A 59,994-nucleotide genomic window follows, 5' to 3' on the forward strand; every position below is an offset into this window, starting at 1 on the left:
GGCTAGAATTTAAATCAAACTACATCAGACAAAGCTCCTCATTGCCTTAAGTATGAGAACCTTTTCCTAGGCAACAAAGGTATGCTGACAAAGCCTTTTCCCAATCATTAGTTTAGAGAAGGGCTGTGAAGAGTTCCACTTGTTTAAAATGCACAAGGGCCTAAAAAATTCCCATCTTCTGTCCTTCCATCTTCATGAGTCTGGACTTAGCCCCACAACCTGTGTTTGTTCATTCAGGAGTCTCTTGTGTCTAAGTGAGGAACAGACTTACTGAGCAGGTAGCAGAGCTGTGGCTCATGACTGTCACTGCCAGTGGAGCAGCCATCATGGGCAGATCTATGCAGCCTTTCTCCTCCTGCACCTCCTCATGTTAGACCATTGGCTGCATCTGCCCTGGTTCTGACACATGGCAATTCTGTAATCCTTCTCGTACTCATGGTCTACAGTTGATCCTGGCACCAAACCCATGGGGTGAGGAGCTATTGTTTTCCCAGTTTTAGAGCAAAATAAATGAGTGAGTCACATTGTCCTCCTGTCTCAAAACTATCAACAGAAAACAGAATGAATGCAGAGCTTTGTGTTTAAGCTTTGAATGTGGGATGCTCAGCACTCCCTTCCACACTTGACTTGCATAAGAACTAAGACACATAATATTTCTGAAACTGCCAATTATGTCTTCTCAAGCTTGTAAAAGTGTCACCACACACAGTTTACAATTCTGCACACCATTCAAGCAGAAAATGCACCCACAGTAGACCACAGAGCAAAGCAGAGGAATCAGACAGATCCTCATCCAGCCCCCAACAAATGCTACAAAACTTTGACCCACATTATGACCCCCTGACCTCTAACTCTAACAGGCATTAGCCACCAAACCTTTCTCCTCTCTGACAACTTCTGCTCAGTAGGTGCAATTAACCCTAGATTTAACCCTAATTCTCCTAAATTCAGAGCTGCTACTTTTAATCCATAATTGAACTATGTTACTTGTTTTTCATACCTGTGCCTTAAAACTGCTTCCTCAGAGCTGTTAGCTGTAATAAATCACAGCTTCCCACAAATCCGAGTTCTTTCAAATAACAAGGATTGCCAGTGATTTAATCTCTGTATCAAATCAGTCTGCTCATTGAGCTTCTCAGCCAAAAGCAGCATCAAAGACAACTTGCTAGAGCTGCACAAAACCAGGCAGCTGCCAGCAAGATTGTAAAGGGAGGATGGGTTGAGGGCAAGCTTCCTGATGTCGGCCTGGAAGGAGAGGGAGGTGGTGGTGGCTCGGTGTGTGAAGACCTGCAGCTGTGTCAGACTGCATGTGTACTGATGCTTCCTAAGAATGTAGAAAAGGTCATCCAAAGTTCTGGCAGCAAGCCTGGGTGCAGTGCTGATGTAGCCCCTGGGTGGTCTCACAAGGACGGGCTGAGGGTGGGCTTTCACAGATGCCTCAGGAAAAAGTAAGGGAGCAGCAGCATTGGGATGTTTAATACCTGATGCTGCAGATATTTTGTTCCTAGTGCTGATGGGACTGCTTAAGCCATTTGTGTTTCCTGTATAAAGGAATGTAGAAGCTATATATTAAGGCTTGGGGGTTTTAAAATAAAGTTATGCTTGAGCTATACTAAAAAAAGGTTTTAAATTTACTTTACTAGTTACATGGATCTCAACTTTACATGTGGTTCATTAGATTCCCTGGATAAAGCAGGAGTACATCTACTGGAATTTCTCATATAGGATTGTTGATGCGAGATCTTTCATTTATTTTGCTTTTATGTGCATAATCTGCCTAACACATTTGCTTCAAGACAGAGGTTCATGTCTCAAGTTTTCTGTGCATAGCCTAAAGCTCTGGTAAAAGATAAGGGTCTTTTCATAAAAGAGAATGAGATCCAGCTGTGAAGTTTCAAATTTCAACCCCTCTTCAAACATGGAATTTGGACTGAAGTTCACAGTTCCTAAATTGCACTTCCTGGTTTGGATGCTGTAAATTAGCTGATCTGTTCTTTAGGACAGGTCTTTTTTGTTCTCAGCAGCTCTGCTATTAAATGCCAATTTAAGACATTAAGGCTTCCAAGCAGTGACCTTGCCTTTCACTTAGGTCTTGAAGAGAAAAGGATTGTCATACGATGAGGTAAAGGAAATACATTGCTAACAAGTGACATCTATTTGTGTTGGGAGACAGATCTAGTGAGAAAGGCATAGATTTTGTATCAGCTTCCTGTGCTTGCAACAAATATGTATTTTAGAGATGAAAGGGATGAGTTTCAATTTTACTGTTCTTCAGTTTTATCTTATTTTGGCAAATATTTGTCCCTGAGACCTTGTAGACCTCTAGAGAAACAAGTACCAAGTTCCGTTCTCAGCTTTAGAAACTACTAGCACTACATAACAATTCTGAATAATGAAGGCTGAGATTTGTTCTTTATTTTTAAATTGGGCTTTTTATGCTAAAAAGAGACCCAAGACAGGGAATCTACATTATCAGTCAAGAATCTCCACAACTCATCCATCATGCTGTCCTAGCCAACAGAAATTTAGTTACTCAGTATCTTATTTGCAGTGTACAAGCAAGTAAAAAAAAAAATATTGTCTTGTTTACAAAAAATGGTCAAATGGCACTAAAGCCTTGACAAATGTTTGTTTGCATAAACTATATCCAAAATAAACAGTGAATTGTCTTGCTTTTTTAAGACACTGCACTCTCCAATAACCTCAGGACAGCTAATACATGAAGTTTTAAGCAAATATTAGGCAAAACATGTGTTGCAAATACTAAGCAGTACTTTCCTTGCCAAGTTGGTCTAAATACTGCACTCAAATAATTCATGCTTTTGAATCAGAACAGACAAAAGAAAAAACCCAAAACCCCACACCAAACCCAACACCCAACTCACCCCCAAATAAAAATCCCATGCGCACTTAGGAGCCAACTGGTTTTAAATGCTCTACCGAATTCCACACATCAGACTACCCTCAATCAAGATATTGATTGACCACATTCATTAGAATATAATTTCAAACTGTAAATACCCTTTTGAGGGCTGCAAATTACTAATAGATTATTTGACAAGAAGCTGACATTTAATTTCCTGAGTTTTTGAGTCAGTACAACAAGTACATTTTTTGTCTGTGAACACAAAGATCTTCAGAAGGAACCGGAGCACCATGAACATTTGAATAAGCCCCAGAGGAGGGATCAACATGACTGTAATCAGATTATTTTTGATCTTCTGCCACTAGATGGTGTCCGGTTACCTGAGCTGTAACCACAGCTGCATTAATTGAAAAACAACCTTTGGACTTGCTGAATTCTTGCACTTACAGCTTTTGCTGATATTTTGGGAAAGCTATTTTCAAGGGAGATTTGGCTTTTCAAGTCTTACTTTTGATCTCTGTATGGTCTTTTAAATGGGAAAAGATGAAGTCTTTGATGAGGGTTCTTGCATAAACAGAAGCAACGAACCACAGAGCACCTTAACTGCAACCAAGAAAATGTGAGCTAGGCTTGAAGCAATGCAAAATATATTTTCTAAAAATAAGGGGGAGAACAAAAAGGAGAGTAATGCAAAGTCCAGAGGGCAAAAACCAGCACCACTGTCCAACTTAGCAAGCATCAAAGGACCATAAAAGTCAGTCAGAAGAAAAATGAAACCCTTCCTGTGTGTGTTGTGCAGCTTGGTATTTGTGGTGTTTTACCTCTCCTTTGAGAGATACTGCAGAGCTGTTGAGAGGAAGGCCGCAAGAAGAAGAAAGGATACGAGAGCATGGAAGAAATGTGGGGTCCAGGCTTGAGTGTGCAGTGGCAAAGAGCATGATCTGGTTTACCCGTATAATAAAACACGAGGACAAACAGGAAACTGCAATGCTTCACTCTGTTCCCAGATCTGCTAATAAATGAGGCACCAGGGGGCCTCAGTCATTCACTAGCAGGAAAATCACGACATATTACTTGCTGAATTAATACACTTCAAAGACTTCATTTAAGCAAGAGAGACAAGAGAGAAGCAACAGAAAAGGAGCATTAAAATTCAGCTACCTAGAAAATTGCAGTGAAACTACTAGAAAATGTGTCTCGAGTTCAGTTTGACTGTTTGCATGGCAAGTTTCAAAATATGGTTTCTTGGTGGAAAAATAACAAATCCCCCTTACTACTATCAAAATGGGGATGAAGTGATGTAAAATTGTATTTTTAAAAAGTGTGTTTGAGACCCTTTGATCAGCTCAAGTGCTGAGGGTGTTTGGAGCTACCTAAGCTGTGTGTGAAGGAAGTCAAGTGAGTGATGAAACTCATTATTTCAGGGCTGTTCAGCCAGAACTTAAGAGAGCCCTCTTTGAGCTTTTCCTCAGTGATATTGCACATACAAGCACAAAGCAGACTCTTATTCTATAAGAGTATTACAAATCAGTGCACCACAAGTTGTTTTCACTGATGTCAGTCAGGTTGCATGTAGTCTCTCCCACACATCTGGAGCTTGTAACTTAGCACACTTGAAACCATTCAACAGCTGCCTGGCAATAAGATTAATTCAAAGCAACATTTTCTACAGAATAGCTTCAATTTTATTTTCTTTTTCTTCTCTAAAATGCTAGAATTACAGCCATTTGAGCACTGCAAGGAGACTTCACAGCAAAGCAATAGGGCTGTGGGATCCAGTTACAAGCAGCTTAAAGAACCCCTAAACCTTCTCTGATGTCCAATCTATTTTCCATTTGAGGCAGCTGCAGCTGGATGCATCTTGGGAGTTCAAGGCAGCACACTGATCCAAGATACAAAGAATAAAACATTGTTCTCTTGCACAACTCTGGGAAGCTTCTCAAGTCAAGAAAACAAACAGAAAACTGTACTTGAAGGCTCTCCCTTTGGAATTAGTAACTTGCCTAACCACCTGAAATGCTGAATCAGAAATTACGGAATTTAAGTGATACTGGGCAGTTTTGCATTAACAAAATTATACCTGAGCCATGTGCAGTATTACGGCTAACTTGAGGATGAGAAATTTTAATTAGATGGCTATTTAGCTGATTACACTAATACAGTACTTAAAGTTTAAAACATTAGTTGTGTTTTACAACTTGATGGTATATTTTGGCAGTAAGGAATAAATTCTTGCCTGACTTGCCTGAAGGTATACTGCACTCAGAAGTACTTTGCTGCTGAATGTTTCAGCATCTCATGTCTGGACTGACTGTATTTTAAACATTCCATGAGACCTATGGCAACCCAGAGCAGAATGAAGGCAGAATCTGAAATATAGAGATATACAGGATACAAGAGATCTCATTGCCAGCACAGCCTTCTGTGATACAGCAGTAGTTCTTCGTTTTCCAAACCCATTATTATACTTCAGATGTATATATTAAAATCATTATTTTGTTCATATTATGTCTTGTTAGTAATTGAAATAACAGAATCTTTAATTTAAATGTATTTCATAAGGCTCCCTCTCCTGTGACAACATTAATCCTGACTTCACTTCAACATAATATCAACCATTTGGATGAAGGTCCTTCTTTTCCTACTGACCTTTTGAGAAAACAGTTAGCCCCCATCCTGCATTTGCGGCACATGTATCTTTGCAGCAAATTCTGAGGGCTGTGCTCTTGAGCTTCATGATTCAAGACTGCAGCCTGACAGGTGAGCTGCTGACCTGATGCCTATATTAATAGCCTTGCTTTCAACCACCTAAATTTTGGAAATTTTCACATCCCACTAGTGAATTTGAAGCTGCTGATATCGCTTTATATCAAATATGTATAAGCAGACAGTAATTTGGCAGAGAATGTCTCAACACTGAGTAACACTGTTAGACATCACTGCTCAGTGAATTGCTCAAAAGGAATGAGGAGCAGATCCAGAAAGGGTCTTACTCATCACAGATGTGGCATTGAGACCCTCATATCCCCTCCTGCACACTCTGCAAAGTCCAAATCTCACCTGGTGCATACCCACCTCAAAAGTTTGACCCTGTCTTGGGCCCAGCAGAACTTCAGAGAAAACATCATTTTGTGTGTCTCAGCATCCTTTCCAGTGAAGCTTCCTCTAACTACTCCTTCCTTCCTGTATCCAAAAGCCTTTCAGCTGCGCTTTGACAGTGAGAAGACTCCTGTGTTTTTGTCAGTCCTTCCAAAGTTGCAGTTTGGTGGATTAATTCCCCTCTCACTTGGGGTATGAATACAGCTCTCATTTTCCAGGGCTTCTCTAGTCCTAGGGCTTTCAGAGAGGGGTTGTAGCTCTAAGAATTTATTAGCTCTAAGCATTCAAACCAGGACCAGCAAATGCACAAATAGCTATTTTGTGTGCTGGAATAGAGCTCCTACAATACAGAAATGCCAAGTGCCATGAAGAAGAACACACTTTCAGAATGAGCAGGAAAAGAAAATACATCAACTATTCCAGCTTGCAACCCACATATTCCCTAAAGGCAAGCTTAGTGTAAGTCTTCTGCCACCTAAAGAGAGGGCCTAGAACCAAACCCTTTTGGGGAAATGACAAGAAGCCATGGCCACTAGTCATTAAAGAAAATTCCCATTTGACTTGGAATTCAACACTGAAGTGGTTCATGGCTGAGATGTTGTCTAGAGAGGCTGTTGCATCCTCATCTTCGGGGATTTCAGAAGCTGACTGGACAAGGTCCTAAGCAATTTTTACATGGAAGTTGTACCCACTTTGAGCTGAAGACTAGACATGCTCCAGAGCTTCCTTACAATCCAGATTTCTCTATGAATTTTCCAAGAATGCATATAGTTAACAAACTTGAGAAATAGTATCATGTGTGTTGGTTATTTTATTTGCCTTTTGGAGGCAAGGTTATTGAGGGTCATGTGTATAAAATCTGTGGTTCTACAAGAAAAAGTTATTCTGGATAAAAATCTGTGAAAGAAACTCTTCCTGTGTGTTTCTTAACTGTTGTACATTTGTTGCTTATTAAAATAATGTCTGAAGGAGGGTTTTTTAATGTAAGAATATGCCCATTCTCCTTTTATGATTCTTCATTAAAGTAAAAAACAAGCTCAAAATGAAAGAAATAAGAACTACATAACTGCAGGAAGATAAATTTGTCACAGCACAGGAGAATGAAAATGAAGCTAAATTTTCTTGCTCCACTAGAAATAGAATACTATTTCAGAACAAATGTACAGTTTACAGAGGTTTTCAGACCCTAATGTCATCTCTCACAGCCATTCAATCTAGCAGACAAACTAAGAAACAGACAGTCAAATATGAGTACCACAAAGCTATCCTTGAAAAGTTTGGATTCCAGGGAACACCCAATGAGGACTGAACTTTCATAGGGAGCACATAAATCCCACAAGAGAAGCAATTTCCTCCTTTCTGTCTTAATCAATGGGTAATATTAAAAGCATTTTTACTGGCAAATTCCAGGCTCCAGGTCTAGAAAATTAATCAGTAAAACCTAGCAGAGAGACTGGTATCACAGGCAGCTAGGGGAAAGCACATGAAGACCACAGGCATCTGTCATTACTGGAAGTTTTCCTGCCATGACAGAGCAGTGTCTGTCTGGAGAAGACATGTCATGCCATATGTTTTTGGCCCTGGACCAAATACACTTTATTTGATAGATACAAGAGGTCAGACGTCATCCTCTGAGCTACTAGTTGGGTGTAACAGTACAGAATCTAGCAGACATGCCAGGATTTAGGCTGAAACACCTATAAAGCAAAACCCATGGGTTCTTCAGATGAAGGTCAGATAAAAATGCCAGTGTGCATGTCAGCACAGAAATCTAGTAACAAGCCACATAAGCACAGAAATTGATTGCAGCATATTAACCTTTTACTGCTTTGAAGAAGTCCGTGCCATGGTTGCATTGTCACTTGAGAAGCAGAATCCTAGAAAGATACTCTGTCTAGAAGAGGATGAAATGTGTGGTTTGCCATCTCCCATATGCATATGCTTGAAATTAAAACAGATCACTAAAAATAACTTACTAATTACAGTGCAATCACTTAAAAATACATGAGATACATTTTCTCAAATGTTAATCACTAGTAAGGCAGTCTGTAGTACAGCTCAAGGGGATAAAACTCATCAAATAAAATGCATCACCAGGGACCTCTGTATTCAAGCTGCTGGATAGGTTTACCAGCTTCTTAGAACACTAGTACTTTGCTGCTGTTTAGTATTAAAGAAGGTCCCTGTAACACACTTGCTGTACACAGTTAATGTCCACAGAAACTTATATCTAGAGGATCTAGTCCTGGAAAAAGTGGCACAGGTGGGTATTAGCTGGGAGTACCAACTTGAGGGAACAGCTGTACCATGAAATGCCAGAAGTGGCTCACCAGGGTATCTGTGGCTGTGTCACAAAAAGTGTGTACAGAAGTTATACTAGGCAGCATGCTCTCCCTCTGACTGGGAGCTGGATGGACTATTACTGTCTCCTGGCTTATCTGGTTAGGTGTCTTATCTTATAAAGCAGGGAACAGAGATATGAAAAGCGAAACCTCCTGCTCTTGGGTTTTGCCCTCAAACAGAACAGGATCTAAAATCAACAGCACCTGAAGTGCCTGGGATAGTATGGGTCTAGTGGGAAAGGAAGAGACTGGAAAGGTTTCTGAAATCTAGTGTAACACAGTTACTCTGCATCTTAGTCTCCCACCCAGCAGCACACTGCTGAACTGACTGAAGACTTCAAATATACAGTACAACCATCATCTTGCTAATTGCTTACCTCACCTCCCAAACTTCATACACTTCTGCATCCGCTGCCATAAAACCTTCAGTTGCCTTCAACAACATCTTCCCTTTCACTATAACCCTGGAAAGTTCCTGGGAATATCTCCCCAATGCTGCTATGCTAGTTACTGGGTGAGATCCAGAGGCACCATCTGCCATGGTCCACTGACATCTGTACAGCTGACCATTTTCCTCATGTCAAAGGCCTCACACTACACAGCTCCTCTCTGTGCTTCCTGTGTGTTCCAGACACCCCATCGAGTAGGAACACACTGCCTGCTTGGAGTGAGCAACACCACCACGAACCAAATGGATTCTGGTGAATGCTGAAGACTAAGAAGCCAAAGGCTGAAACACAGCATCCTGGCTTTTTGTGGGAATGGCAGTCTGTCCCCATTCATCAGCTCCAGAATCCTTGTGGTCAAAAACCCCATTGAGTTACTGCAGTCAAATCTGCTTTGCCACAAAGCAGCAGGGAAGGTCACTCACTGCATTCCACTGCCAGCAGAGCCCTCTGTCAAGCAAAGCTCCAGACTCATCAATACGTACATTTGTAGGATGCTGACCTTTCACCAATTTTACTGCCATGCTATCCTAAACTTATAAATAAGATAAAACACAGACTTCTACTAGACTAGAATTTAAACAAAGAAAGTGATTCAATCAGTTCATGAACAATCGCCTGCCACATACCCAGCTGGTGACTCAGGCTCTGGAAGTAATATTTCATTCTTACAGACAGGCCAAGAAGGGGGCTTCTCACAATTCGCTATAGACATAGGTGTTTCACATCCTGTTGGCTTTTTTTTGTTTGTTTTGGTTTTTGTTTTTTCCTCCCCAGCAAATTCTCCAAGGAATATGTTATGAAATCTTACATAAACTCCCCCAGTTTGCATTTAACCATAGGTTAAACTGATGCATTGTGACACTGCCATGGAGAGGCCATTATCCTCTAGTAATCATCTGTCATTCTTAATCATATGCTGGCAAGTTAAAAATCTAATATGTTGTGACAAAACCGTGCAAGTGGATAACTACAGAATAAACAGCTTGTCAGCTTGGGACAACACACTGGCCAGGATGCTGAGCTCCAGAAAGCCACACTGGATTTTCACCATGAGGAAGGTTATTTGCAAGTTAAAAAGTGAGTAAAGTTGGGTTTTCGAACACCCTTCAGATGGAAAGGTAGCCAAACCATCCAATTAAGCCATGAGGAAGCCACTCCTACTTTCAGGAGTTTCACTTTTTTGCTACTTATTACAAGAATGGTAACCATCATTAATAATCTTACTAGTAAATATTTTTGAGTGTGCTGGAAGATCTGACTGGAGGCATTTAAGAAAACACTTAACTTACCTCTGGAATAGTTCTAGGAAGTATTTTGTCTTTTGTTTAAACATTGAAGCAATTGTTCTTCATTCCTGGAAAACCTGGGAAACTATAGATTTTTGTAGCAAAAACCCGTTGAACTGCAGTTACACGGAACCTTTTCTTCAACCAGAGACTAGTATGACTACCAGCCCCAACCTATTATAATAATGAAAAATTAATAATTAAAAAAAAGATCCTATTTTCCATTATCTCTTTAACCTCAAACATAATGTAAAAATATATCTGAAATTTACTTGCTCCTGAGGCGAGTCTAGAACGGTTGAACAAGCAACAGTTAGAAAAATGACAGAGTAGGTGAAATATCTTTCTTATAGAAAGATACCATTAACTCTCTAGTGTTAGAAGAAGGAAACTGAAAATTCACATTTTCAGCATCCAAAATACTTGTGAGTGTTGAAGCGAGAAAACATGATAGACACAGGAAGAATATCCTCAAGTGGCTAATGCTAAGTATGTCATCAAAAGTTGGCATTCCTAGCCAGACTGAGATTAAAATAAGGAACTCAACACCACAGATCATTTTAGAGGCCAAAGATTAAGCAAGATTCAATGAGAAAGCAGATACAGGAATAGAGAACTCTGGAGAGCCAGCACACAGAGACTACCCAAGCACTAGCAGCTTAGCTGGCTGTTGAAGGCCAAACCAGATGTGAAGAAAACTTGAGGGAGCTTCAACAGAGGCTCATCCTCAAACAGCTCTGTTGGTGGTTCTCAGCGAAGGCAACCCCTTTTCTCTGCTCTTAAAGGATGCTTTTAAGCTGGGGCTGTCACCCCGGTCCTTGCCTGAGCTGTGCCACAGCCAGGCAACCCCATTGATTCAGGTCTTGTCTAACCTCCCAGTGTGGCTGTGGGCCTGCCCCACCTCTGTACACTTGGCTGGTAATCACTGATGCTGGTCATATGCCCAAACCTGATTATGATCAATGGTCCTGACTCAGTTTCCCAGCTTGACTTCAGACCTGCTCTTCCCACTGCAGATTTGCTTGGTGTTCTGGTCCCTGGGCTGAATCCAGTTACCCTCACTGGCACTGTCTGCCTCACTTGGGGTACAGTGGGACTGGTCCATGGCTGGAAAATCCATGGCTTCCTTCCCTGAGGGAACAGCTTTGCCCTTGCTGTACTTTGGCATTGAGCTACAGCAGTTGAAGTCAGGAACAAGCATTAGCTGAGAAACAAAACATCATGCTAAAGGTTTTTAAAAATTCCTCATTTCTAGGGACTGGAATGCTGAAGTTGTGAAAAGTTTGAAGTTTTGTAACCTTTACAAACACAAGCTGTGACTTGTAGTCACAGCTACATCACTGATGTGGATCTACTGAAGCTTCCCCTAGTTTTGTGCTACCTAATCCCAGATGATATCTGAGTTCTTCAGTCTAAAAACTCAGTCCACACTAATATTGTTTCTCTGTTTGTGCTACAGACTACTCAGAAACTCACACATCAACACTAGAAGTTCTGCTGAGGTATATTTTCCTTGACATCTTTGTCATTGCTAATTGATTTGCAGAAAATTAGCTGACTAGTGTTTAGTACATTAATAATCATTATAATGATTGAAGAGGAACAGTGTTAATTCAAATTAAAAAAAAACCCTAATTCTATGCATACAGTCCAATTCCACGTGCAGTCTCCAGAACACATTACCAACAATCTCCTGCTGTACCTCCAAATGCCACCCTTTGGATCCCAGTAATATTCTCCTTACTAAGCACCTTATCACCCAGAAATCCAGTACTGGGGCATTTTTGAGCATAGGGATGAATTCTACCCCTTTTTATTCTTGTCCTTGTTCTATGTTTTCACTGTTAGAAGTCTGAAGTATGGGATAACTGAACTATGCTTACTTGACAAAGGTAAACAAGAATTTACAACCAGCAGAAGGATTGAGCCAAAACAAAAAATGCCCTATGTTCTTCAAGCGCTCTCATGTATTTGTTTTGATGCATCCTACTGCTTCCTGAATACAAAGCCCCAACAGCAGTTTTTTCTCCCATGACGCTGCATCTTGGAAGAGAGGTACCATCACTAGATATGAGTTAGCTAAAACCCAGAACACAACAAAAGAATGTATTTGAGACACCACATATCACTTCCTTCTACAGGCATGACATTTTTTATAGAAAATAAAAACCAACCATTTTTATTGACTGTACTATAGATACCTGTACAGAGTGTAAACTTTAATATTTCACCAGATACGTGAATACTTCTGGAGAAAGAATTATCAAGCACCTTCATTTCAACAAATTTTTGATATTTACATTAAGACATACCTGATTAAGTGTATGAATAGAATGAATTAAAAGTTATAAAAAGTTATACAAAAAGATCTTTAAAATGTTTATATGTTTTGGTTTTTTTTATGATAAATATAAAATAAAAGAGGAAGATGTCACAGAGTTAAGACTCAGAATTGGCTCTATTTAAAACTATGACTGCTGTGTCTGAAGGGGAATGAGGAAATGGGGATGTTAACTTACTGCTCTGATCATGACACAGTGAAATGTGCTCTGGCAGGAGCCTCACAAACCCTCTTTTGTTCTGCCACACATTGGTTTGTAGGCAAGCTTCTTTCCCAACACACAGTGGGGAAACCAAACCACTCCTAGATTTGTACTGCTAATCTGACATATAAGTATGCATTTAGATTTTTCCTCTCCAAACGTACTGGAGATGATGAAAACATCAACTTCACTTTGATTTTCATAACACCGTTTTTGCTCTCACTGGCACATAAATGGGGCACGACTATATTTTTTGCTTTTAAGCACCAAACCAGAGGTGAGCTTTCTGAAAATCAGATTTTAACTGCCATGGTTTCTTATGGTATGAAAAGGCATGGCATGGTTTGCTAAAGAAGAAAGATTGCTAAGGTAAAATTCTGAGTCCACTTTGAGGTTTATAGAATCAAACGTAGAAATACTATTTTAAAACCTCTCAGAAAACAAATGTGACTATCTCTTTAAAACCACTTGTCTCCCAATGAATCAACATCCATTCTTTGATGACCTACCAGCAATTGTTCAAAATATCTGAATTTTGTTTAGTGGATTTTAGGGAACTACTCAGGAATCCACCTCAAACAGAAGAAAGATAAATCTCTTAAAACCTAACAAAAACTTCAAATATATCCACTAAACAGTGCTGATTAGCTTTAACAAATCATGTGCTGTAGGAAAGGATCACAAGCCAGAGTGAGAATTATAATCCTTACAACACATGGATAAAGTACTTCCATAGTACGGAAGTCAAAAACTGAGATGCAAGTTTTTGAAGTGAAAGGACTGGTAGTGAGAAGGAATGTGGTTGGGCAGTAAATATGTGCTATTAACTGGGTATTCCCCCTTATCTTTTCATCCTTGGGACCCCCTGACTTTTTCTCAGCTAGAGGTAAAGCCCAAACACATATATGATGGGCTAAGCATACCACTTCTGCAGAAAACTGCTGCACACTCCAAGGTAAAATTCAGTCTCAGGATCTGAATATTTCCACTCTCTTTACTCTGTCCTGTGTTATGTTACTTCAATTTCACCAAGAGACACATCTTTCTTGTCTGGGACAGATGCAACTAAGGCCTCCACATTTACCTTTAAAAGCAAAGAGACAATTTTACAAGGAATAAAGTGAAGTTGGACCCAACCTGGGCAGCCCTGTCTTACTTATCTGTTGCACAAACAGCCTCTGCCTCTGTGTGTGTGTGTGTGTGTGTGTGTGTGTGTCTGCATACGTGCATTGTGGTTTGCTGTCAGCAGCATGGAGCACTTATCTTTCGGGCCTGATTGTGTTGATAGGAGTGAATTGTTTACAGCACATTTCCAAAAGGTGTCTGCAGCTCTAAAGCTTATTTTAATGCTCAGTTTCTTTCTATACAATCTACTCCAACTGTGTTGTCAGGGCAGCGGCAAGTACGGCCTCCTGGGGTAGCCAAGCAGAGGTGAGTGCAACCACCATTATTCACCGTACAGTAGTTATGTCCTGGAAAAAAAACAAACAACAGAGATGCAAAACTTGAGAGAAAAACAAATGCAAACCCACAACAAAAGCTCAAACAGACAAGTAAAAGAGATGTTGAGATTGATGGCTACACTAGGGAAACAAGCCGTAATGAGATTAGGAGTGGAAGAATACTATGCTTTGGGGAGATAAGAGTCACTGTATCCCTTGTGTCAACTTGACATTCACATGAAAGAAAGATAAAGATACTGGAGTGAAAGAGGCAAAATAAATCAAGTGGGCTGTTCCTGAAATACCCTTCATAAACTGGCCACATGGTCACAGATATTAGAATGAAGAGAAGGGAGTAAATAGAGAAGTGCAATGTGGGGACAAAGTTCAAAATTCTACAGAACATCATCCTCAGATACCAACCATATAAAGACAAAGGAATGATCCATGAAAACAAACAAACACAAACAAATTGGGTGGCTGGGGAATCGTTAACATTAAAGAGTAAAATGAAAGAGAACTCAGTGTCAGAAGCAGTGGATCAGAGAGGAAAGGCATCCATCAAGAAAACCACTTGAAACAGACTTGAGTAAGACTTAGAAAGAAATTACACCAAGATCCTGAATATTACAGATATAAGCATATACTCAGAGCACACAGTGTTGTTTAATTTTACACTGCCTATCAAAATGGATCCGTGAATTAACTAGTAATAACAATATAACTGATTTCTTAATTGTGACATTTGTATGTATTTTTAAGCTGTGAGACAAAACTTCAACTAAATTGTTTTTCATTGCATATATTGAGTAATTTGAAGAGAAACTATCCTAAGGGGTTTTTCAGTCCCAAAGTAAAAATAGCGTAAGTCCTATAATTCCAGCCATATTGTAATAAAAAACAGTGAATGCTTCTCCTGTGATTTGCTAAGAATGACATAACTACACAATTATATTGCTTCACAAAAACCAAATTATATTTCAGGGGTATCAGCTTTCTCTCCTATTTTCAATTGCATATCTGAAAAACTTAACATTCAACAGAGCAGAAGGGCCAGCTCAGTACAGCCACTCTACCACCTGCTGTTTCCTGAACATTCCATTTTGAAAAACACTGGATCTCATTAAGGACATCTGGAAGACCATACTATTTCTGTAGTTTAAACTTAATAAGTGAATAAGGCTCTAGCCATGAATATAGCATTCAATTCAGAAGACAATACATTGGCATTTTTGACAACTCCTCTTAATCATATATGTTCTTCCACAAAGGATAAAACAGGACCCTTCTTCCCCTCCAGTTCTGGTTTCGTGTGGCAACTACAACAATGGCTTTTATGGAAAAGAAATAATGTGGCTTTTAATTTCTTACTGAACAGAAACCTAAACACTAACCCAAATCTTCACTGCCCAAATCATTTAGCAGCTTACAAATGGGAGCTGCTACTAAGTTCATTTATATAGTAAGGTGTTACACAGCTGTAAAAACTCCGGAATCATCTGGATTACCTCCTGGGCACTGAGCAAAGGCTGTGGTGATTCCGTAGAGTCGTGAGCGCTTGTGAGGCTGGAAGTTATCATTTTCTAATGAAATTGTGCGATCCACTGCAACAACAGCATCCCTGCCATATGCAGAAGGAAATATACAGAAGTGAGATGAAGGTGAAAGCATAGAGGAAAACAAGACAACACAACAAAAAGCCCCCCCCAAACCCAACAAAAGCTGCAACCAACCAGTCAATAAACTAAAACAAAACCAAAAGAATAGCTACTGCTGCTGTAATTGATAGAGGCATTTAGGTAAGAGTTTGCTGATAGAGTCCATAAAACCATTTACATCAACTATAAATATTTGTTTTAAAATGCAGGGACTGGATTTTTTTCTCCAGAAGTTAAAGTAAACCTCTAAGTGTTGATCATATGGCAACATTTTGGAGTATTTGCAATAAACAGAGTGTCATCAAGATAGTGAACACTTTTTTTTCCATTATTTTTGATTGAACTTTCATATAATATAGGGCATAGAAAGCCAAGAGTGATGAATGTCTGCCCTCTACAATGCAGCTGCTATAGAGAAACAAGTTACTGCCCACTCCTTTCCCAAGAATGTTCAGTGTTAAAAGCATTTTCTTCTATGACAAATCACTATGCTAAAAAGTGAAAACTCAGTTAACTGGCAGCATCAATAGGTCAGCTCTACATATCCACTCCACCCTGCATCAGCTATTGCCAAGAAAGCAACAAAACAGGAATGTGTGAGAGGTCAGGCATGAGAAATGCAATATATACTTCAGTTTCTACCAGGGAGAAAAAAATGATAAAAGTACTCCATAATTTCTTTAGCAGATAAGATACCTTCTCCAGTCTGTATAGTACAAATTCTTCCCATAGCTTGTGACACCAAAAGGATACTGAATCCCTTCAACAATCTTTCGTCGACCAAGCTGATTAGGGTTCATGCATTCCAGCCTCTTGGTACCTGGATGTAGTAAAACAATTAAGCCTCTGAATCAGAACAAGAGAGCTCTCATCAGGGATGAAAGACAGGCACAAAAATGCAAGCATGTACAGGGTGGAAGGTCCTGGAAATCTTTCAGTGTGCTGCTTAGTCAAAGCCTTCCTCCATGTCACATGTGTGCATGTGCCAAAAATCAAATGGATAAATACTCTGGTGTTAATGCTACTCAGCACAACACTGAAGTTAAAGAAACACAGATGTCCCAAGCAGCCATGGCCAATGCTCACAAGCTGAGATTCCTGCTATGGATTCCAGAATTCTCGGGGTGGTGTGGAAGCTGACAGAAGGCCTCCTCTATTCTGGAGGGGTACTTCACCTGTTAACTGGTTCCACCTCTGGAAGACATTTTTGCAAAGTTTGCTTGGTGAGCATGTTTCTGAAGTGTTTGCTGGGTTGGGCCGTGAAGGTGAGACTGTGGGAAGAACATCTAACTCCTAGATGCCAATAGGGTGTAAAAAGGTCTAGCTGCAAAGCCACTGCAGGCTGGGAATACTGCTAATAAATGGAAACACCTGTAGGTTTTTCCTAAGTAATGTGTTTCAGAATTAGACAAAAAAAAGAGAAGATGCAAATGTGAGAACAAGAAAGGAAAAGAGAGAAAGTAGCTAGAGATAGCAGAAGGAGATACATTTGAAGGTTGGAGAAAGTGTTTTACAGTGAAAAAGAGAGCATTTTAGTTTATTCAGTAAAATAAATATCCAGTCAAAAAAATTTGAAAGATGACTTGAAGTGTGAAAGCACTTCCACAGGAAGACATCCCTGCAAAGACTCTACATGGTGAAAGACAGCAAGATGCCAAAAGATAAAAAGTAAATGAGAATTAAAAGTACACTTCTTCTCCACCCACTGCTAAGACACTGTCACAAAACTAACAATGGGTTTGTGGCAGAACTTTAATCCCTTGATCTTTTGGGTGCATTGCTTTTTCAAGACTTGCTTCAGTCAAATATAAACCAGACTTGGCCTCAGGGTACAGGCCTTAAAACAATAGTGTCAGGATGGTGCTCTGTAAGGCAGATTAGATAAATCTGTGGTTTTCCCCTAGTCTTAAATTAACAACTTCTACAAAGCCCTAGGCACTACCTAAGAATATAGCCACATACAAGACACACAGACATAGATCTGTTGCATTCCTAGAAAGTTTTGTGATCAGAATTGAAGTCCTTCGGCTTGCATAGTCCCATGTGAATAGTAATGAATAAATCATTAAAGCCAAAAGCTATGGCTGTGCATAATTCCAGGATTGGACATGTTTACACTGCTACTATTATGAAGAAATATTTTAGCCCCCCTTTACCTGCATCTACCCAGCACAGCATTGAGGAATAAGGATCAAATGTCAGTCCATTTGGTAACCCAAGATCATCTTTAACAAGAATTCTTCTGTTTGTGCCATCCATGTATGAAGTTTCAATTTTAGGAGCTTCTCTGTTCCAGTCAGTCCAGTACAAGTTTCTTAGGAAGAAGAAAAAGGCTAGAGTTAAGACAAGGACTAATCTCAAAAATTGGTGTAGTTAAGAAAATGCTAAGAACACAAAAGTAACACAGAGCCCCTAAATAATTTAAATAAATAAGAAAGGCCATATTGCACATCGATATAGAAGTCAAAAAAGTGTAGTAAAAATGTAGCAAATATGCTTTCATTAAAAACAAAAGGAGCAAGCACAGACATAAGAAGAAATGCTTTCCTCCCATTGTTTAGTTTATGATCAAAATGCCAGCCAAAAAGACCCATACTGCAACACTTCTGAGAGCCATTCAAAATGTACATCTACATTTTGAGTTCTTCTGTCTCACTTCCTATCATGTCTGCTCAGGCTAAAGCAAGAGTATTTGGCATACATTTGGGACCCATTTGAAACAATATTTTTCTTTTCAGTGTACCAAATAAGCAACATACAATGGAATCAGAGTAGTTTATCCTCAGCAGAGATCCCCAGAGAGGACCATTAACTCTCTGACATTTTACTATTAATAGCCAGTTTTCAGTGGTAGGGTATTTTTCCTTGGATGTACATTCTGTGCCTGAGAATATGCATGGCCCCTCAATGGCACCTTTGTTGCTTGCTCCCTAACACACACACAATTTACTATAAGAAGGAAGTCCATGATGCTTGACCTGAACCCAGAACCCTACTCCATCAGTGGGATTCTGCATGGAACACAGGTGTCTCCTCAGTCCATTAAATAATCAGATAAATAAAATCAAGCTTTGCACAGGTTTCTTGCCAACACATCCATACCCTCTCACAGGATCCACGACAATTGCTCTGGGGTTCACCAAGCCAGTGTCAAAAAGGATGCGACGCTGGCGCCCGTCCAGCCTGGCCACTTCTATTCTATCCAGTTGAGAGTCAGTCCAGAAGATGTTGCGACCTAGATGATCTACAGCTATCCCTTCAGGGCTTCCCAAGTCTGTGGGAGAACAGAGGAAAACATTACTAGGTATTATACTTATTCCCAATACACTGTGTCAGCCTCATAAGGATAACCTTTAACAGAGATAAGTTTTCTTCAGTGTTCTGGCTGTGGTCCAGCAAAAGCTACTTTTGCTTTTTACTTACCACTTGGAAGTAGAACATGCATTTTACCTCAAAGTTTAAATACTTAGAACTCTCATAAAGACCTAAAATGAAAAGTTCCATATGAAACAAACTCGCTGCACATAGAAACTGTACTTGAAGGGGCAAACACAGAAGGAGTTGATAACAGAGAAAGGAACAGCAGGTAGTGTCAAAATCTTATTCTACCATCCTTAGAAAGCCATCAAATGGATTTTATAACCCTTAATATTTCTCCTTCTTTAGTACTGGCATACATGGCACCGCTCTGAAAACTGAATTTGTGCTAAGTTTACCTGATGCAACAATTAAGTGAATTCAAACTCTAAACACTTGAGACAATGACATTAACTAACTGATGCAATCTAGATCCAGTTCTTTGTTTTTGCAGAGATATTCTTTTTTGAACACATTTTAGCACTGTATGCACACAGCTTTTCTTGGACAGTTAGTTGTTCCAAAAGCAACAGGAAATAGCAGATAATGACCTTACTGCTCTGGCATTAGTAATTTCTAACTTGGATGCAGGATGTAGAAAAAATTTATAAAGTTTAATTCAGCCACTATGAGAAACTGCTCTGTTTTTTTCAAGGTTCCATTGAAGAAAAGCAGGCAGGCCATGTGGAATTTAAGGAAGTCAAAGACAAGTAATAAATAAATAAATTCTTTTGGTTCAATTTCAGTTCCAAAAGAAAAGAATTGTACATGGTTACTCCTCAAAGGAGGGGAAATGACCCTTTACAACAGCCAGCTGTTGAAAAAAGCACCTTTCAAATGCTGACCCACTCATCGAATAGAATGTGGCCTGCTAGCCTTAATTCTGAAGTTTATTCACTGACAGCCATTAAACAAACATTATGTGACACAAGCAACCTTTCTGGAGAAAAGGCATTCGGCACAGAACTTTGGGTAGGGCTTTCTGGACTTTGCTACTGTGATGTTGCTGTGAATCACAGTTGCACAATAGTTCAGACATCCTCTGCTCTCCCACTCATATGGATTACACTTACCACTTTATCTGCACACATGACATTTTAGATTTATATGAATTGCTGAAGAGGTGGAAAGGAACAAGCAAGATGTGTCTTATTGTTTCTGACTCACAGCTCATGGCCAGAGGGAAGGGTTGGTGGGCAAAAAAGTAAATGTTAAGTAAATGTCAGGCATTTCTTTACTCCTTCTGAGTGCTTTTGGGCACACTTTGACTCAGTTATACTGACTTCACATTACTCCTTTATTTCTCTAAATGCTTCTGTGGAGTTAGACCCGCCAGCTGTAAGAAACCACCTCACATTTACTTCAGACCCTCAAATGTTCCTACTTCTTTCCTTGCTAATGGCAGAGTCTACTGAGGGTGGCCACATTTTGAGGTGATGGTGGCAGCAGTCCCCAGTCTCTGGGATCAGAAGGTTACTGACTAAATGTTCTGGAGGAGCTCCCAGACTCTTTTAGGAAACAGAAGACAGTAGCAGGCAAAAGATTTGCTGTCACTGATCCTCAGGAGTTCCTGCTCCCTGACTAGTTTCCTTGTTTCAATTTCCTTATGTCAGTTATATGTTAGGAGATTTATAGAAGTCTAAAAAGTAAATGTCCCTTCTGTGTGGCTGAGCCAGAAAAAAACTATCCCCCATGGAGGGAGGGGTAAGGGAATATTTAAAGGCTTAATTTATCACCAGTCTTTCCAGAGGCACAAATGTGTTCCTGCTATATTGTCATCAAGCCTGGTACAGTCACAGGCTCTGTTCCTGAGAGCAGGTTTCTACAGACATGCACAGCTGATGGGACTTCAAGCAATTACAGCAGAGGAAAGCTCTCTTTCCTAACCAGCTGCAGAGCTGAGAAAGCCTCCACAGCCTATACAGCTGCAGGGATAAAGGAGATCTGGATGGGGCTCCACAATTAAATAGTGTTTCTGCAAAGCAGCACAACTCAGATCACAAGAGCTTAAAAAAAAAAACCCAACCAAAAATGTAGTACATTCCACGAAAATATGCATGAACTGAAGAAAGCAGCTGGAGCTCACAGGAGGAGGAAGGCAAAGATCAAAACAAAACAAAAAATTCTCATGAGTCTTCTGAAGGGGAGGCATTTTCCTATTTCATGAAATTTGAAAGTTTCAGTTTTGGCCTGCATAGGCAATATCAATTTGAATGCTGAACATTCAATATTATTTTGATCTGAATCCTTATTGAAATGCCCATTAATGTACAAAAAGTAAAGTGCAACATCTCTCCCAATCTCTTCAGGAAAAGCATTCACATCCTGTGCAACCAGCAGAACAACAGAATTTGTGAGAAAGCTTCATACATACAATATTTTATATAGCAGATAAAACTGGTGAAGTTTCCATGTGGCATTGAAGCATTTTGAATTACCTTAAATAATCAATCAAATTTAGCTGAAAGCCTTCACAAATAATTTTCCAACATTTTATACACTGCAAGAATTTAAATGCCTATGCATACTCTCATTAAACATATATATAGTTTTTTATATACAGCATAGATAAAATATTTCTATATGTTTTATTTTATATCCATATAAAATTATATATATTATAAAGCAATAGTAATTTCCTCCATCTTTAGAAGTGCAGATTCTGAAAAAAATTCATTAATAGTGCAGAGCAAAAATCTTTTCCCTGCAGTTTCTAAGCTGCACAGGCAAGCACAGGGTTGCACTGCAGGTTAGAGTCGCTTTTATATTAAATATGTTGGGATAGAGAAAGAAGTCTTACAAAATACCTCAGCCACTAAGTGGTATAGAAATATGAAGCTCCATAACTGCTGTAATGGTTAGGGATGTCCTTAAGCTCTCCCTTTTTCCTTCCTAGGACAATGGTAGGATCCAAGCCACCCCCACATATATGCTGTCCCTAAGAGCCTGGATGGAGTCTTACAAACTGACTGTTCCAAAGCATAATATCCAGGCAGCAATTCTCTACACATCCAAAGAAAACAAAACCAAATTTACTGTAGAGTTTTATAACTGGCTGATCATTTTTCTAAAATAATTTCTTAAGTTTTTGTAACAATGACTGCAAAGGATTCAAAGCAAAGGTGACCTCTTCCAGTATCTTGACTTCACAGGTGTTCTAGGATCTTGAGGACACTAGTATGTAAAATGTGGCTCCAGCTACTTTTGCTGTTGCTTTTTTTTAATGACACCTCCCCCAACCATTCACTTTGTTCTCTAAACCTGTCCTTCCCCTTAGCCCTTTCCACTCAATAAAACGGTTTATCATCCAAGATGCATGGGCTTGTACTTAACCTTTCTAATGAAAATTAACATGGACTGCAGTGAGCAGCAGTCTTAAAGGAAAGAATATAAGAACAAGATACAAACTGGATGAGCACAAACTCCACAACACCCTCTAGTCTAATTCTCAAATCCTTGAACAACTATGAAGGGTAAAAACCAAACAAGGTGGCTGTACTCAGTTTCCATGTTACAACTGCCAACTTGAGTGGCAGATATGGGAAAATCACAGCTGAAATAGTTTCTAGAAGCATTTCATCTGTTTGATCCCCAAGCCAAGGAGTTCTCTTCAGCCTCCATGCTCACCAGTCCTTTCAGCTGACAGGCAGAGTTCAGGAGAGAAAAAACCACTACATTTAACAAAATCTCAGCTATCCAGCACTTATCTGGCTTGCTAGATACAAAAATCAAAGACACCCTCTGATGGTATTCCATGTTAATGTATAAACACAACTCTTAGCTCAGGCAACACCTAGGAAGTACATATTACCAAATTCAAGTCTAATACCAACCCTAGAGAATAGCAAGAGAAAGAATTTTGGGCTCTTACCTGTTCTGATTATGGCTGTTGGCTCCCCACCATGCAGGCTGGCCCTGCTGATCGAAGGGCCGCTGATGTCTGTCCAATAAACCATCTTGTCCACGCAGTCATAAGCAACTCCAATAACAACTCTGTCCTGTTGGACAACAGGCAACTTAGATCAGCTTAGGCTGAACAAAAGTTACTCATCAGCAGCATTAAATTATACTTTTAAGTCTCAAGCCTGTGGAAAAAAAATCCTTGAGGAAAGGTGGGAAATGGGGAGGAGAGGCCAAGAAAATCACTGGGCAACAGTCATTGTCAAATATCTTAGGAAAATACTTCCTGTTAAAAGTCCCTTTAAACTAGCAGATATCATTCACCATTATTTCAAAGAAGCATTGGAGATACTAGTACTGAACAGTCTGACTTGTACAGTTTCACCTGCATAGACATCTAAAGAAAGTCCATGTTGACATTTTACTGTGTTGCTCCTTCATGTACCTTTTCCTCCCATTCTTTCCCTGTAAGGGGGAATAATGACTTCTACCAAATCTGACTTGCACTGACCAAGTCATGCATTATGGCTGCACTTCCTATATAGCACCATTTGACTCTAAAAAGTTCTAGCAAAGTAAGGTTTTAAAATAAAAGTTAGCTTAAACTACATAAATCATTGCAGTGGAAGGAGTATTCTCAGCTACAAGAAACATTTATATGCAAGTTTTCAGGCAGAAAGAAGATAGGATTAGAGTTTGAGTTTAGAGTTCAAACTCCCTCCTCCAGACAAATCAAAGAGACTGTCACAGTAAAGGAGCAGTTGCAGATGGATTCCTAAGTCTGTCACTGTTGCTGCTTTTGCAACGCAGCTTCTTAGAAAGATGTTACAAACCTGTGAATTAAAACAGGTGCACTTATTCATCGTCCTGTGGGTTGCAAAACAATCTAAACACATCTGGTACCATTGCAAATGCTCAACACAGACAACACAAAGTCAACAATGCTAGTAGAGACTGAAAGTTTCCTTTTAATTGAAAGTTTCAAGAAAGAATTGCATCTTATCTTTTGGAAGTTCTTTCCTCAAGATACTTCTAACTGATTAATTTAAGTTAGATCAAGTAAATAATGAGACTAGGTGACAAGTATTCAGAATCATGTCACCTTCAACCTCATTACACCATTTTTTATACAGCATTTTACTTTTGTTTATGTTATTGCAGAAGAACTTTATGTAAGGGACAAAACCTTGATTTTGCCCTTACATCACAGAAATTTATGGTATTATTTGATGAAGCGAATCTGTGTAATTTAGTCAGTATTTGATTTAATAACTACTCAGTATAATATGTATGTACATATATATATAAAAAGAGAGATCAGCGTGCTACTTGATATTGCCATCCGTTAGAAATCAAGTAACACTAGAATGAAAACAGAATTCCTAGGCCTTGGACAAAACAAATGAATGTGATGAAACTGCCAGTGAAAAGGCCTGGTATGTGACACAGGTGGTAGAAAAGAGAGGTTCTCAGCATCAGGAATTCATTTTCTAGGAAAAAAATATTCTTGAGATAGTAGTAAGAAGCATGGGAAAAAGATCTACCACCCACCGGGCTTACGCATGGGGAAGGAAACAAAAAAAAGAAGAAAGAAAAATATATGGGCAGCCAAGAAGTAGAGACAACTGATGGAAAAAAACAGGAATAGATTAAGACTTAAGAAAAAACTTTAAGGGAGTAGGGATGGAAAAAAGGGCCTCATCACCTACTGCTACCAGATGTCTCCTAAACTTTTATACCAGAGTCAGAAAGTCAATAGAAGTGTGAATAGAGAGGAGTTTATATGAAGAGCTGCTGGAGGCATGTGAGATTAGATTTTTGTCTTGTGATTTATTGTGAGCCATTCTTTAAAAGGAAACAATAATTTTTTCTATATCTTTGGTTTAAAGACTTTTGACTAATCAGGTCAGAAATTTTCACTAACAAATTGATGGGATACTGAAATTCTAATGAAGAGTGAAAATTGTGTTTTCAACTTAAATTGTTGAGGTATGTCGACAAATAGTAGCTTTCATCTCTGATCAAGAATCTTCTAAAAAACATGGACTTAGTATAGTAAACTACTTACTGGAATATGCAAGAGTGCTTTTGCACCATTTTTCTTCATACTGTTTCCCTCTAGTGGAACATGTTCAATTTTACCGCTTTGGGCAAAAAGCAAGTGTGTTCCCGGCGGCAGAGGTACTGTGTCTGGTCGAACAGAGGGCCCGATAACAACAGGAGGAGCAGCTGTGCTCAGACCTTGTTAATAGAGAAGGAAACATATGGGGAAAAAATTAGCTTGTACAGCACAACGAGGCTCCTTATTACTTGCAGAGACATAATTACAGTCAGACTTCTTAGAAGGAAACAGGCCTATAAGCAGACATTAATAACTATAATCAGATGCAGAAAGCTTCTGAAATTTTCCTCTTGGCTGACAGAGAAGGAGCAATTGACATAATAGGTCTTTTCATGTTTCATGCTCTGTAATTGCTCTTTGCTTCAAATGTTTAGAAAAATCTATCTTATTTTGCAGCTGAAGTGACCAAGATGTAGGAAGGAACATCCTTCATTTCCTGAGGCAAGTCAGCTATTACAGCTCCCAGAGGGCAGAGACTATCCGGGCCTCTCACCATTTCAAGTCAAGGAAGAAACTAGAAAATCTTTTTTACCAGCTTACCACAGCTGTCCTGATGGCCTAGCTGAAGGAAAAGTTTATGTTGGGATCACTGAAGGGTATGAGACATACCACCACTGGGACAGCAGAAATCTGCATTGCTCCAAGTCACTGCTGTATCTTAGGGAAGGACTAAGCCCCACATTTGGGAGATAATGCACTCAGATGGAGAGATACTCAAAAGAAACAACTGCTTCAGCCACTTACATGGTGGTCGAACTCCTGGACCGCTTCTGGTGCCATCAATCTCATTTCCATCCCTGTCCACACACCAACAATATCCACTGCCAACATGGCACTGAGTGGGCATGTAATTCCCATGCTCATCACACTGGGGAATGAAGTGAGCAACTCTTACATCCCTTGGGAAGAAAGCACCTCCACTGCCAAGGGCTACTTCGCGTTCATGCTGGCATTTGGTCTTTTCTACTTCTGGGGAAAAAAAACAACAGAACAGAACAAACCACAGTGAATATTTCTGATTTAGCTAATAACTACAGTCCATTAACAGTTAACATATGCTGACCACCTATACACAAAAATTCTTACCTCTAGTGAAACATGACACTTTTACAAACCTTGAAGGCATGTGACTTCAGAACAGCTTCAACAAGTCTGTCCTTTGTAAATGTGACACATTTGCCTTAAACTTATTTTATCATTTACTGCCTAGTTTAAACAAGAGCAAACAGGTCCCCTGCATCTTCCTTCATTGAAGTGTCATAAACAAAAGCTGGAAATCATGGTTGTTCTCCTTGAAGCAGATGAGCAAGAACATTCTGTATGACTTTTGACCCTGATGTCTACTCATTGGCAGTTATCCATGGGCCTCAAAATGTGACCCTACAGTGGCTGAAGAGTTTTTTGTAACACAAAAAGTCGAGATTCCCTTCAAAGCCACAAGAGAAAACCACAACATGAGTCAGATGCCAAATTCTCTACAGATCTTAGGAAGTGAAGCAATTCATTGCTATGATATATATTAGGTTTTTAAAGTTCAGTTATGAAGTTTGAGCACTCATTTGATTGAAGAAAGGAATTGGACAGACAGGCTGGCCACTCCTTGGTGAAGCACAGAGAAACATATGCATTGGCTACACAACATGCATATTTTTATTATTGCAGAGACTACAGAGGAAAGAAACTTTTCAGATGTCAGATCAGGACATTCAGGGATCTGGCTCTTTAAGTTTCAATTTTACAAAATAGTCTGAACTAAAATTTACACCTTATTACTTATCATGCAGTAGGGAAAGCCATCTGCATCAATGTATCTTCTAGAAGCCAAACAACATAATGAAATTAAAAGAATACAATAAAAATAATATATTTCCTTCTCCAGACACTTGGGATTCCTGGGAGAGAAAGATGTAATTAAGGGAGAGTATCCTTTCCCTGTCAATGATTTCTACAGACATTTAGAAATACTTAGTGCAAACTGTCTGCTGAAGAGTCTTTAACATTACATTTCCATTTATTCCTTTCCTTGTTTTTACACTGCCTGATGGACAGGATTAGTTCTGTGTGGCTCAGACTAAACTGACCCCAGCTGAGCAAAAAGCTAATCCCATGCATCTACAGACTGTTGTGTAAACCTATGTTCTGTAAAAAAGAAGCGAGGTTTTTATTAATGTTTAAACTAGTTATGCAAGCAAAAGCTTTGGACAAGTTTCATGCACCTGGACATAATTAGAGAAATATAAATGACTGGAGAACAGCTCACTGAACAACTGAAATATTTGGCATTGGTTTTATTGTAGGTGGTGGAGAGCCTTGAATCAACCTACAAAACCAGGCCCTGTGGGAAAGCCTCATTATCTGTCTCAGATTTTGTTTTCATGTATTCAGTGTCCTATGCAATATGCAGGTAAAAGAAATGTTGGTTCCAGTAAACAGATGGTTTTGACACGGGTTTTTTATTCTAAACTCTCATTATAGGCACTACTCATGGGAGAAAGCAGGGGGAACACAGAGTATTGATAAACTACCCCCCACGCACAGTTTTGTCCAGTGCAGAAAAAAATTCATAGTTGCATTCCTATCAGCTTTGAGAAACATTAACTCCTCCTCAGTAGGATATAAAAACAAAAATAGAAAATGTTCCTTTTCTTCTTCACATTGGAAACTCATAAAAACAGGGTATATTCCAACATGTTACAATTTTTAAATCAATATCCTATATGAATTATGGAAAGGAGGGTGTATACACTCCCAGATAGGACCCAGTGGTTGCACATAAAATATGTTCGTGTTGCTGGTGGCTTGAAACACCAATATCTGTTCAAATTTCAAGACAATGTTCACATTAATATCTGCAGATTTTACTCAGGAATTCTGATAGCATTTTTAAAGAGAACTTATCTTGCAGTGTTCAAGACCAGTCTCACAAATGGTCTGCGTATGCGCTTAACAACACCAAAGTCAAGAGACTTGTAAAAAAAAATAATTTCAGAATTAGTACTGAATTAGTACTAGAAGGCAGAGCATATGATTGGTTCTTCCTAAAAAACCCATCAATGCTGAATTTTTACTTGCATAAAAGTATTTGCAAATACCCTATTGTCACTCACTTTTAGGAATAATTGTGTATTTTACTACTTCTTTGCTCATGAAAATCCCTTATATTAATAATCACTTTATTAATAGTATCAAGTACAATAAGTAATCTATGTTAAACAGACATTCTGAAAAGAAATATAGCCAGGGTTACCAAGCTCATCTGTACTGACTCAGTAATTTTAACCTGTCTTTCAGCATTTTGTTTTGCCTCCCTAACATGAATTTAACCAATATTACAATTTATAAACCAGTTATAAGTGACTAACTGAAAGGATAGTTCAACTAAGCACTCAGAATCCATTCTCCGTTTTTTATTCCTTATCTCTGAATCATGGCCAGGATTACTATGCTTAGAGTTGGGAAGCACCTAAAGAAGCATGAGTTGAAAGCCAGTCCAGTGTAGCTTGTGCAACAATGAAGGCACAATAGTCTTGGATTCAGATGACAGTGGGTTGGAATAAATAGTCTGCTTAAACTGCTTATACATACCTTATACTCAGTGGGGTTAGGAGAAGATGCTCTGATTTTGCAAGTTTAAAACTGCATTAATTAACTCTCTGAAATTAGTCTAGCTATGACAGAGTTTGAAAGATGAGATAGACACAACAAATAAAGCACATTTCCTGCCTTGATAAGCTAACAGCACAAGCTAGACAAAGTGGGTAACAAGAAAGGGCACATTTTCAGATAGCACAAGGGCTACTTTGTAAGCCAGCATCCAGACACAAACCTAAGAGAGAGTAAATTTCCTTCACTAGAGCAGCCTAAATGTGTTTTTTTAGTGAGCCTGCCTTTAACATAAATACTGTAGTATTTCATCCAGTCAAGACTCTTCAAAGATACAGAGCAATTAGCATTAGGAGAATTCTCTGATCTCATGGCTGGCACGAAGGAGAAGTCCACTAAAAACAACTGGTAGTGCCAAGAGCAAATAACACCTACCTGGTGTAATGGTGCTGTTACATCTACTACTGCACCTGATTGTAGAAAATGGAAAACAAGCCATGGCTGTTTCAACGCTCCATATCAAGGGATAACTAGCCCTGATTTTCAGGAGATTCTTGCCATTCTTGAAACCCACAATCGAAAGGCAAGACAAATGATCATGTCAATGATGATAAAAATGGTATACACCAGGATTAGCTCATTCTGCCAGAGATGAAACAACTAGTAAAAGCAGGACCTTGGTAATTGTTGGTGGTGAAGAAAAGCAGGGGTGACATCAGCTTTTCATTAACAGCAGGATCAGATTACAGTATTTTTCAGTGTATGCATTTAAACATTAACGATCAGCATTTGCTGTAAAATTAAATGAAACCCCATCCTCACTGGGTTTTGGTGCAGTTGATGCTTGACTGCTGAAGATAATACACTGACCTAATAGCTTCGTGTTTTCCTATGGTGCTCTATTTATGCCCACAGGACTGTATCAATTTTGAAATGATTTTTCATTTGCACTTAATTTGGCAAACAACTAAAAACTGAAAGAAATAGTCTGAGTCAGAAGTCAAATGTCACGAAGTAGTGGTATCTTTAGTAAATTCCCATATTACATATTACATTATTCCCATTAGTCTTGCCTTTAAATTTCCCTATTAAGAAATTTAATTCCATCATTTGGTTTCTGGAAGAAGATAATACAACCATAGGTTGCATCACTTGTGGAAGTGAAACAGGCCACATGAGAAGGACAGGATGTAAATGTAAAGTCACACTTCTTGGAATAAACTGTGTAGACAAGCCTCTAAAGATAGACTAATCTTTGAAACTACAACCCAAAAAAGCTATCAGCAGGTCACAGCTCAGTGCTGTAGGGACTGTGAGAGGGTATTAAAAAGAATTCAGCATATACACAGGGAATATACAGGCACAGAGAAGAATATGAGTCTGGGGAGTAGATTCAAGAAATACTGCATCCAGCTCTGGCAACCACAGTTCAAAAGAACAGTGAGAAATTGAATGAGTGTACAGAAAAATGCTTGTAAGATAGAAGCTGTAGAGCAGAACAGAGAACAAAGGCACGATGAAGAATTTGTGTCCTGCGGAACACAGTACGATTCAGACTAGATACATAGAATGATGCATGCTGAGCTTCAGCTAGATGTATATCCTTCTTCAGAAGGAGCAATTTGTATTTGATGAGTATTAAACATTTTTTTTCAGTTGATTAATGAATTACCAGTATAAATCTGGATTTTAAAAGTGACTGAAACAGATTATGGAATTTATAAAAATGAAAATGGAAGTAGCATGAATATGGAAAGATGAGGATAAAAACATGCACATACACACTTCTCACATGTGTGAAGAAAGAAACGGATTGGAAAAAACCAAACTAAAGCCATATACAAATATTCAAAGTATTTTTTAGTCATAGAGGATTGCTCTTGTAGCAGCAATGTAAAAAATTATTTATGGACTTCTCTTAAAAAAGGTGGAATCTGAGTAAAAGAATGAGAAACTAAGATGTATGGACTTCTCTTATTCAAAGACTTAAACTGGCATTTTTAATTGATGTCCTCAGATGTTGGAGAAAATTAAAAAGCCCGAATGAAAAAGCTTTCCTTTGTCCTTTTATTTTCCTTTGTAATTCCTCACTTACAGTTTTGTCCTGGTAAGTGTGTTTCTCATGTGAAACCAGTTGCACACAGATGATCAGAGAATAGCTCTTAACAGCTCCTAGTTCCAAGAATCCAGGCTTGTTTCTGTTTAGTAAACAGTGTCTGGGGTCTGCAGGGGTAGAAACACTCAGACATCTGGTTTTTTTGAAATGGAAAAATGAAGCGTGAGGAAATAATGAAGTACAGACTTTCTTAATGGCTGGGAGCAGCAGGACATTCCAGCATCATTAACTCTTTCATTAACCTGTCAGTTCACTCCTGCAGACATTTCCATGTGTGTGACTCAAATCCATTTTTCTTGTTAGTCTACTTGTTTCAAGAGTTGCCATTGATATTTAACAGTAGGTTTCATATAATCATAAAGACACCAAACAAGCAAGTAATTGTACACATGGGTTGGAACAGAGAACAGCAAAAAGAATTGAGTATTTGGATGAATGAAACTTTCCATGCTATTAACAACCAGGAAAAACTTCAGTTACTACATTGAGGCTTATTAGATCAAAACCTTAGTGGGTAAAAAGTGGGAGAAAAGGACTCTAATTATAGCTGAATACAATACAGCTTCCTCTGCAATCTTCATTCTGAAGCAACTTTACAAATCGTGCTAGAGTAAACTAAACTACTTTTGTGAGGCTTCAGAAAGCATCGTTTGTTTCTGTCCTTGGCAATGATTAACTGATGGATCTATCCATCTAGAAGCACTAAACTTCTAGTAACAGATGACACCCCAAAGGCAGCTATTGTTCTATTAACTCTAAGAAGGGAGCAATCACTCAGTTGTAAACATTGCCATTGCTGCAGACTAGCTGAGCAACACAGATACTTTGTACTTCACTCACAATTCAGCAAAAGTGAGACTTCTTATCTACTCAGATTTTTTTTTACTGCTCAGAACATTTAATGAGCAGAGGTAATTGATACATTTCTAAAAGCCTGTCTTGTACAGGTAATATGAAACCGTGTTTAAAAAAAATTATCAGTGAGGCATATATGGACACTAACAAAACCTGGCAGATCTCCACCCACTGAAACAGTGGATAAAAAACCTTTAAAAATGTTTTGTTACTACTGTAAAAATTGTGATGTGGAAAAATCCCCATTCAAGACACAATTGTGTTGAGCACAGAAAGTTACACGAAGCATACAGGATAAGGGGGAAGAAGTTGCTACAAAAGTTACTACAAAATAATACCACGTGCTTAGCAATTTAGTAGATACTAACCACTGCATAAGAAAAGGTGTTAAGAATAACACAAAAAAACCCCTACTTAAGTAAATCATCACATATACTCAGAAGAAATTAATTGTGTCCTTGTAACAAGGTTAATTGGTTGATTGCAAATATCAGTCTACCAAACCACCTGTTTCATCAACAAAGGGCATGTGGCAGACATGAAAGGAATGTCTTTGCCACTACAATTCTGCCTGAAGAACTGGAAGCTTTAAGGTTTGATTTGTTTCAAGTTATTCATATCAAGTTCCTCCTCTAGGAGAAATAATTTTGTTTTTATCAGCTGGATAGTTAGCCAAATATTTTGACACAGATCATAAACAACAGTTATTTCCTCATTCATCTGGCACTAAAATGAAAATACACATGATAATCATGCATGAAATGTTAGCTAAAAATATATTAAAAGACTGACAAAGTGGTGAAAGCTACGCCTCAGAATCAAACACTTCAAAACCTCCTGAAATTTACATATGATATAAATATCTACAAGCACTGGGTGATTTTACATAATGCATTACTTTACATAATGCACACAGTGAAGTGTCATGTAAATATGATCTAAAACGAGAATCAACTTTGTGATTTTTTTTTTTTCTTTCCTCTGTACAATCCTTTGCCTTTTGGTTTCAAAAGCTGAGCATCCAATTGTGGGGGTAAAAAAAGTCAGAAATTCAGAATTAGGGAATATAGAGGCAAAATAAAAATATTAAGGCTCAAGTAGTAATATCATACCACACACACAAGCATTTTGAAGCAATCACCTCCACTATTAAAAAAAACAGACAAAACAACCCAGCCAAAACCCCCAAACCGTTTCTTTCCTTTTGGCCCTAGGATATTCTTGTTACTCTTGATTGTACAGTTTGAGTTTCAGTCTGTTGAGAAATGCCCAACAGCAAGAATCTCAGAGGAAGAAGAATTGAATTTGAATATAAACTGAGAAGTTAGGCTTTATTTCCTGAATGAAAGATTCACCATCTACAAAACCTGTGTGCTGTCCCATAGGCTTACCATGATGTTGAATTAAAGTAAAATAACAAGAATACTTTATGTTCCAATGTTCCTTCCTCTTTTTTTTTTTTTTTTTTTTAACCATACCTTCAAGATGAGTTTTAAACCTCAAGCCTCAAAATACCATGGAGAAACAGAAGTGTGAGGTTAAAGAACTTTCCCCTGAATAGAGAATAAGCTGGATAAACACAGAAACAAGTGCCAGCTGGACACTGTAGTCTTTCTAGGCAACAGGCTGTATGTGGCATAGGCATCTAGATCTCACTGCAGACAAGAGCCTCGTGACTTTGGTATCATTTTTCACTTTTCTCCTGTAAATATTGAATTCATTTGCACTGCCAACAATTCCAGATATTTTATGGTGATTACTGAGTACGCAAACCAAATCACCCCTGTGGTCAAATCTTTACACAAGGCAACTTCAAAAGATAGTATCAGCTTGGGGCTGAAAACTGCTGAGGATAGAATAAACAAAACATTAAATTGGGCACTGAACAGGATATCATGGAAAAGTGATAGCAGTCAAGATACAATTTTGACACAAGCTTGGTAAAGTCCTAAAATTGAAAGACTTGAGAAGAATAAAGACACCAATATGGCAGTAGGCACTGTGTTTCAGAAGGAAACTAAATTAAGATATATATCCTCCAAATCCCAAATTATATTTCTGGTCCAATTTTCAAGAACTATAGAATTTTACCTCCTAACACACATCGGAAACCATCCCCACGATAACCTGCCTTGCAGTGGCAGCTGAAGGACCCAGGAGTGTTGTAGCAGAAAGCATCTGGATGACAGTGACCCTGTTGACACTCATCTACATCTGTAAAAGAAAAGATCAGTCTCAGGTGACTGTTCTCCTTCTGATGGACAAATCAGAGTGATGAAATTAAGTACAAACCTGCCACATTTTCAGGCTCCTATTTTAGGGTATCTGATTAGACATACAGACAGTTCTTTGGAAATATATCTAGTACAGAAATGCAAGAGAGATAAAAAAAGGGGCAAAGGTTCAGCTCTTTAGGTATTTCAGGTTCTCTATCTCAGCAAATCCCAGGGCTCTCCTATTCCAAAGGGTAATAGACATTATTAACTCACACAGTATTTTAGACATATATGTCCATTTTTCCCGAAGAAGTGACTTAACATAGCAAGAGAAGTATAACTTGGCTAGCCATGTTCCCAACATGTAATTAGGTAAAGCTGGTCCCCCACTGCACTCAGACTGACATGAATGCAAATTTTTTACATAGTCTGAGCATTTTGTTTCACCGCCTTAGTGACTTAAACCAATACAGTGCAAACAGTTGCAACAGACAAAGGTCTGCAGGTGCAACTACTGCAATTTCTGCACTTATCTTGGACCTTCTATAGACCAAACATTGAAGAGTAAATTCAAAAGTGAGAAGAGGAAAAAATAAATGTGTAATAAGAATATTCCTGCCTGAGGGACTCAGACTATGAAATTTCCTACTTGAGATGACAAGTAGATATAGGACATGGCAAAGACCAGCCCAGTAGCACAATGAGAGTATAAAATAATATTTTATCTTACCCACAATAAATGGTGCTACCCACCCTCACAGGCACGCCCATCTCCGGAGAAGCCAGGGAGACACGTGCAGACATAGGCGGACCCTCCGGTGTACACACACTGAGCACGCTGAGGGATGTCACAGTTGTGTGTGCCCCTTTGGCAGTGGTTTACCACATACTCCACAGCTGCAGGTTAAATGTGTAAGAGAGGAGATGAAAATCTGAACATTCCTTCATAAAGTCTAAGCCTCATAGTAAGTTCATACATTAGAACAACATCTGTGAAAGATTACAGAAGAGAAAGGAAACAAGGAACTGAGGGGTTTTTGCCCTGGGAGTTAGGATTTTTTCTTTTTTTTCTCCTGAAATCTCCCCTTTTGGGGGTGTTAAATCTTATTAATGTTTTACAATGAATTGATTGTCCTCAGCACCTCACAGGGGCCTGTTAATATGGAATGGGGCAGAAAGGCTACCATAGTGATAGATCCTAATATCAATATCAGCTTTGTTTATGAAAAGTAGTCCTGAATGAAGAAATGTAAGGCATCTCACAGAGCTACCTCATATGTTAGCTAAGTGGCGAGTTCACTGCACTGGGAATTATTTAGATGACCTGCTACAATAACCTAGAAGTGACCCAGGGCTGCTGTCAATTGGCAAAAAACTGGAGCTGTGACTCACTCAATGGGAGATAAACACATTTGTCAACTACTGGAGAGATCTGGGACCACACCTGCAGCTTTTCATAACTCTCTCATGTTGACAACTGAGCCTCTGAAGGCACCACACTACTTTGTACATAAATTGTTTCAGGAAGTTGCTGGAGTTCTGCCTAACCTGTTATGTCAGAGAACAGCAAAGGAAACCATGGTACTTGAAACAGGAAGAGGTAAAATACTCCAAAGATTTTGGGCCTGAAAATAGGGTGTCCAATGCATACACCTAAGAACAGACTTCCAGCTATTCTAGCAGAGGCTGCTGTAACACTGAGACTGCCTTTACACAATTATGACAACAATTTGACAGGGGGCCAAGACAAGACTCTACAATGTTCATTTCATCACAGCACACAGATGGAAACTACCACAGTGTCAGCAGGGAAATAACAAAAAAATCTTCTATCAGAGCCATATCTGAAAACATTCATTTTTGTTTGTTTGTTTCTCTAGAGGAAATGACATCATTGTTAGAATCATTAATATCTTTATTTGATGAGGTAAGTTTTGGATTAAAAAGAAATTCATTAAGTACAGTATTATAAATATGTAAGGTAAGAGTTTGAGCTCAAAGGGAGTCCCCAAGCCTTTCTGTTTCTCATCCTACAAATAGGAGAACAAGATTTATTTACAACTCTTATAAAGCTACCCAGTGAATCACACAGCTGGTATGATAATAAGTGCTGGTTCCAAAAAAGCTGAGTCAGAACTGGTATCCCAGAGCAACTCATAAAAGCACGGAGGGTTGCTGTTGCCCTTCTGGGGTTCAAATTCTCTGTAGGTTTTAAGACTCTCTACTGTGAAAAGATTACCATGACATTTATTTTCAATCTGTTGGGAACTTAGAGTTTATCTTTCCTCTCTTCAGCCTTAAAAATGCAATATGGTTTTGGCTGAAGGAAGGGATCAAGCTGAAATCCTCCAAGCTGGGCAAGGAATTACTTGGCACTTGCTAAAAGTGGAACATCAGCTTCATGGGAAAGTGGTAAAATGAAGCTGGTGAGGTCATGGCTGGAGGGAAGAATGTTCCCTTTCAGGTCCAAGTCACAAAAGTGCAGTGTTGGACATAACAGAAGGAACATAAAAGCTGCTCTTCCACATCTCACTCTGTCCCTTCCAGTGGCCTTGGTAGAAGGAGCTGCTTTTTCTGACTGTTCCACAACAAAGAGATTTAGGGTGCACTGTGACTTAAGGAACAGACATGAATTGTAATTCTTACTGGAGCAGAGAAATTTGGCTTCTGATTGAGTGCAATACACAGCATGCAAAGTCACAAACTCAAGGAAAGTAATGCAACTCTCTGCTGTAAGGTGAAGACTCCTCAGTCTTTGCTGAAGAACAGTCTTGACTATAATGAGCGGCAACCTGGATGCATTAACTGATCAAAGGGTAGCTAAACTTCCACCACAAAGCTGTCACAACAGAAGCAAAATATCCTCAGTTGTTATCACTTCTTTCCAAAACAAAGAGGAACTCCCAGCTGTACTGGAAGCATAAGGCTTCCAGCCATACTGGAAGAGTGTGTAGAGGTTTTGTTGGTACGGATAAAAATTCTAACAAGAAAAAATAAAACAAACAAAAAACCTAATCTCCATCCTATCCTGACAGTTGCAGCTTTGGAGGTAGAGTCATTATTCCTCTTTTGTTTTTTGTCATTATACCTCTTCCATCTACCATTTGTGGAGTCCTTTTTCCAAAAGGAATTTCTACAACTTGAGTGAAAAACAGGGCAAAGCAGGAAAAAATATCCCTAGACAACCTTAGTCTAGCAAATACAGATTAACTCAGGCTTCCTCCAGAAAAAAGAAATTAAATTACAGAAAAATAAACTATTTCAGTGACAACTACTGAATTTTATATTTAATGATTCATTAGAAATGAGCTAAGAGCCAGATTGTAAGGATTTTAACAGTGAAGTGATCTGCAGCTACAATTCCTTTTCATCATGATAAATTATCACTTTAGAATAAGTCAGCAATAGCCAAGACACACTGGTTTAGAACTGTGCACTATCTTGTCCAAGGGATGAATCTATAACTGAAACCTCATCTGTTAATTTGAATTCTGGATAAGAAACAAAACACAAACTCCTAAAAATTTGAAAGCACGGCACTTAGAAAATGCAGAAAAACCTGGTAATCATGAGCTGCAGTACAAACTCCTGATTTCCACTCAAATTAAAAATCAGCACAGATTGTGAAGCACTGTTTTCTGTCCCTGTGGGATGGATCACAGCTCAAAGGCTGGTGGGCAACGCTTTCAAGAAACATGAAACTTACCAACACAAGTCTGCCCATCTGCTGCAAACTGGTATCCCTCAAAACACTCGCAGCGGTAGGTTCCCGGCTGGTTGTTGCAGTCTGCATTGCTGCCACACAGCCCTGGCTGCTCTGAACACTCATCAATATCTAGGGTATTAAAAGGATCTTGGTTATTACAAAAAATGCATTTAATAGAGATGCCAGAAAAACACTAGGTTAATAGCAGTCTTCTGTACTTAGGCCGCAGCTTGGATAGATCATACCTCTCAAGAGTTATTAATAACCTGAAAATAAGTTTTGACCTAACTGTGTCCTCAGCTAATCTGCACCAAAAAGAAGAAAACAAACCAGGAGTTCTATCATGGAGTAATAAGGGGAAGGTACAGGAAATTGCAGAGGAAAGAGGAGCCAAAGAAAATTCAGCCTTAGGTGATCAGAAGCAATGATAACTACTGGGGGAGCATGAACTCTAGGAAAGGCTTCCCCTTTCATCATCCATACACATCTCTAATCCACTGCTGCCCAACTCACAGCATCAGAGGACTGGAAGGGATAGTGTGATGCCGTTGATTTCATTTGCAAGTTGATTATAGGGCTAGAGTGGAAGGAGAGTTGTGCTTTGGGTTCTAAAAACCCCCAAAACACTTTAAGGTAATAGGAATGACACATTACATTAACAAACACTTTCACTTAATGAAAACCAGTATTTGTGCTGTGATTTGATTGCAAGGCAAAACCCAAATACACTAGGAATACAGAGCTAGGCAAAACTGGGAAATATGAGACTTTTTGAACAGAAATGTATTTTCAAAGTAGATCATGAAAAATATGATTTCATTGAATGGCACATATCTGTGCTCTGTCCACACGTGCATTTCCTATTTCTCATCTCCCTTGAGAACTTTTAACCTACTTGACTAATTTTAACCAGAGCTTCCATTACAGTAAATTTCTCACAACCAAGTTCCCATATGTTTTATAAAAAGATGAACTGGGTGGGAAAGATGCTTTGCAAGATAGGAAAACATACTCTTCAAGACAGTCAAACTTGCTTGCTTTGATTATTGAGATAAATCCATCACCCAGCAGCCTTCTAACCTTAAAACCAGCCTCTTAGGGCAGTTTATTTTGCTGGAATGGCTAGTCCTGAGGGTCAATATACCCCAAAGAAAATAAATTCTACATAAGCCTTCATTTTGCAGTAAATTGAAGTCTTCTGATACCATAACAAACGTGTCCATCTCCACGGAAGCCAATTGAACATTCACAGAAGAAACGATTCCCAGTTCCTGGACGGCACATGGCGTTGGTGTCACAGTTATGAGTGCCAGTGTAGCAAGGATTCCGGTTAATATCAGCAGAACCATCTGGCAAGAGAGACCATATTTAGCCTTGATGACTCTGTCCAAGTAATAGTACCCAGTTAAGGACTGGAAGGAGGCTGCTCATAACACACATTAAACAAGGAAACACACTTTTTTGCATCAGGAAGAAAGGATGATATGCAGATGATATGAAGGTTATATCTTGGACACGTATTTAATAGCACTGGTATTCCTTGTTACTTGTACAAAGGACTACTGAATTTAAAAAGAGCCACAAAAACAAGACAGAAAGAAAATTAATTTTCCAGTCACTGACACTAGGCTCAAAACATTATTCTTAACAGCTTGGTTTATTCATTTAAATTAGCAGAACTTTATTTTGTAACAAACAAAAGTGAGCATAGCCTGGTTTTATGCTCATCTGGTGTGCATTTTCAAATTGTCTCTTCTCTTTCTTTCTGATGAGCTTGGAGAGCTCATCCAAAAAAATACCTTTCATAAGCAGCCTACAATTCAAAGATAAAATGCCAGGTTTCAAGATAAATTATAGAAACTCATCCATGGTAAATCTCCTTCCCTTCTTTTGCTCTCTTCTCTGATAATGTGCCCCTCCCCTTAAAAATTAATAGAGGAACTACAAATTAGGTAAAGATAAACAATATACTCCATTCATCCAAGTGGGAATAGATTCTAGGTGGTGTATTGAGAGTACTTCAAAGAATTAGACATAAACCCCTGTGAATTTCAAGAACAGAGCATCCCTTGAAGACTCCCTCTAGTAAAAATACAAATTTTCAACAGTCCCTTTTCTCTCCTTCTCTGGTGGATCTGGACTGCCACCAAATAACAAAATTAATTTGTTTAATTCATTAACACCCAGATAGGGCAAGCTGAACAAAAATGGACGACTGCTCTTAATTGCTCACCAAAGAGAAAAAGCAAAGTTTGTAATTGATACATACCACTGATGGGGCCAATGGAATTGCTCATGGCGTATCGCAGGATCTGCTCGTCTCTGTTGTACAGGACAAACACACTGTCCACCGAGAGCTGCTGAGTGGCAGGAGCAGAATGGGGGGAGTCATCGTGGATGCATTCGTCAAAGGAGATGGTCTGGCGCCACTGATAGGCACCCGTGTACGTGGAAGCAACTCCATCCCTTTCTGGCTCTGTCACTGTGTACTCCCTCGAGGACGATGAAGTGATCACTATGACATGACAGCAAACACACTGATCAGAGCAGAGATCAAAGCACACTGTCAAATGCTGTCTGTAGACTTGGGATGCAGTCCTTGTAGTGCAAATGGGAATTTCAAAGGCTAGAGACTGTGAAAGTGGATGCATTTCCATGCAAAGGAGCAAGCACTAATATGCTTACTCTGTTCTCAGGTATCACAGCTTTGAGAAATGAGCCATTTGATTTATTTTGACTTTTTTAAAAAATTTAGCTTTGCCTTGTGGATTTCCAAGTAATGAAAGGAAAATTAAACTCAGCAAACTCAGAGGTTCTTTTAATTGGATTTTTATAATGGATCTCCAAGCCATCTCACCAGCCTAAAGTACACCCAACTTTTAGTTCATTGCAGGCTATTAGCCTTGGATTTTCAGAGAGCGCAGAAACTGCATGTCTGAGAGCTTCTGTATGCTTCACAACAGTTTTCTATATTAGGAAAAATTGTGAACAAAACTCTTCAAAAAATCTGGTCTTGTGGATCCTCCCAGCAAACAGAAAGGTCCTCAGAACACCACTATTCTTTGTTTGGACACCAGAACACACCTATATCAATCCACTTGCAACAGCTGGCTAAAGCTGGATGTCTGCTAAGTCCATTAGATACGCCATGGGATAGCAGACTTGCAGCTGCTTGAGTCCTGGTAATCAAATCCAGCCTCTGGACACCTCCTTCCAGCCTCTGACTTTACCTTCCTGGGAACGACATTTCTGCCAAGTAGGCAAATGTTCTGTAGAGCAGACACTGCCCAAATTCTCAAGCTGTTCAGCACAAAACAGAAGCTTCCTGCTGCTTCCACTTCCTCCTCCTCCCAGCCCAAGACAACAGGCAAAGCACAAGTGGGTTCATCACTGGCTACCAAACCCAGACATTAGTGATTATAAGGCAGTGACAATGTAACCACACCATTTTCTGTCTCTAGAAACCAAAAGTGCACCCTTGGAGGAAAGAGAAGTCTCTCCAGTATTCATGTGCACACGAGTGCACCACAGGCTGCTTTGCCTGTATTGCTCTTTGACAGCTGGTCTGGCTGGCCAGCAGCAACACTCCAACCTCACTTCTTTACTTTCTGTATTGAAATGCCTGTAATTTTATACAGGAAGGGGAAAACAAAACAAGTAAGCAAAACAAGATTGCCCTGTAAATAGCAAATGAAGAATGGTTCTCTTGGGAAACCTAGGATCTGTGATAAAGGAATTGAGAGAGCAGAGAGAGGAGTACTGAAGAGAAAATGTAGGAAACTGGTAAGGGAATTAATTTTCTGGTAAGGGAGGTAATTTTCTAGTTGGTTGTTAAAATTCAACTCAAATAATGCTGATAAATTCTTGCAGAGTCATTGAAATTAAGTTTACATGAAACATAGTGGTAAATAATGGGTTTAGTCTCATCAAAGATCACAGCTCACTTAATGACATTACCATAAAAAGCTATATGCCAGTACAGCTCCTACTAAAGGGCTGTGGACTTACAGAGAAAACTTGCAACTTGTACACTGCCAAGAACAGTGTAAAAAAAAAGGCCAACAAAAAGGGAAACAGAGTGTTTTGCAAACAACGGTTCAGAGAAAGATAAACTTGTATTTTTTCAGTGAAAACATTAGAAATATTTGCATTGTCCCACTCAAAATCCATCTTCTTTTGAAACCTTTTCCTAAGAGACAAAAAGCAACTTTCTATAAAAGTCAAAGGATTCTAAATACACTTGTTAGAAGGGAATAAAACAATGTTTTTTGGATTGTCTTAGTCTCTGCTTTGTGCACCTTCTCATCACTTCGTTCTTATGAAATCTTACCGGAGCTAGAAGTGTGGTAGAGTTCAGTGTATGGCTCTATATGGACTGATGCCCCAGGCGGGATCTCGGGTATTCTGCCTTCCATTTCTGTGCTGATGGTAAGGTGACCATGCTCATCAATGCCACTGAACTTCTGCTTCACAACCAGCTTTTCATTGCTACGAAGAAAAGTTACTTCTGTTTGCCGTGTAAACTCACCGCCTAAAGGAAGAGAATTAGTAAAACACTAAACTTAATAGAGGTTTCCGATTCCTTCTATTTCAAATATTGCTTCTAGTATATAAAATAAAAATTACTATTGTCTGCAAGTTTTGATGTAGCACAATTACTAATGTCTTGTGTTTCTAATGAAATAACTTTCAGAGGTATACTGATAATATACTTGGATACTGCAAGCAAATATTTTAAGCACTGAACATGATAAATCACAAATAAACCTGAGGCAGCAGTGTTTTATTAAATTTAAAAAGAAGTTCTGACTAGCAGTAATATAATACATATAATATAATATATATATATAATATAATATAATACATATATATAATATAATAGCAGTAGGCCTTATCCTACCATTTAAAAGGACATTGTAGAGAAAAATTCTATTAGGAGTACAGAGAGTTAAAAAAAATTCAGAATCCTGTACATCTGTTTCCAAATCAAAACCAAGTGAAATGTATGTTGTAAATTCCAGAACAAGCTTCAAACATACCAAATCCAAGAAGATCCCAAACCAAAAAGTTGTGTTCAACTAAATTCATATTACATGTCTGTAAAGAATAAAATTTTAAAAAGAAACACATGTTCTTCTAGAACATATTGAATCTACGGCTTGAATTCACAGCGGCACAACCAACCAGATTTGGCCTTAATCTCTTACGAAAAGCTTGAATTATGAGCAAGGGTTTCCCTCAAATTAGCTAACAGAGTCATTTGCATATCATGCAGCAGCTGTTTCTGTAAAGTGTTTCAGACTCTCAGGAGGTCAGATAATCATTTCTCTTTTGCTCTGTTGGTACAATCAGGCAGTTAACATGTTAAATCTCTTGAAGATGTAGGAGAAGCTTTTTTTAATAACTATGTACACTCTAGTAACAAACCCCTTCCCCAAGAGATCTTTTTAATAATTTCTTTCTTGAACAGAAACTGGCCAAGCCAGTCTTCTCTCTAACACACTTAGCTCTTGTACACTGACAGTAAATTAAGAGGTCCATTGTCTATATATTATAAACAAGAAAAATGGTGAGAAATTTGATTACAAAAAAATAATCTGCAGCTCTGAATAGATGTGTGTTTTCACCCTATAATGCTTCTAAATACACATTTGTTTTCTATCAAAACAGAGGAAAGCATAGAAATTTTGAACATTATCTTAATTTAGAAGTTACCAGTAATGCTGAATCCATTTTTATATCCTTGCTGTTCCACAGCAAACATCCATCCTATGATACCTCCAATAGAGGCAAGAGGTAGTAAAGAATACCCCAAAGTCTCTGGGATTGTGCTGATAGCAGTGTAGGCACGCCCTTGGTTCATCACAACATAGGAGTGGAGATCAGTGTTCTCAAATGTAACTGGAACGGGGTTGTTTCCTACAAAGATTCTTCCTCTGACCTTGCCGTTGACTCTCTGAGGAGAACCTGGAAAATCAATACAAAGCATCAGAGCAAAATAACAGTACTCTCATACTCTCCAAGGAACACATCCAGAGTGTTCACAATGTTCAGTGTTTAGTGTTGAAATAAACGGCAAACAAATACTCAGAGTTCAGACAAGAAATTGCCACGTGTTCACTTGCTTATGTAGTGAACTCTGCTTCTGTGCATGTGTGTTGTCTTATGTGGATGATTAAATGACCAAATTTTCATGAACAGGTGCCCTTTATCCTCACTGAAAATTCTGTCTGCAAGGATAACTTCATAACACTGTTACAGTATATCTGAGAGTAAGTGGCAGACAGAAACTTCTTAAGATCCCACTTCATACCAATACACACCGAATGCAAATTTGTTCATTCCCTATTAGGAGACTAACACCATTAGGTCAATAATTGACCTATTATTCTAATCTATAACATTTCTTGGCTCTGACCCATTTGCCATTTTGAAGACTGTCAGTGTTGTACAGAAGTAGCTGTTTTGGATTGCTAATTTTCTCCTGTATATAATTTCTTACATGGAAGTTTAAATTTCATTATCATCAGATCCTTTTTTTGTTTTTTCATATGGAAAATCCAATTTTATGAACTGAAAGCTAAGTATTAGGTTTTGCTTTCCTGGTTTATAAAACACAGTCCTGCAGTAAACTATTTGAGTTGTTAAAAAGCATCTGTACTCTGAGCCAGATCACTATGAGGATTACAAGTGTATACATAAGAAATTCCTTTATGGATTTTACACAGAAACAAAGTTTAAATGGGTATTTAGCAAAAATTTGGCAGATCACCCTTTAGTTAAGCAGCTTAAGAGTCAAAGAGGAGCTGTGTTCTTGGGTTCAATGATCAAAGTTAATTTGTTCATCACTTTGAACTGTCCATTTCTAGAGTGAAGACCATATCAGATTATGTTATCAGACACGTTGGAACTTCATGACTAATTCTAGGAAATACCACTGGATGTTATGCTTTCTTTTAAACCATGTCAGTTACAGAAGTTTATTTTTACTAGAAAGTCATAAAGCATATAATTGACCACTCAAAATAATTTACATCACTCAAAAAACAATTCAAAAAAAGTAGAGCTCAGTGATTCAAATGCCTTTCACTATATCTCAGTGATAAGTCTTACAGAAAGTTTTTATCAGGTCGTTTTTGGAAATGAATACAGGTCACCTCATTCAAGAATGCCATATGTAATTGTTACTTATGTATCTAAATTTAAAACCAATTACCTTCTGCTACACACTGTCTGCCATTTCCTTTGTAACCAGCAATACAGCTGCAACAAAACCCGCTGGGATAATCCTTGCAAATAGCATGAACGGAGCACTGGTGGCGGTTGTTAGCACAGGTCTGTTGGACATCTGTGTGGTACCGAAACACTGTAGAAAATAAGACCAGACATTTATATTTCTTGTAATTACTGCGGTATTCACCCTGGACTAGTTTAAAAGTGTCTCTGAACTCACTTGGTCAGCTTTCATTTTCTCTTTAAGGAAAATGAACTATTGCAATTGATATTGGCTAACCTTGCAATATGCAAATAAATTTCTACTATTTTGTAGGAAATGTCAGGGCTTCAGCTGTTTAATTATTTAGTTAGAGAACTGTTTCATTCTATCGACTTCAGCGATCTATACTAACACAAATCAGTTAAAACTCCTGTCAAAGCTAAACACACAATTATTTTAATTTGTCCTTGTTTCCAAATTAACACATTAACAAATTAATTAATTATTTAAATTAAAATAAAAAAGGGACTTTCCCACTTTAGAACAAAACATATCAGCACAGTACCGAGGACCATGCAGCAACTAGATGCCCCTGTAATCCTAACTATTTTACCCTATTATTTAATGGAGATAGAAATTCTCATGCCTTTGAGAATCTTTCTTCATTGCTTCAAGAAACAATTAACATGTAGGCAGTCAGTCACACTACTCTGAATTTTCTAGAAATGTTTTATTAGAACTTAGAGTTGCTAATTCCAGCCTTCTAAGACTTGAGGCCATGAAATCCTAGCCAAAAAGTTTTACAACATCTTCCATTTCCAACCTTTATTAAATCACCTGTATTCAGTAACACATCTGAGAAAGGTCTGTGAGCTCGATCAGGGATCTAGTTTACTAGACTGGCAAGAACTTCATCTGAGGTGATATCCAAATTAACTACCTCAATGATTAACACAAACTTATGACATGTATCCAGGTTTTTCAGACATGAAGGTAATGAGAAGGAAACGTTGTTTCTTTTGTAATTAAATTTCTTTCACAAGTCTTTTTTACAGCCTGTCCCTGTCAGAAAAAGCTACACTGTACAAAAGACCTGACCTATTCCAGTTTCATCAAATTCTTCCACATCTATGACTTGAGGTGGCTGTGGGGGGAACTGCTGGATGCGAAACTGCCGAGGTGGAGCTTTTGCTGTTGGGAAATTTTGAGGACTGTAAAAAGACTCAGTTGAAGGTGTTCCTGTTACATCTTGGTATGAAGTCGGAAAGTCTCCCGCAGCTAACCGAGGAACACTGTATGTGACAAGGTGCTGATCCTCTTCAGTGCTGTCTGTACTACTTGTGATGTACTGCTGTGTTATTTCAGTGGAACCATAGTCAGATGTAAAGGGCTTAGAAGTCATCTCCTCGTCTTCTTCGTTAGGCTCCATGGTCTCCAAAATATTGCTGATTTTGGCAGGCACAATACTGTCAGATGAGCTACCAACCTCGAACACCCAGACGCCCTGCTTCCCAGCATTGCTGCTTCTGTCAAAGAGAAGCACATGCCAAATAAAGCAAGTTGTGTGGTATTTATAACCTGTACACAATGTTATCCTTCATTTCAAAGTGTCAGGACAAAACTGTCTAATTATCTTATCTACATTACATACTTGCCTACAGGTACAGTATATTCAGCTGTAGAACACCCCTGACAGTTTGGGTACCATTTTTTTTCTCCTCACCCAGAGCTCTGTTTCCAGCTTTCTTGACTCCAAAGTGGTGTGAACAGGAGATTTTAGGGCCAGAAAGATCTTGCTACCACTTACAAAAACTTTCTAATCAATACCTTTTCCTGTTTACTCCTTCTTTCAAAAAAACAACCTGCCTAGGATAGATTATGAGGAGTTGAAGTCTAAGTGGTACTATTTATAGAAGAACTACGTATACAGGAGTTCCCACCAGCGACAATGAGAATATGGACTTTTAACAAATTACACCAAAGTCCTGAAGGGCATGGATATTTATCAGAGGCAGATCTTGTGATTTGTCATGCAATGGCTAACAGGATCATATTAGTTCTCACAAATTAATACTACAATTAAGAAAACCATGGAGTTCTGATGTTATGTTGAAGAGTTTAAACAAAGAAAAAAGCATACTTGTACAGGTTTCTAATACTGTCTTCATCATTAGCAATGACATTGTAGGATCCTGGCTTTTCCCAAAAGTAGTAGTTTGTAGAGGCTTGACTAAAGCCAACCATAGCAGGAATATTTTCATCACCATTCTTGGAGTATGTACTATAGAACTGCAAGCTATCTTCTGGATAAAGGAAAATAGCATATGAACTGGAATCAGAAGAGGCTAAGACAGCCTGGAATGTGTTTCTCTGTGGAAAAAAAAAATAATACTCATTTACTCATGTAAAAATAGTCAAGAAAGACAGAGTAATTTTTTTTTCATTTTAAACACAAAATTAAAATCAGAATTCTCATTAAAAAGAAAACATTATCAAAAGTACATTAAATCTGTAGGAAATAGTCAGATAAGCTGCCCAAAGCATAATAATTTTAGATTCTGTACTGCTATAGGATGCTATTTCATTTCCTTAAAATAACAGCAGTGATGTGCTAGACTAAATAAAAAATTCTGTAAACAGAATGTTTAAAGTAAAGTTCAAGTTTCATGTTGCTCAAGTCTTTTCCCACAGGAACACTCCTGCCTACTGTAGGAACCACTGGGACAGCACCTCAGACATCGTGTTCATTGCTACCAGGGTGCTGAATTGTTACTGTACACACAATGCTTGTGCCAAGCTCAGCAAAAGAAATTAGTTGTTGACATAAAAAGATGTGCTAAGTAACAGTAATGTTCTCATCAGCTTTGATAATTATGCTGTACAAAGTTACATATCCTTGCAGGATAGTACCTGAATGGTTTAAAAAGGGGAAATTATTTGTGAATAATAATAAAAATAACCTCTGTTTCTTAATCTAATACTAGCTATAAAACATGAGCTTTTTCTGAATGTAGTATCATCTGTTCAAAATGAGCTTAAGATTCTACTAGTCCATATAGTTATCTGATTTTACAGCTTGATGTCAAAATGACTTAAGAGTCTGCTGAAAAATGCAAGCCAGCAAGATTACATTGCACAGAGGGAGTTCAGGATATTCTAGTTCAGTTATTCTCACAACACATTTAACATTCAAAGTAAGAGTCATTAGGAAACACAACAAAATCAGCTATGTAGTTTCAAGCATTATCTTTCAAATTAATAAAACATTATTAAAATAAATTTCAAAAATTCTGGGAACTCCCATTTTGCTACAGCCTTTTCAACAATAATATACATTCTTAGGTCTGCAGAATTCATTTAAACACAAAAAACTTCAAGCCTTAAAAGCAAAAGGTTACAGTGTTACACTATAGCTGAGCATGTGTCCAACATGACTTAAAGCTTTGATTAACATTCACCTTTTCTTCCAAAGCGTGATCTTCTCCTGGTGCCTGGAAAGGAGCCACAAGCTTCCAGGTAACAATAACAACACTGCTGGGAACAAAAGCAGTCTCAGGAAAACCTCTTTTGATATAGTCTGATGCAAGTTGCAAGACATCTGAGGATGAATCTTCTCTGTAATACACATTTCCATGTCCATCTGTTGTGTCCAGGTCGGCCATAAAAGGAGCAATAGCCCCAAAACTTACTGGGAATTGACCAAGGTATTTTTCTTCACTTGAGGGCTCATTCACTGCAATAATCCCATTAGTGGTAACCTAATAAAAAGATGAAAATTATAACACAAATACTCTTCATACAACTATTTCCCACACGTGTGTCCAGATCACAATATTTTAATTTTACAAAAAGAAATTTAATCCAAAGTCAGTTTTGTATTTAAAAAGTAACTGTGGTTTTTTTAAGCTTTTGGTTTTTTATCCCAAGTTAGGAGTCCTGAAATTTTGGTAGCCCAAAATCAGAGGTCAGCTTTACAGACAGAACAACCTTTTTTTCCTAGATAAAGATTTTAGCTATTTGAATTTCAGACACCTATTGTCTCTTCTCACAAGGATGTACATAACCACCAATGCTTCAGAAGATGATAGAATTTCTGAGCAAAGAGCTAATTCACACATAGAAGACAACCCAAAAAAACTGCTTCATGCTTATATATTGTAATAGCCTGGGTGAAAGTCTTTTGGGAAGACATATAGATTTCTCTTTGCCTGGCCAGGACTGCTTTAGTTTTCACTTCACTACAACCACCCTCCTAGGAACTTCTCTGCTACTGTACAAGGCTAACAACAACAAGCTGCTGCTCACTCTTAACATGCTCAGCACTGAGCACAGTGCACAGCTCTTATACCAGAGGTCATGGAGTCTAGGAGATAGAATTTCCACAGCAGATATAGGCCACCCTATAAATTCCTTTACAGTTGAGTGCCCTGACACAGTCTGATAGGAAAACGGGTCTAATACTTGAAGCAGGGGGATGGGGGTGGGGAAGGAATTTACATACATAATTGAAACTCTTGGTCTGCAAATGCATAGATATTGGCTCAGGAAGATTCAACCCACCAGTGAGATGAAGAGTCACAGTCAGTGACCTCTGACTGAAACAGAGATAAATATATACGTACAGGTAGGTGCTAGGCACATCCAAGTGTGACAGCCAAACTCCACTGGCAGACCAGAGCTGGCTCTCATACACAAAAGCAGTGAGCAAGACTACAGGTGTCAGGCCTTGTGGCAGTGCCAAAGTGCTCACACACAGCTTTTTGTGCCAGGACCTTCCACCAGCTGTGTCTAGCACTGACTCAGCCACATACAAATCCACCTCCAAGTCTTGGACCGCCTGATAACAGGACACATCTGACTACCTACAAGCAGCCAGGCACTCACTCTAGAGCTGCTGCCACATACACAGGGGACTCAAAAGGGGACAGAGGTCCCAGAACTGTCACTATAAGCTATGAAATTAAAACTGCAATCTCCCACAGATTTATCTCACTCACAGGGATTCTTGTGAGTCCAAGAAGAATAAACAGTTGCTGGATCTTTTTACACAGTCAAGATACTGCCAGCATGATAAAATCTTTGCAAATGTCTAGAAATGGGCCAGAATGGCCACTGACTCAGACTGCAAAGCCACCTAGCCCAGTGGCCTGTCCCCAGCTGTACCTGCTAACTTAGAGATTCAGCAAAACAAGAGGACATGCACATACTTCTCCAGTGAGCCTCCAACTGCACCCGCCACAAGGGATTCCCTGTTTGACTTTTTCATCCTCAGTGGATCTCTTTCACATATCTATTGAGTCTTCCCTTAACACATATAAACTCTATGCATCCACAAAATCCCTTAAAAAGGAACTCCACAGATTTGTGACCCATATTCTCAGGTCTCTCCTACTTTTGTTTGCTTTCAGTTTGGCTTCCAACTTCATTTGACCACCCTAATTTTTATATTGGGACATATAAAAATTCTACCCAGTCTCTCCCACTATGCAATTTCTCCTCCAGCCTACCCTGTCTAAGAGCTGTTCTTTGTCTTTGATCACTCTTATTGTCTCCCCATATTTCTTCACCTTTTTCCACTCTATAAATTTGTAAACAAGGAGGCCAGTGTGAGGCCACACATATTCTTCACAGAGAAATTATGGTCTGTGCAAGCCCATTAAGGATGCTGCCTACACCTTGGCAACATCTTTAAAATCTGGACCACCACCGCTGCTACATACAGTAAATGAGAAAAAATGTAGTATGAGAACTCATGATACAAATCACTCCTCCATACACAAAAAACACCTATACTTAAACTCTTCTTTGGCTATCCAGAGGGTCAGAGCATGTCCCCTGCCACAGGCCAGTAGTCAGTCAGCTTGGTGTATAACTGGACAATGCCTATCACAAACCATTAGCTAAACTTAGAAAATAGTTCCCACAGTATATCAGAATTTATTTTAAAAGTGGCATTACATATGCTGACTGTATTTTCTGCAGATGTATAATTTCATTAGTAGCTAGAGTGTAAAATACTAAGAAAGTTAATAATGTGAAGTTATCATATAAAAAATAGGTGAGTTGGCTTTATGCATGAACACTATATCTAAGGTATATAAGCAGTAAATAATCTGTGCATATATGTTGGGAAAGCAGGTCATGTTACAAGGGAGAAGAAGCTGAATATTGTGATAATTTTTACACTACTCATTCATGACTTGACAGTGGCCACAGATCCCAAGGTGAACTATGAATCTGAAGAATAAAGAACTAAAAAGACAGCATGGGTTACCTCAGTACACACCCTACAATTGCAGTCAGAGAAGTAAGAGAAATCTAGTCCAGAAAAGTTCCCTGAACTCCTACAACATCTATACACTAGAAAATGCTTCATAATCCTGCAAAGCAAAGCTAAAACATGACCTGAAAATTAAAACCCCCTAATCATACTGTACCACTGGAAGACAGGATGGAGAATTGTGGACATTACAGTCTGTTTGCTAAGACCTTTTAGCAAAGAGATACACTCCCTCTTTAAATTAATAAATTAAGTGCAAGTTAAAAGTTTTCATCTTCTTTCTGCTTTCTTACATTTTTGTACACAGACAACCCTACTCTCAACTAAATCCTTTTGTGAGAGATGACAGGTGTTTGAAGTATTGCAAACAAATTCCATGCCCTTCATCAGATTTGGTGTGCATAGATTTTGCAGCTTTTTTGCCCCATTTATGGCAGAGATAAAAATAGCATTAAGAGAAAATACAATCAGGACTAGTTAATAATGCAGAATAAAGCAGAAGCCAGAATAAATGGCCCTCTTCTTTTCACCTCTTAGTGACTTGCATCTAGCTATTTCTTTCCTATTTATTAAAAACTTTAATGTAAGAAGTAATTTTATTAAAGAGATTCAAACCCCATTTTTTAAAGGAAGTTTTTAAGTAGGACAGTTCAGTTTTAAATGTTCAGGGAACATTTCTGTAACCCAGAAAAACATTTGCAAGCCATCATATGAAAATAAATAAACAAGCTGTTTGTTTCAATCTTAAGGCAAAAAAAGAAACTCACCAATAATGAAAAAAAATGTTTTTAGCTTTCAAATTTAACAATACATTTATAATGTCTAAGACAGTGAATACTCCTTTAACTTCACCCTACTTCTTTCAAGGTCACAAACATCAGTTTAAGTGTGAATCCCAAAATAAAGAGAAGTAGTTTGGAGTAAGTACTGGATTTCATCAAAGCATCATTCCCTGTCCAAAGGGAAAGGGGGGAAATGAGGCCTCAGGTGGGCGTTGTCTAAAGACCAGCTTTACAGTACATCTTTCCTTTTAGGGTATAACACTATTTAAATTGACAGGAACTAACACAGATGTATTTTTAGCATGTTAAACTTCTGGATTACACACATAGTTAACATACATTTGTGGTTTGTAGCAGAAGCAATAACACACATACACAATTCTAGGTCCACCTTGAAAACCAAATGAGAAGAGGAATGCAAAGTAAGGAAGTGCTTCTATTAAAAGAAAAATCGTATCTCTGTGTGTACAACAAAAAATTAAAGTTTCTAACAAATGAGTTACTTGTTCCCTGTTCAGTAATTAGGCATTTTACAGGCTTGAATATTTCTGCATAAAAAAGTTTAGAAGATTTGAATTTATTTTTACAATGAAGTGACAGTTAACTTAATGCAGCAAAGCTTTTCAAATCAAACTATTAATTTAAGAAGTCAATAAAAGTAAGGATTAAAAAAATTGAACGAAGCTTGCATTAGAGGATTCTCAGTTCTTTCCTAAAAGGAAGTAATGCCTAATCCTTCCATTTTTCCACACCAGTGAGTTTTAGTGTAAACTGAAAAAACCTCAATAAAAGTATGCTATTAAAACAAATAGAGTAGTTTGGGTTAGTGATAGAGTTCAATGCTATAAATCTTACATACAGAAGCACCATATTGAAGATTACAATATGTAAAAGTCTGTTTCTGCTTATATGAATTAAAAGCGCTCTCTTTTGTCTATGAGAAAAGGTTTTGTTGCCAGGGATTTTATGACAAGTTGGTACTAAACAATCACTTCACAGGATGCCTTGCCTTTCTATTCACATATACAGCTAGCTTAAACAACTCAGCTTCTCAACTGTCAAAAAATATAGAAAGAGAACCCACATAAAATTGCTACTTAAAGTTATGTGCACTAAATGTTAATTGTATTAGCTTGAAAATATTTACTACCAACTAGCAATACCTTGGAAACTCCAGCCAAACAAGACAGTAGAGTTTCATAAGTACTCATCGCAAATATACAATAAAAATGTGTAATGTGAAAATGCATTTAAAACTGCTCAGCACGTTTACTTGACAGGTATACTTCTCTCCTTACCCCCATGAAGTTTGCACTGTGTTTCTGTTCTGCAATACTTGTGCCAGATTCAGTGCAAGAAAAAGCCTCTGCATAGTGTGCAGACTGCAGACTGATACTGAAATGCCATTCATTAAAACTGCCCATTCTTAATACTGAGTAATGCTGGCAGAGCCCTGGAAGTGATTTGGAAATACACTCTACATGGGTATTCTTTCAGGCAAAAACTAATTAGAACTGTTCCTGTTTGAGGTCGGGCAAGTAACAGGATCAATAAACTAAAGAAACCTAGACTGGTTAATCAATTTACTGCTCTTTGAAAACTCTGTCCCGTCTCTGTCGCTTACCTGACATGCTGCTAGTTATCTTTGCTTCTCAGTGGCTGAATATATAGCCCACTATCTTTCAAGAATATGTTTGTGCTTTTAAACGTATATTTTTTTACTTGGGTTGACTAATCAGTGACCAAATTAGAGTACAGAAGGCAAGACAATGAACTAAGGGTCAAACTGAAGTCTGAACTCCACTTGATACTTCATCTCAGTCAGCTTCAGTGAACAACATCCATTTTCTACACAAGCATAATCCAAATCCCCCTAAGTTTTAGATTTCAGATATGATTCTAGGATTTATCTAAGTGGTGGCAGTATGGTCAATGAAAAGGAGTGTAACTTAAGTGCCAGCATTAATATAACTCATGTAGCACAAGCAAGTTCAGTGCTTCAGTGAATACTCATGAAACAGACTTGTGCATGGGAACTACATCAAATTTTGAATGACTGCAATCACATAGAGCTCTAGTGTCCCAAGTGTCTCCATGTAGGTTAATCAACTGAGTTGCATCTTGGATCCGTGATACTAAACCACACTGTTTTATCTGGACAGGGAGGTGAGATTTAGTTTACCAGATTAATACACTAAACACATTGTGCCTTGCCTACCAAAACCTTTCTAAATATGTTACTCAGCATGTTGAATTGCTAGCCTAGATGGGGCCTCAGAGGAAAAGAGGCAACGATAAAGTTGCTTTTGAGCAGCTCTGCTCCAGACAATCTGTTTTCAATCCCACCTTCAAACACTGAACACCCTCCATCAGCTATAAACATGCACACACCACTCTGGGACGCAGATCCAGGTGTGAGACACACACACAAAGCTGAGATGTGCTTGCAGCTCAAAGCATGTGATTACTATGGATATGGACTTGCTCTGCCCAAGAGACTCTTAAAGCAATGAACACCTGAGAGTGCCCAAGACATTAAGGAACAGAAAGCTCCCTTAGCTTTCTAAGGGTGCTTAGAGGTGCCAGTCTTGGACATGTTAGGCTGCTGATTAGACACTTCCTTTCAGTTTTGTGACTCTGGCATGCCGAAACACACAAATCAGACCTCAATGAGGATGTTTCTGAGCTGAACACACTCCGTATGAGTGCAGAAAACGCCTGGGGATGGCATTCACTCTGGTAAATCAATTGCATTTTCTTTACCCTCCTACTATTTATTGCATTGTCTTCCAGCGGAGGCTGTGCACCTCGAAGAATCTGCCCCGGGCACTGTGTGAGAAGGGAGTTAATACGGCCCCCATACCTGACTGAACACGAGTGGAGCAATTAAGCTCTTCGGACCGACCTCTGACTTCGGCACTCACGGAACCCACACTGAACCCACAAGCATCACCGCGCACCCACCCAAAACTCCCCGAGGAGTCCCCAGGAGCGGTTCCGACCCGCCGGCAGCCAAAGAGGGGCCCACACTCACATAGAGGGAGCGGACGGCCGCGCCGTAGAAGCGCAGCGCCGTGCTCAGCTCCAGAGCCGCCGAATGCACATCGTCCCCGGGCTCCAGCGCGGCATCGCCGCGGTCCTCGCCGTGCGGCAGCAGCTCCAGCAGCTCTGCGGGCAGCGCCAGGGCCAGCAGCGCCAGGGCCAGCAGCGCCCAGCGCGGACAGCTCGGCGGGGCGCGCATCCCGGCGGCTCCCGGCGCCAGCGGCAGCGCCGTCCCGCCGCTATAAGCGCGGGCAGCGGGGCCGTGGGGAGCGGGGGGGCTGCGGCCAATGGCTGCGAGGGGCGGGCGGAACAGCGGCCCCGGGACCCCCGCGGCCGCTCCCACAGCCCGGGCGGGATCAGCCGAGAGGTCGCTCCCGGCCCGCGGGAGAGCAGCGGAGACCGCGCAGCCCGCGGGGACCGACCCTCGGGAGAGCTCGAGGGGAAAGTTCAGCCGCTTTCGGGATCAGGGTCGCTTGTGGGGCGCGAAAGTCAGGAAGCGAAGTCGGTGCGGGGTCGTAGGCGACCGGCAGATGCTTTCAAAGCACCACCGCTCTCCGCCAGGGCCAGTGGGGTCTCTGCCTTGGTTTGGGAAATGTGTGCTCAAATTGACTCCAGCAGCTGCAGTCCCTCCCAACAGCCAGCGCAGAGAGACCAAATACCAAAATCAACATGAAACAAAAATATGAATCCCCATGCTGTCGTCTGAAATAATTTTGATACCAGGTGCTCATGGTCGGGGGAAATTAGTAAATACGTTGGAATGCGTTTCATAAATGAACATCATCCATGTCAGAATTGCATTTGGTTGTAAAATAAAACGAAAATATATATAAAATAAATCTGCAAACAAAAAATTACTGATGATATGACATACAGAGAAAATAAATATGATATATATAAATATATTGCTTCTGACTATGACTTTTTGTTTTATAGCATTGTCCTGCTCCCCTGGAACACTCAGAAGCAACTGGAGAATGAGAGAATGACTGTATTTCATATATTTTTCCTAAAACTCCCGAGTGAGGTCAGCAGTGTTTAAGGATTAAATCTTGGCCAGTAAAGTATATGCTGTTATACATCCACAGAAGGTTTACAGCAGATAATCATTTGGCAAATTGCAAGAGCACAAGACATTCCGAGAATGGCGAAACACATCTAATCACCATTATCACTACCAGCTATTTACTATTGGGTTCTGTATGTCAGTGAAAACAGTCACTGAGACAAAGTAGAGTGAAGGTCTGGGAGGAAGAGGAGTCTGCTCTCCTTGAGTTCTCACTGTATTTTCACCTGCAACTTCCCTCCGTATTTTCAGAGCCTCTAAGACAGTAACTGGTGGATGCAAGAAATCTGTGGCTTTATATAAATCCAGGAATATGTGGCTAACCACTGCAGCAAGAGCAGCCTTTTGGCTGGTTCACCACCATATCTGAGCCCACAAAGATGATTCCATCTCCAGCCAAGGTACCTTTCTCCTCATTTGGCAAATCAATACTTAACCAGAAGCCAACTGTAACTTCTCACCCACATTAAATGTGTGCACTGGCATACCATCAGCTGCCTTCACCACAAAATCATCTTCCTATTACAAACCTGCCTCCCCCCAGCAAAAGCCCATTTCCAAATTTGCAGAACCTAAAGGTTCTGTGCTTGTGCAAAACTCCATAGCAAGTTAACCTCCATGGTAACACCAGAATCTTATGCACACATTCACAAGAGCATCACTTCTGTTAGGCTTAATGTTTTCCCCAGTCACATTTACTACTACAGTAAGAAAGGAAGACATAAGAAAAACAAGAAGAAAACTCTGAGGGGCTAACATTTTCCTGTCAGATTCATGTGATTTCCTAGTATTACGTCCAGAATTTGAAGGACAAGGACCACTGGGAAGCTAAAAAATTTAGTGTAGTAAATTTGAAATAGGTTTGAAGGCTAAAGAGTTAAATATCTTCCTCTGCATGTTTAAAACATGGGGTAATAGCCATGTTAGGGTAAACCCTTTGTCCATTAGTCAGAATATTGAGATTGTTTAGTCTATGCTTAACCTTAAGAGGATTGCATTGTTTCTGTTATAGTTACAAGTTTACCTTCTGTACAGCTCCTGCTATGAGGAGTATTAAGGATTGTTAGTTGTAAGACAAGAAAATAAGTTCCCTGTTGTCCTTTCCAGCATCTTCAATAAGGACCTAAAAAGGGTGTGGAAAAGCATGTTTACTTATGTTGTAATTAATAGTGAGATATTAATTGCTAACTTGAACCAGAAAGGAAAATGCAAAAGACTTCAGCAAGATTTAAGAAGGTATTTAAGTGTAAACTGGAATGTCATAATTGAGAAATACCTTCCAGAAGGTCTTCCATAGCTGGTAAATACCAAGAACTCCACATTTTCATTGGATAATAAATCAGATATGGCAGCAGTTTACAGAGCAACAGTATTCCCTGAGCAGCCACTGAGATCCTGTACAACAAATGAGCTGGGTTTATTTTGTTGCAAGAAAGAGAAATTTTCTAAAGGTATATAATGACACTGCTTTTCCAGAGATGCCTTGTGAGATCAGAGATGTCACAGAAAATTCACCACTGGAGAGGATTCAGACTGAAACAAAACAAAACAAAACAAAACAATATCAGGGGAGAAAAGGAAATTATATACAAGAAATTGTTAAAGAACTGAACATGTGTACTTGATTAAATGATAATGAGGAGATTTGATTAAGATCATGCTTCAAAGATATGGAGCACTTTCAACTCAAATATCTGAAGAGTGGTCCTAAACAGATGGAGGAATTAAATGGGTGAGTTTGAGGATTACAGGTAACTAGGACATTGAAATAACTGAAATAAATAACTAAAGAAACCATGTATCAGCAAATGCTTTCTTACCATGGGGTCTACTTTTATATAAATCATAGATAAGGCAAATTGGAAGCAGAATGACAGAAATATTTGAGAAGATTTCTACAACACTAGGTTGATCAGATCACTAAATAATAGACTTTAAGAAATAATTCTGCATTTAACAATGAATTGAGACAGTCCAACAGATTTGACTTGAGTTTCTATGTTCATACAGTGCTAAAATATCTCACAGATATACACACACATATATTTGAGGATTTCACTGCCTAAATGTGAGGAGATTAAGAAAAGGGGGTGCAGATATAGAGAAGCCTGATGTTCTCAATCCCCTCCCCAGGTTTCATTAACAAAGGAAACAGAGCTAGTGTTCCCTTTGCTGGCATGACTGGAGTAAGGAAAGTAATGCCCTGGGCCTCCCATGATGATGTTCTGCTCTCCAGTGACAACAAAGCATTTTAGCAGATGGATCAAAGGACAGAGTAACCATGTGGTAATAAACTGGAGAAAACTGAGTATCTGGGATACTGGCAGGAAAGAATAGTGCTGAGGTCTGCTGAGAAGGAACATTTTTTAGAGAGACAAGGTCATGGGAATCAGAGAGTCACAAGCAAAGACAAGGCTCAGAGGAAGATCATGGAGTGCACATCATAAATTTAAATTACTCCATCTTAGAACTTAATGTTCATTGTTCACTAGAGTGGAACATGATGAGATTCCTTCTGTAACTCTACATGAGCTAGTATCACCAGGGAGGGTACATAACTCTGGAGCATCTTCAAAAAAAGGTGTATTTTGCAGCAGAACTCTACTGAAAGAAAGTAATTCTGAGGGACTCTTAGATGCTTTTGAGAAGAGTTTCACATCAATGGCGATATTCTATCTTTGCCTCTGCATTAGGGCAGAGTATAGAAGACTGTAGAATCCCTTCTTTTTCTCTCACACAGAGCTATTGCAGGGCAACAAAAAGGCAGCAATATTGCAGGACAATCTCATTGGAAACTCATATCCTGTTCTGGAGAACAGCTGGGCAAGAAGGGGGATGTGTTAACACTTGGCCAATCACCTGGTCCATACAGGAGAGATATGCTGCTGTGATATAATGGTACACAAGCAGCAACAGATTTCTGCCCTGGAGCAGGGCAATGAGCATGGGAGAAACAAGTTCTTAGAGCCTTCCTAGGTCTGGTGCTGGGAGACATTTTGTATTTCTGGGGTTGTCTTAATTTCTATCTCTCATTATTAGAGCTGGTAACAATATTAATAGGGAACAGGAAAAAAACCTCAAAGAGGAAGATATACTTGTACAGAATCATGAACACTTTCTTTCATCCCAATTTAAAATTTAGGAAAAATAAGATAGAAAATGGAACAGAAAAGTATCAGCGCTGTAAAATGGCTAGACAAAAAAAAGTAGTCTTACAATCTTCCCATCTGACATGTAACCATATGAAAAATATTACTTTTTTTAAAATACATATATTTTCAAAATATCCCTCTTACATCCTAATGTTTGATCTCTTTCAAAAACAGATCCTCTAATCCAGTAAGAATTCTAGAACTTCTCTGTAGTAAGAGAGAGTTGTAACCAGGCCAGAGGATATATAATTAGTCTTCTATTTAAATATTCAGCTCAGCGCTAACTACTACATCTACTGCAAGTCTTACTGCTTTGTTATTATCTAAAAGTTTTTGCTTTGTGCCATAAAAGTCTCCAAACAGACAATAAAGATTAATACAGATTTTTAAAAAACACAGTGAAGACAGGAAGACAAAATGTATGATCATTTTCTCACACACACAAAAACCAGTTATAATATGAAGGAATATTGTTTTTTAAACAATGGGAATGAGATGCGGAAAACCAATTTGAATGGGACAGGAAGACAGCTATGGAAAAGGTATAATTTACTACCTATCTTCTCCAAGACTAAAGAAATAATTACTCTGACCCACTGATAATTGTGTCAGATTTCAGACATAATGTTTAAAATGTTGGACATAATGCATGCAGCTGGCTGTAACACACCAAATATTTTAATGCTGAAAGAAGATTTTTTTGCTCTTTTTTTAAACTGTGCAAAAACTGTGAACTTTACCCTGCCTTGAAACAGTTCGGATTCAAAAAGACCCAGGAGTAATTCCATGAATTACAGCTATTTATTCTTTCTGACCCAAGGACTTATATTGCTGTTCACTTAACTTGGAATCTGCAGACTACAATACAAGCAATGGCCCACTCCCTTATTCCCAAA

At 38.9% G+C, this 59,994-nt stretch overlaps 1 protein-coding gene across 1 annotated transcript; it reads right to left on the minus strand.

Annotated features, from left to right (window-relative positions):
* Window positions 1–11,755: 11,755 nt before the first annotated feature.
* On the minus strand, window positions 11,756–55,113 carry NID1 (nidogen 1). Its single transcript, XM_005518657.3, has 20 exons — window positions 54,873–55,113; window positions 48,235–48,534; window positions 46,917–47,146; window positions 45,875–46,302; window positions 44,777–44,926; window positions 43,276–43,527; window positions 41,891–42,091; window positions 39,830–40,075; window positions 38,766–38,909; window positions 37,561–37,689; window positions 34,608–34,751; window positions 33,730–33,852; window positions 25,809–26,033; window positions 25,011–25,183; window positions 22,914–23,040; window positions 18,788–18,959; window positions 17,842–17,999; window positions 16,382–16,505; window positions 15,536–15,648; window positions 11,756–14,057 (listed from the first exon to the last, which is right to left on the minus strand). The coding sequence occupies exons 1-20, from the start codon at window positions 55,077–55,079 to the stop codon at window positions 13,936–13,938; spliced, it is 3,768 nt and encodes a 1,255-aa protein (XP_005518714.2). The 5' UTR covers window positions 55,080–55,113; the 3' UTR covers window positions 11,756–13,935.
* Between the last annotated feature and the right edge of the window lie 4,881 nt (window positions 55,114–59,994).

Source organism: Pseudopodoces humilis, chromosome 3 (genome assembly GCF_049639895.1).
Source record: "Pseudopodoces humilis isolate 2021_Gansu_Grassland_sample_001 chromosome 3, ASM4963989v1, whole genome shotgun sequence".
Classification (NCBI taxonomy): Eukaryota; Metazoa; Chordata; class Aves; order Passeriformes; family Paridae; genus Pseudopodoces; species Pseudopodoces humilis.

Coding starts and splice junctions, on each gene's coding strand:
- NID1 (XM_005518657.3), bottom strand. CDS start 55,079: ATGCGCGCCCCGCCGAGCTGTCCGCGCTGGGCGCTGCTGGCCCTGGCG. Junction 44,927..45,874: donor ATTTGATGAAACTGGAATAG/GTCAGGTCTTTT, acceptor TATTTTCTACAG/TGTTTCGGTACCACACAGAT. Junction 38,910..39,829: donor TTCCATTGGCCCCATCAGTG/GTATGTATCAAT, acceptor CTCTCTTGCCAG/ATGGTTCTGCTGATATTAAC.